General features: G+C 41.1%; 1 protein-coding gene across 2 annotated transcripts; it reads left to right on the forward strand.

The window, feature by feature from the left end:
* Positions 1–4,371: 4,371 nt before the first annotated feature.
* LOC309852396 (adhesion G protein-coupled receptor E2-like) lies at positions 4,372–48,294 on the forward strand. 2 transcript variants are annotated; one of them, XM_082708829.1, is made up of 20 exons: positions 4,372–4,654; positions 6,593–6,646; positions 13,532–13,681; positions 15,654–15,704; positions 16,003–16,137; positions 20,241–20,366; positions 20,927–21,091; positions 31,131–31,177; positions 31,307–31,384; positions 31,808–31,985; positions 39,458–39,565; positions 39,724–39,947; positions 40,149–40,328; positions 41,885–42,082; positions 42,358–42,593; positions 45,068–45,134; positions 45,537–45,628; positions 46,595–46,763; positions 46,847–46,957; positions 48,124–48,294. In XM_082708829.1, exons 1-20 carry the CDS (start codon positions 4,519–4,521, stop codon positions 48,172–48,174), a joined length of 2,556 nt encoding a protein of 851 aa, XP_082564955.1. In that variant the 5' UTR covers positions 4,372–4,518; the 3' UTR covers positions 48,175–48,294. The 2 variants fall into 2 exon arrangements, with proteins under 2 accessions (XP_082564955.1, XP_082564956.1); XM_082708830.1 differs by having other exon boundaries at positions 4,405–4,654; positions 20,211–20,366.
* Positions 48,295–72,089: the final 23,795 nt, after the last annotated feature.

A 72,089-nucleotide genomic window follows, 5' to 3' on the forward strand; every position in this document is an offset into this window, starting at 1 on the left:
TCTTCTTCCTTTACCCTTCTCCAAAAATAAAGCAGGTGACAAGGTTTTCGGGGGGAGAAATATTTATATTGACAGAAGACACCATATTCAGAGTCTGAATGCATGTGATACAATAAAAAAAATTGAATTATTTAACAAAAGATACATACATATAGATAGATATATACACACATATGTATTCTTAATGCCTTAAAGTCAGTAAGAAAAATAAAGTGGGGGTGCCTGGGTGGCTCAGTGAGTTAAGCCTCTGCCTTTGGTTTAGGTCATGGTCTCAGGTTCCTGGGATCTAGCCCCGTGTTGGGTTCTCTGCTCAGCAGGGAGCCTGTTTCTCCCCACCCCCAGCCTGCCTCTCTGCCTACATGTGATCTCTCCCTGTCAAATAAATAAAATCCTTAAAAAGAAAAAGAAGAGAAAAATACAGTGAATAAAATAAGGCATGCAAAATATAGGAGTATATAATTCACAGAGATGACTGTGAAAATACAAAGACATATAAAAATTGCAGCACTGTTAATGAAATACTAATTCTATATTAAGATAAATAAAAACATTTGATAATACATAATTTTAAGATTCCAAGACATCTGTAGACCCTAAGCCTCCTAATAATTAAATAGAAACTTAGAATTGTTAAGTTGAAATGTCTTTTACAGATCATCTAGACTGATTGTGTCATTCTATCAATAAAAAAACCTGTCCATCCTTCAGAGAGACTGGCTTATATTCTTGAAGTCTTTGATTTTTTTAAAGGTTTTATTTATTTATTTAACATAGAGAGATCACAAGCAGGCAGAGAGGCAGGCAGAGAGAGAGAGGAGGAAGCAGGCTCCCTGCTGAGCAGAGAGCCCGATGCAGGACTCGATCCCAGGACCCTGAGATCATGACCTGAGCCGAAGGCAGCGGCTTAACCCACTGAGCCACCCAGGCGCCCCGAAGTCTTTGATTTTTTTTTCCTGTCCACAATATATAATGGACATGCCTTCCTGACAATTTTAAGTTCCTGTGTCTTTCTCCTATTAATTTCCTTCTAAATGAGATAAATGATTAACAAGAGCCTAAGGGTCACTTAAGCCACAGATCAACAAAATTATTCATGTTAAAAATGAAAAATTTAAAAAGATATGATAGCAGTAGTGTTGATGGCATGTGGAAAATTGATCCTCTCCTATAGCACCTGGGTAATTTGATACAATCTCATTACATAGAAGAGTTGCAGAATTTATTACAATGTAAAATATATATGCTCTGTAACCCAGTATAGAGGCCACCTAGTCTAAGAAAATTTAAAAATGTTCTCCTTATGGTATTGTTGAAACATTCACTGCAGCATTATTTTAGAGATAGGAAACAGGAGGCCATCTAAATGTGCATTAAAAAAGAGAAAAGCAAAATAAATTTTCTAATCTACATGTATACAACAACAGCTGAAAAGAAAGACGTGGATCTATATACAGTGACATGTAAAACCTCTCCAAATATTGCTGACTAAAGAGTAAGTTGAAAACAAAGTACATAGTAGGAAAAACTTTATTTTAAAAACATAACTTCAGCTAAATTATATATAAACAATTTCATACAAAACAAAAACACCACTCTAAAACATACAGGGAAGGAAGATAGAACAAGGACCTTGGGACCAAAAAGCTCTGCTGTGGCGAGTCCCACAAGCTTTTGTTTGGCTTCATCTATCCCAGGCTTGGAACTGAAGAGGCTGGCAGCCCAGAAATGCCAACAGGTGCAGACAACAAAAAATGTCTCTGAGAAAAGCCAGTTCTCCCTATCCAAAGGACCAGGAAAGGGAGCACCTGGAAAAACAGTATTTCAGCAGTAACTGCCCTATTCCAACCAAACAGCAGAGGAAAACTGACCCCACGCTTCTTTTCCTCAGCAAAGATCAAGTCTGGAAGCCCAGACCTCTACCCTTGCCCAGCTGTGATGGAAGCGTTCCTTCCCACCCCTTGGGTTTGTGGCAGAGACTTCCATTGTGTCAGAAGAGGCCATGTGGGGAGCAGTTACAAGGCATCCCTACAATCCCACATCAGGGTGATGTACACAGAGGCTTGGCATGGAGGGAGAACTTTCAACTCCACCAGGAACAAGTTACCCTTCCAACACAGGAGCGTCAGCAGGCTGAGAGGGAATTCACCCCCACCCTTACTTGCCAGCAACAACATGGCCACTCTTCCCCCAACTCCCAGCATAATGTCAGAAAAGTCTTCCAAAACAGAAAAGTTAATAATAAAATCCACTTTGAAAACACAATACTATAAAGACCAAGGATACAATTTAAGAAATCAGTGTCATACCAAGAACCAGGAATACCTCAACTTGAGATGACACAAATGTTAGAATTACCTGACAAATATTTTACAGCAACAATCATAAAAAATGTTCTAATGAATAATTACAAGCAAACTTTTCTGAAACAAATGAAAAATTAGAAAGTTTAGAAAAGAAAAGAGAACTTTGATAAACAAACAGATTACAAAGACCTAATGGAAATTTAGACCTGAAAAATACAAAAAGTGAAATGAAAACTCTATTAGGCTTATTAGGCTTGCTAGCAGAATGGGTACAAAAGAATGGAAATATCAGTGAACCTGAAGACAAAACAATATAATTTATGCAATCTGAATAAGACAAAATAAACTACAAAAAAATTATCAGCATCTCAGGAACCTACAGGACTACCCCCCAAAATCTAATATTTCTACATTTTAATTCCATGAAAGACTCTTAATTCTAGAGAATAAGCTGAGGGTTACTGGAGGGGTGGTGGGTGGGGAATGGGGTAACTAGGTCATAAGCACTGAGTGTTATATGCAACTGATAAATTATTGAACTGTACAACTGAAACAAATTATGTACTATATGTTAGCTAATTGAATTTAACTTTTTTTAAAAATGAATTTCCCTAGTGATTTTCATTGCTGCCAGAAGAAAAAGTAATAAACATTCAATTTGTTTTAGCAGGAAAAAAATGAATTCCAGAGGGAGATAGAGAATATGGAACTGAAAAGTTCTTTGGAGGGAAAAACTGGTTAAAATTTCTCAGATTTCCAAAAGACAAAAACATAGATTCAAGAAGTTGAGGTAACTCCAAGCAGAATCAACTTAAACAAATCAGAGCCAAGAGACAGTATAATCAAACTTCTGATAACTAAAGACCAAGAAAAAAAAGCTGAAAGCAATGAGAGATTATGATACCTCATCCCTATGGGAACAAACATTTCAGGTATCAGCTCATCTCTCATCAGAAATTATGGAGGGCACATATTGATAGAGCACTGGGTGTGATGCATAAACAATCAATCTTGGAACACTGAAAAAAATAAAATTAAATTTTAAAAAATGAAATCATGGATGCCAGTGGAATGTAGCACAACATCTTCATGGCATAAATGAATGCATAAAGAAAATGTAGTGTCCATATATACATATATACATATATATATATATGCACACACAATGGAATTTTATATATACATATATGAATATTATTCATCCATGTACAAAATATATAAGTCACGGGGTTGTAAAGTACAACATGGTAACTACAATTAATAATATCATATTGCATATTTGAAAGTTGTTAACAGAAAAGATCTTAAAAGTTCTCATCACTTAAGGAGGGCACATACTGCATGGAGCACCGGGTGTGGTGCATAAACAATGAATCTTAAAACACTGAAAAAATAAATTTTTTTTAAATTTCTCATCACACACACACACACACACACACACACACACGAAATTTGCAACTATGTATGGTAATGGATGTCAAGAAGATATATTGTGGTGATTATTTCACAATATATACAAATATCAAATCATTATGTTGTATACCTAAAACTAATATAGTGCTGTATGGCAATTATACCTCAATAAAATCATCTTTGGGGGCACCTGGGGGGCTCAGTCAGTTAAGCATCCAATTCTTGATTTCTGCTCAGGCCATGATCTTTGGGTTTTGGAATCAGACCCCACGTTGCAGGAGAGTCTGTGCTGAGCAGTGAGTCTGCTTGAGATTCTCTCCCACCCTCCCCTCTGCCCTTCCCCCCACTCACACTCTCTCTCACTTGCTTTCTCTCTCTCTCTAAAATAAATAAGCACAGGGTGTTATATGCAACTAATATATCATTGAACATTATATCAAAAACTAATGATGTACAAAAGTTGGCTAATTGAATTTAAATAAAATTAATAAATTGAATAAATAAAATATTTTTTTTAAACTGTCTTTTAACAGATACCAAATAATGAATTCTGTTGACTCTGATCCAAAGTCTTCATGGAGTAGAAAAATGAGCAGAGTAATTCTTCATGTTGGGAAGTTCTTATAATACACAGGATCACATCTTCTTATACCACAAAGATTTAAAAACCACCTTCAAGGAGGCTTCCAGTACAAACACCACTAATGCTATGCAAATACTTAAAAAATAGAAGTAAAGTTTCTGAGAAGTTAATCACAAGACAGAGTCTCAGGAAAGAAAGGATCCAAACCAGTGGTTTCCTATGGCAGTCCCTCTGGAGCCCAAGTCAGACTTAAAACAGGAAGTCTTTGTAACACACACAGACCAAGACAAGACGTCCTCTGTGCCTGGGCTCGCAGTTGTCTGCATCATGAGAAACAAAAATCTACTGTTGCCAGGTAGGTAGAATTATAAGAATAATGACAGATAACTAAAGCTATCTGGGAACTCTCTATCCAGTTAGATAATATTCTATATTCTTGATAATCTGTTTTGTTTTCTCACTTTCTCTCTAAAGGACAAAGGGAAGAGATTTTAAGAAAGATGTTGGTTCATTTTTATCTAGTCTCAAAGCAGAAAATCAGTAAAACTTACTCCTGGAGCCAATCCAACAGAGATTTCTCATTTTATCAGCTATATTGGCCCAGCTTCTTCAGAGAAAGAGAATGAATATAATGTGTGTGTGTGTGTGTGTGTGTGTGTGTGTGTGTGTGTGTGTGTGTGTGAGGGGGGGGGGGATGAAGGAGAGAAAGAGAGATTCATTCATTTTAAGGAATTGGTTCATGCAATTGTGGAGGTTGGGAAATTGATATTCTGTAGGGCAGACCAGCAGACTGACTTGATGTTACATCTCAAGTCTGAAGTCATTCTGAAAGCAGAATTTCCTCCTCCTGAGAGGAGGGCAGTCTTTTTTCTCCTGAGGTCTTCAACTGATTAGATGAGTTCCACCCACATTATGGAGGATAATCTGCTTTACTCTGAGTCTACTGATTTAATTATTAATCTCATCTAAAAGACACCTGCCCAGCAGGTGTTTGACCAAATATCTGGGTCCAGCCAAATTGATACATGAAATTAACCCTCTTACCGCCTATAGTATTTTTTTTTTCACAAGGGTACATAACCAAAGTCTTTGAAAACTCTAGTGAACTAAGAAAAACATCATCCTCCAGTCCATGGGCTTTGTGTGGGTCATGGAATTGTTAAAAGGGCAATAACGGTGCATAATAGGAAGGACAGCTTAATGCTAATTGGTCTTTATTTCCCTCAATGGTTAGGATAATACCTGTTACATAGCAAGTTAAGCATTCCTTATATATTGTCCTTGTTGGTTGTAATTTGTTCCCTTGTTTTTGTGAAAATAGTCACATATCTTATCATCTGCTGTGTGGAACATGATTATTTTTAATGCTGGGAATATTTTAGAAAATAGTATGAAGGCACTGACATATGGAAAGACTTTTCATAGAGTTCACTGCCTCCCATGAATGGAATGAAACTCTAATAGGTGGGCAGGTGATTGTCTGTAGAGTAGTCCCTTCACACTTGTAGTGGTTTTGATACCATGAAGCCTGTCCAATGACTCATCACTCAGGACAAACCTAGGGGATAAAGGGAAAGGCTGTGTCCTCAATGCACTGTAGGATGTCCAGGAGCTCACTTGTTATGAACCGTAGAAGCCATGGTCACTGCACCTGGAGAGGCCACTTAACGAGGAAACGGTGGCTCTACCTGCTGGCGCCTTAGTTCTTACCACTTACTTACCTCAGCTTCCCCTATTGTGTTTCCTGGGCTTCCTGCCTCACCAATACTACTGTAAGCTGGACTCAAACTTGGGGCTGGCTGACTCCCAAACCCATGCTCCTCTTGTGTGCCCCAAAATATGTGAGTTAAACAGGAGGTAATAATCCTCTAAGATAAATCCTCAAGGTATATTTCTGCCATTGTCAGAGAACAAAGGACTTGGCTATGGGCAGAGCACACCAGTCTGTGGACTTTGTGCTTCAAGATTTATCCCCTCCATCAGGAGAGGCCATAATTTCCCAGTTGTGTCCCTGACATCAGCTGTCTGTGTATATATGTCTGTGTCCTCTTACCTGTAACACTGAGACTCCATGAGGATGGTGTCCGTTAGTGACTAACTCCTCTCTAGGGAGAGGGAGGTAATAGGGCTGGTCCTATATAAGGTTCAAGAGTCTTATAGATGCTGCTGGAAAGCTTTAGCTGCATGGTGAGATCCACATCCCTAGGAGGCAATGACCATGCCACCAGGAGTTGAAATTGGAACTCCACTCTCCTCCCTTTGTTCTCTCACTGTTCTTTTTTTTCTGCTGTAGGAATTTTGATGCTGCTTCTGTTGACACTGGGAGCTGCAGCCCAGTACAGTAGAGGTGAGTCTGCAGACTTAGTGACATAAGCTAAGGAGTGCATATGCTGGGTCTGGGTTCTACACCAACAAGGGGAAAAGGAGGCTTATTCTCCAAGTGAAGCTCCAAGATGGTCTTCTGGAGACAAGAGAAACTACTTCCTCCTCTCCAAATGTCCAGTCTTTGGTCTTTTTCCTCTTTTGATGGCAGCCATCCCTTCCTTACCTTCCCCTGCTCTACTCATGGACTCTTAGTTGGCAGCTGACTTCATCTAATTCTGTGAAACTTCTGGCTGTGGTCTCCATCCCCACTGCTAGTTCCCCCACACCTGTGCTCCCTGGTGCCCTAAGAACTCTCCATGGGCCAATACCACCACCTGTCGCTGTTCCCTGGGATTCAGTTCTTCATCTGGGGAGATCTTCATCAGCCTGTTGGAGAGCTTTGATGGTATAGGAGCATGGGGTGGTGGAGAGCCAGGAAAACAGAGAGGAGAGATGGTGGAGCATTCTAAGCCCTCAGCCTCACCGAGAGTAGCACCCAGCACTTCATCTAGGAAAAGAGGGAGGTGACAGGGCAGGGGAAGTATGAGGGAAGTGGAAGGTTTTCATGATTAGTAGGTAGAGCGTTGAGAGCTTACACAGCAGAGCTGAGCTATGTGGGTTCAAAGTCCAGCTCACTGCTGATTACATCTGACATGTAGGAAATTATTTCTCTTCTCTGCCTCAGCTTGCTTGTCTGTAAATTGAGGACAATCATTGTACCTATCCCCCATAGATGGAATAAGATTTAAAATTCACAAGTATAAAGAACAGGTAAAGACTAGTTCAAAGGAGACTGCCAAACACAAGTTATTATTATGGTCACTGCTATTATTACTGTGATTATTCTCATAGCACAAAGAAAGGGGAGAGAAGTGGAAGCAACAGGAGAGAAGAAATACCCACAGCCTGGAAGCTCAGGGCTTCCTCCTGGCATGAGCTCACCAGGAACTCCTGCCCCCTCAGGATCATGGCTTCCTAATTTAAATTTCCTCCAACAATGCACAAATTTCCCTTTTTCCCACATCCTCACCAAAAGTTGTTATTTTTTGTCTTTTTTATAACAGCCATTCTGACAGGTGTGAAGTGATATCTCACTGTGGTTTTGATGTGCATTTTCCTGATGATTAGTGGTGTTATGTACGTTTTCATGTACATCTTGGCTATTTAGAGGTCATCTTTGGAAAAAATATACATTCAGGTCCTTCACCCATCTTTAAATTGGTTAAAAGTAATAGTATTTAGGAGGTTGCTATTGAGCTGTATGAATTCTTTATATATTTTGGATGTTAATCCTTCATGTGATAATATGATTTGCAAATAATTTCTCCCAAATTGTCAATAGGCTTTTCATTTTGTTGATGCTTTCCCTTATTGTACAGAAGTTTTTAGTTTGATATGGTCCCACTAGTCTATTTTTGCTTTTATTGTCTTTGCTTTTGGTGTTGAGTCCAAAAAATCACTGCCTACACCAATGTCAAAAAGCTCACTCCCAGTTTTCTTCTGTGAATTTCATGATTTCAGGGTAGCATCATTTTTAAATTATTAAAGTAAGGCTCACAGAGATCAAGTGACTTATCCAAAGTCTTACAACTAATAAAATGATAGAAGCATGTCCAGGTATAAAACTAAGGTGATTTTAAGTATTGGTGAGGAAGTGGAGAAAAAGGAAACCTCATGCACTGTTAGTAGGAATGTAAATTGGTGCAGCCACTGTGGAAAACAGTATGGAGGTTCCTCAGAAAATTAAAAATGGAAACACCATATGATCCAGTAATTTCACTACTGGGTATTTACTCAAAGAAAACAAAAACACTAATTCAAAAAGATATATGCACCAACATTTATTGCAACATTATTTACAATGGCCAAGATATGGAGGAAACTCAAGTGTTCATCCATAATTGAAATGGTAAATAAGATGTGGCATCCATCTGCAATGGAATATTACTCGCCCATTAAAAAGAGATCTTGCCATCTGCAACAACATGAATGGACCTAGAAGGCATACTGTCAAGTGCAATAAGTCAGTCTGAAAGAGACAAATCCTGTATGATTGCACATATATGTTGAATATAAAATGTAAAATAAAACCAGACTCTTAAATACAGAGAGCAACCTGATGATTGCCAGGGGGAAGTGGCAGGGAGATGGGCAAAAAAGATAAATGGGATTAAGAGTTACAAACTTCCAGCTATAAAATAAATAAGTTATAGAGACAAGGATCACAGCATGGGGAATATAGTCAATAATACTATAATAATATTGTTTGGTGACAAGCAATGACTACACTCACCATGGTGAGCACCGAGAAATGTTTAGAACTGTTAAATCAGGGTGCCTGGGTGACTCAGTGGGTTAAGCCGCTGCCTTCAGCTCAGGTCATGATCTCAGGGTCCTGGGATCGAGTCCCTCATGGGGCTCTCTGCTCAGCAGGGAGCCTGCTTTCTTTCTCTCTCTCTCTCTCTCTCTCTCCCTCTGCCTGCCTCTCCATCTACTTGTGATCTCTGTCAAAAAAATAAAATCTTTTTAAAAAAAAGAACTGTTAAATCATTGTGTTGTACATCTGAAACTAATATAACACTCTTACTTCAGTGAAAATATATCTTAAAAAAAAAAAGAAAACATTTCTAAAGTCTTTTATATTTGAGTATATTAACACACAATGTTACAATAGTTTCAGATGTACAACATAATGACTAGACAAATTTATACATTATGCCATGTTCATCACAAGTGTAGCTACAATCTGCCCCCATAAATCAACAGATTGCTGTTATATTCCTTATTTTGTGTCTTTTCTTCCCATGATTTATTCATTTCATAATTGATAGCCTGCATTTCCCACTCCCCTTCACCCAAACCCTGGCCCCACTCTCCTTTGGAAACCTAGAATTTGCTTTCTGTATTTATAGGTCTGATTCTGCTTTTTGGTTTTTTGTATGTTTTATTCATTTGGGTTTTCTTTTTTTAGATATCATTTATGAGTGATATCATATGGTATTTTTCTTTCTCAATCTTATTTCACTTAACATAATACTCTCTAGGTCCATTCATATTGTCTCAAATGGCATAATCTCATCCACTTTATGGCTCTGTAACATTCCATTGTGTATATACCACATGTCCCTTATCCACTCATCTGTTGACAGATACTCAGGTTGCTACATATATTGGCTATTGTAATAATGCTGTAATAAACAACAATTTTAAAATAAGCTAAAGAGCACTATGCAAGAAAATAAGATAGTATTGTTTAGCGCTGTTTAAATCATTTATTTTCCCCCTGAAATATTTTTAAATATACTTTTTTAAGTATACTTATACTTTTTTAAGTATACTTATTTTTAAGTATTTTTAAATATACTTATTTTTAAGTATTTTTTAAAGCATCTTTAAGTCTTTTTTTAAGTATTTTTAAGGATACTTAAGTAAACTTTCAGGGAACCTGGGTGGCTCAGTCAGTTAAACACCTGACTCTTGATTTCAGCTCAGGTTGTGATCTGAGGGTCCTAGGATGGAATTCCAAGGGAGAGGGAGACAAGCCGACTGCTCAGCAGGGAATAAGCTTGTCTCCCTCTCCCTCTGCCCCTCCCCTTGTGCTCTCTCTCTCTACCCAATAAACATTCTTTTAAAAATATTTTCAAAATCCAAGAATTAAATTACTACTTTTGTATCATTTCTGCTTAAGAAATGGTACAAAACCATGAGAGACTATGGACTCTGTAAAACAATCTGAGGGGTCTGAAGGGGCGGGGGGTGGGAGGTTGGGGGGACCAGGTGGTGGGTATTGGAGAGGGCATGTATTGCATGGAGCACTGGGTGTGGTGCAAAAACAATGAATACTGTTACGCTGAAAATAAATTTTTAAAAAAATTTTTAAAGAAAAAAAAAGAAATGATACAAAATTAGAAGGTATGCTTTTTAAAATCTTGTTATATCTGAATATCTTTTCAGAACATTTAAATAAATAATAATTTTAACTTAAAAAGAAATAACTCAATCAGAGATACCTAATTATCATATGGTTTCACTCAAATGTGGAACATAAGCAATAGGGCAGAAGATGATAGGAGAATGGAGGGAAAACTGAATAGGAAGAAATCATTGAGGGAGACAAACCATATGAGACTCTTGACTCCAGGAAGCAAACTAGGGGTTGCAGAAAGGGAAGTGGTCAGGCAGATGGGGTAACTGGGTGATGGGAATTAAAGAGGGCATGTGATATGATAAAAAATAGTAATAATAATGATAAACAAATAAATACTAATAATAGACTGGTGAAATAACCTTAACTTTAAAACAACAGTTGTTAAAATATTCTGAGAAATAAAGAGAGAAAGAAGGAAAGAAAGGAAGGAAGAAAGAAAGAAAGAGGAAAAAAGAAAGAAATTTCAATCTCATAAAGAAAATCAACTATTTTTCTCAAATCAGAAAAACAAAAAATTGGGTCATCTGAGCGGCTCAGTCGTTAAACATATGCCTTCAGCTCAGGTCTTGATCCCAGGGTTCTGGGATTGAGCCCCACATCAGGCTCTCCGCTTAGTGAGAAGTCTGCTTCTCCCTCTCCTTCTGACTGCTGCTGACCTTCCTTGTGCTCTCTCCCTCTCTTTCTCTCTGTCAAATAAACAAAATAAAAATCTTTAAGGAAACAAAAATTGTTTTTCCTTTAAGATGAAAATAAATACAACTTGCATAATGGAAGCTGAAACTAAAGTTTGCTTCAAAAAACATTTTATAATGACACTGAAGAGGTTTTTATTCAACAAAATAGCAGAGAAAGACAACTATCATATGATCTCCCTGATATGAGGAAGTGGTGATGCAACATGGGGGCTTAAGTGGGTAGGAGAAGAACAAATGAAAGAAGATGGGATTGGGAGGGAGACAAACCATAAGTGACTCTTAATCTCACAAAACAAACTGAGGGTTGCTGGGGGGAGGGGGTTTGGGAGAAGGGGGTGGGATTATGGACATTGGGGAGGGTATGTGCTTTGGTGAGTGCTGTGAAGTGTGTAAACCTGGTGATTCACAGACCTGTACCCCTGGGGATAAAAATATATGTTTATAAAAAAAATAAAAAATTAAAAAAAAATAGAATCATAAAAGGAAATTCTAATACTTTAAAATGGTTAAGATGGAAAATTTTGTTTGTGTGCATTTGGCCACAATAATAGGAAAAAGCAAGAAAATACACAGTTTTTACACCAAGAAATACTTTCATGTACTGAAAATAGTCTTAGATGCATATCTATTGATAAGTAAAGGAAAATTTTCTAATTTTTTGAAAAGAAAAGAAAAAAATACCCTAACTTACTAGTAGTCTGTGTAGTGGACTTATACACAGTTTTCTTTGTTTTCATTTTTTTTATATTTTCTTTGTCCTTCTAAGTATCCATGTGTCATTTAATATTTGGGAGAAAGTTAATTTACCATGGAATAAAAGGTAGTGTTGGGACTCCCGCCCAGTCCCTCTATGCCTGAGAGGCACCCCTAATGGATCCCCTCCATTTGTGCATGTGTGACCCATGGAGGCTCATGGCTGGGTGAGCATGGCCATGAGCCCTGCTGATGGTACGCCTGGATCCCAGCTCCTTCCCGGGAGCATGCCTGTCAGGTTGAGGATTTCTCATATCATGTCTTCCCCTCCTGCATTTGTCATTCCCACCTGTCCCCCACTCGACTCCATGCCACCCAACGACCTTGAAGGCAAGTGTCCAGCTATTGCCACCATCTGAGAAGAGAGGAGGGCAGTCCCTTTGCCCAGATGGGGGTGAACATGAAGGCAACATGTGTGTGTCTTCCCACATCTTGTCATGTCCTGGTGCTGACACCCACAGCCTGGCCTGGGGCCTTAGAAGGGACATCTACGAGGTCAGGTAGGACACTCTTCTCTGGGGGACCCAGTTGCCTGCCCTGACTCTACATGATGCCATGAGTTCTTTCAGGCTCTAAAGTCTTGTTGCCCTGTTTGGATGGTACAGGACCGAACATTCTGTCCCTGCATTTTGATGCATTCTTGACTTGCTAGTTCTCATTCAACTGTTATTTTTAGCCAGGGATGAGTCAGAGCCCCTGCTCTCTGGGTCCCTGAGATACTCAGTGACTCTGGCTCATGAAACTCTTTCCTCTCATGTGTAGAGAAGAGAGAGAGGTAAGAGACCAGACGAACCCCCCTCCCCCAGTGACTAAGCTGTGAGAACCTGCATGTTGCTTCCTCATTTCGTATGTGTGATGGGCTCTGATAAGAGAAACTTCCTCCAGGGTTGGAGGTAGCAAGACTCCTCCAGAGACATCCTTGGACTTCTTGAAAATGCCTGACATTTGGAGCTTGGGACAGTGGATGATGAGGACTCTTTCAGGATCTTGGGCCACTGTTGAGTAATGGGAAGTGGAAGTTGCCAATGGGCAGTGGCCAGACCACCTGGCTTTACTCTCAGGTGGGGAAGAGTGTTACTCTAGCAGACTCCAGCTGTGACACCCTTAACTGACTCAGCATCGAGAGTGGTCTTCAATGCCACCATCACACTGACTGGAGCCCACCCCCAGAACACCAATAGTGCAAGCAGAGACTTAGTGCCTAAGTCCACGCCACATTTGCAGAAGGGTATGCTGACCTCCTTCCAGCCCCTATGATGGCACAACAGAGTATCTGAATCTAGGTGCCCTCAGGCCCAGCCAGAGAGTAGAGATGAGCAGAGCAGTGAGCAGGCTTTCTGGAGAAGCTGTCTCCAGCTTATACCTGCCCCAGGAATGCCACCTGCAAGCTGAGTTCTTTCCAGTACCTATGGCTGAGTCAGGCTGGAGGCCAGGGTCTCTGCCTTATGGGAACTGATTCCTGTGGGACATGATCCTTTATCTTGTATTCTAGACATCAACATGTGTGAACGACCATTGAGAAAGTCCTGTGCAACCTACGCTGACTGCCGGAGCATGGACGACAAGTACTGCATGTGTGGCCCAAGACAGGAGCTCATTTCTGAGACAGCATTCAGGAATGAGAGTGAGAACATGTGTCAAGGTAAGAAAGATTTTTCACCTTCTATATCCCCATCCATGAGGTTTGGGGTCACTAAGCTCACTTTTCCAGGCATTCAGAGAGCTGTTCTCGGCACCTATTTGAGTTCTATCCCTCTCCAAACCCCAAGGCTCTGATACCTCCACAAAGGGCCACTCACACAATTTTGGAACATCTTCCCTTCCCACATAGTACTTTATTTTCAGAAAACAAAGAGGTGGCATTCAGGAGACTTCACAAACTCACAGCACATTATGTTTCAGTGCAATATCCGTCTTCTCTTCATCAGTGGTGGCCAGTATAAGACCTTCCCTGCCCACCGCCACTGTCCCAGAATCCATACAAACTTGGTCGCACCAGAATGGATCCAGGAACCCTGTCTAGAATTGTAAGAAGGGGGGATATTCGAGGGTGGGCACACCTTTCCTGGGCAACATTCACCTAGCCAACAACCCTACCTGGAAAAGATGCCTCCTCACATGGTGAACTGGTTTCTTGGCCTTCCGGCTTTAATTCCCCCTGCAAGCTCTGCCCTGAACCTCCCCGATAATTTAGTTTATAGGCCTGTAGGTAACTCAGGTGACTGGGACCTGGAAGATGTTGTATGGGGGTAGGCAGAGTGATGTGGACCACCCTACACACACTCCGAGATTGAGGTGAATGGAAGAGTCTTCCGTCTGGACCAGATGGAAAAAGAGGGGACGACTGCAGAGTCCTGACCCTTTTCCAAGGAGGTCAACCCAGGCCCCATTTAACCCAGACCACTCAGAGACAGAAGATGGAGGGTGAGTCCCATTTGGCAGTGCCCACAGGTCTATATCACTGGTGGAAGTCCAAGGGCCAAGAAAACAGAAGCATCTGCCACCTCTTGCCCATCAGCACCTGCTCCATTCTCCATCCACCTTGCCCTCCTCCACCACTGACCTTGCTCAAATGCAGATTCTCACCACCATCTTTTAGTCCAGAGATTCCTTCATGGGGATCAGAAAAGAAAACTTCACTGCCCCATAGCTGCCTGACTGAATGTCAGCCCCACTGTCTACCACAGCCCTGGTGGCCACTTTCCAGGTGACCCTGCCTGTACAGCATCACCTTCATTCTCTTGATTATTGCCCTTAAGCCCCTTGAAAGTCCTGGATCAGGTGTGGGTTTTACTCATCTCCATGGAACTAGAGTCTCAGAGTTAACGTGGATGGGAGCATGCTGTCTCCCAGGACAGCTGGGATTCCAAGAATTAGGAAGGCAGTGAGATTCCACCCAGGAAATGTCAGGACAAAGGCCAATGCTGGGAGCCATGACAGTTCCTGATTGGGTACATAGCATTTCCCCTGCACTTAGTTTCCAGGAAGGCCCATCCTGGACTTCTTCAAATCCTCAGGTTTGGTGGCTGTGATATCCCCACCCCTCTAGGAGTCACCCAGGAAATCTGAGGGCACCAGGCCTGACAGACTGAGAGGGCTTGGACCAGTTTCATCCACATCTGGACAACAGAACATCTAGCCACACTCTTGTCTCATAAAATAATCCATGTGAAATAGAAAAGGCACACATTCACCACGGAAGAGAAAGCAGGCCTTCTCCAAGCAGATTTCTGCTATTGCCAGAGAACAAAGAACCTATATAAGGGCAAGACACATGGATTGGAAGAGTTTATCCTTCAAGATTTTCTCCCCTCCTTTGGAAGAGGTTTCAATTTCTATGTTGTGTCACTGACATCAGCTGTCCATGTATACTCTGTCCCCTTACCTGTAGCACCTGGGGTTCCATGAAGGTTATGTTTGTGGTTATCCTTGACTTACTTCTTGAGGAGCCCAGGGAGATGGAGGGGATGCAGACAGTCTTGGCACAGTGTGCAGTAGAGGACGCTCATGGATCCTGCTGGAAAGCTATGGGCTGCAGAAGGCAATGGCCATGCAGTCATGGGTTGAAACTGGGATTCACTCTCATTTCTGTGTTGACTTCTTTTCTGTCCCAGGGATCTTGGTGCTGCTGCTGTTGACACTGGGGCCTGCACAGAAACTGAAAGGTGAGTCTGCCCAGCCTACCCCACTGGGGACATAAGCTGGGGAGTGAATTCTGGGGTCTGGGCTTTCTTACCATCAATGGGTAGGGAAGGGGGCATATTCCACAAGTGATGCTCACAGATGCTTTCTGGGTATACAAGAAGCTGATTCCTCCTCCCTAAATGTCCAGAGTTCTCTGAGCTCTTCCAGTAACAGCCATCCCTTCCCTACAGCCCACCCCTTGCTCTATCCCTGGACCCTCAGCTGGTATATGTCTCCCTCCATTTCTTGAACCCTCTGACTGTGGTCTTCGTCCCTCAGTCTCTGCCCCCACAGACTGTGCCCAGTGGTGCCCTCCAAAATCCACGTGTGTGAATGCCACTGCCTGTCGCTGCTCCCGAGGATTCATTTCGTCGTCTGGGGTGATCTTCACCAGCCTGTCGGAGAGTTGTGATGGTACAGGGTCTTGGGGTGGTGGAGGGGCAAGGGCCCCAGGGGTTGGGAGATGGTGAGGCATTCCCAAGCCCTCAGCATTAGTGAGAAGAGCACCCAGCATTTCATCAAGGAAAAGAGAGAGGTGACAGGGCAGGAGGAGTACAAGGGAAGTGGACAATCTGGTTTTCATGATCAGTAGGTAGAGTGTTGAGAGCTTGCACAGCAGAGCTGAGCTACGTGGGTTCAAAGTCCAGCTCACTGCCAATTACATCTGACATGTAGGAAATTATTTCTCCTCTCTGTGCTCCAGTTTGCTTGTCGATAAATTGGGGATTTAAAATTCACATGTGTGAAGAACAGGTAAAGAATAGTACAAGGCACACTGTCAAACACAAGCTATTATCATGGTCACTGCTGTTATTACTGTGTTTATACTCGTAACACAAGGAAAGGGGAGAGTAATGGAAGCAGCAGGAGTAAGCAACCTGGAAGCTCAGGGTCTCCTTCTAGAATAAGCTCACTGGGAACTCCTTCCCATTGTGATCATGGTTTCCCACCTCACTCCTCACAGCAGCCTCATGAGGCAGGCAGAGCTAACATGGTTTGTTTTTTGGGTGGTGTGTGTGTGTGTGTGTGTGTGTGTGTGTGTGTGTGTGTGTGTTTCATTATGTTACATTAGTCACCATATGGTATATCATTTTGATGTAGTGTTCCATGAGCTGGCACAGTTTTTATTTCCCACCTACATTCCTCTGTTCTGAGTTCTGTTTTGTTTGTTTCTTTTTAGATTCCACATATAAGTGAAATCATATGTCATTTGTCCTTCTCTCTCTGGCATATCTCACTCAGCATAATGCCCTCAAGATCCATCTGTGTCGTTGCAAATGGCCATATTGCCTTCCCTTTTATGGCTGAATGATAGTCCCCTGTGCACCTCCACCACTTTCCATCATCCACTCAGGCGCTGATAGAAACATGTTTCCCTACCTTGCCTTTCTGTCATAAATGCTGTGATGAGCTTGCCTGTTATAAATGCTGTAATGCAGATATCTTTCCAAGTTAGTGTTTTTGTTTCCTTCAAATAAATACCCAGGAGTGGAATTGTTGGATCATACAGTAGTTCTGTTTTTTATAATTTTTTTGAGGAATCTCCAGATTTTTTCCACAGTGGTTGCACTAATTTGCAGTCCCTTCAATAGGGAGCAAGGTTCTCTTTTGTCCACATCCTCACCAATATTTGCAATTCCTTATCTTTTTTTTATAATAGCCATTCCAACAGGTGTGAGATGATAGCACCTTATGGTTTGGATTCGCATTTCCATGATGATGAGTGATGTTGGGTACTTTTTCATGTACCTGTTGGCCATTTGGATGTCTTCTGTGGATAATGTCTATTCAGATCTCTACCCATTTTCTAAATTGGATTGTTTAGGTTTTTTATATTGTGTTGAATGAGTCCTTTATATTTTTTTGGATGTTAATCACTTTTCAGATATATGATTTGTGAATATTTTCTCTTAAATTATAGATTGCCTTTTCATTTTATTGATAGTTTCCTTTGTTTTATAAAAGCTTTCTGATGTGGCATATTTCCTCTTCTTTATCTTTGTTTTCTGGAGTGAAATCCAAACTATCTGTGTTGAGACTTAGCAAACTCAACACCCAAAAAAACAAATAATCCAATCAAGAAATGGGCAGAGGACATGAACAGACATTTCTGCAAAGAAGACATCCAGATGGCCAACAGACACATGAAAAAGTGCTCCATATCACTCAGCATCAGGGAAATACAAATCAAAACCACAATGCGATATCACCTCACACCAGTCAGAATGGCTAAAATAAACAAGTCAGGAGAGACCGATTTCAAAGACTTTATCTCCTGTGTTTTTTTTCTATGAATTTTATGGATTCATTTTTTTATCGTAATTGGGACCAAAGAGATTGGCTTATCCAAATCAAGATTAATAAGATTGTAGAACCTAGAACAACGTCTAATACAGAAGAGTTTTTATTCTTAAACAACGCAATATTAAAAAAGAAATTTACATGACTTAAGTATGGCCAACATGGTATATCATATGCTATGGGCATTTCACCACAATAAGAAAATTAGTGGACAAAAGGGGAAATAAACAATTTTCATACCAAGAAATATTCTTCATCTACTCAAAATCATCTTAGATGCATATTTACTGATAATAAAGGACAATGCTCCTAGCATGTTTGAAAAGCTGAGGAAAAAAAAATATCCTCAATCTTCAAGTAGTCAATATATAGTGGACTTGTAAGTGGATTTTCTTTGTTCTCATTTTTTTAAATATTTTTTTTCTGCGTAACAGTATTCATTGTTTTTGCACCACACCCAGTGCTCCATGCAATCCGTGCCCTCTCTAATACCCACCACCTGATTCCCCCAACCTCCCACCCACCTGACCCTTCAAACCCCTCAGATTGTTTTTCAGAGTCCATAGTCTCTCATGGTTCACCTCCCCTTCCAATTTCCCTCAACTCCCTTCTCCTCTCCATCTCCCCTTGTCCTCCATGCTATTTGTTATGCTCCACAAATTAGTGAAACCATATGATAATTGACTCTCTCTGCTTGACTTATTTCACTCAGCATAATCTCTTCCAGTCCCATCCATGTTGCTACAAAAGTTGGGTATTCATCCTCTCTGATGGAGGCATAATACTCCATAGTGTATATGTTCTCATTTCTCATATTTTCTAATATCCATGTGTCATTTAGTACTTGGGGGAAAGATGCTGTCATATTTTTAAAAAGAGATGTTGTGACTATTAGCCAGCTTTGGTGCATTTGCATGTGTGTATTATGGAGACTTATGGCTGAGTGAGTATGACAAGGAGATCCTACCACTAATGTAACTGGATCTCAGCTCCTTTCTGGAAGCATGTGTGTATGGTTGAGGAGTTTCCTGTCCTTATGCCTTCCACACCTTGCACCTCCTTCTCAGTCAGCCCCCACTCACCTCCACCCCAACCTGCAACACTGAAGATAGTTCTCTTGCCATTGTCGCCATCTGAGAAGAGAGGAGGGCAGTTCCATTGCCCAGGTGGGGGTGAACACGAATGCATCAGGTGTGTGTTTTCCAACATCCTGTCATGTCCTGGTGCTGACACCCACAGCCTGGTATGGGGTCTTAGAAGGAATGTCCACAGGTGCAGAGAAGAAACTTTGAATGTTTTGGAATGTATAGGACCAAATATTTTGTGCCTGCATTTTGATTCATTCTTGTGTCCATGGTTTTTATAAAACTGTTGCTATTTTTAGCTGATAGTGTCCATCCCTAGCTCCCTGAGCTACTCAAAGAGGACCTGGCAAACAGACATCTTTCCAGTCTTTTAAAAAATAGGGAGAAATAAGATGCCAGAAGAAATCACCAATGACTCAGCTGTGAGGAACTTTGTGCAGCTTCATTTCACATTCCCAATATCTCTGACAAGAGGGGACCTCCTTCAGAAGCAGAGATAGTATAACTTCCACAGAAATATCCTTGGGGATCATAAAAACACCTGACATTGGGAGCCTGAGGCAGTGGGTGATAAAGACTCTGGGGGGATCTTGGGCCATCGTGAGTAATGGGAGGTGGAAGCTGCCAATGGGCAGTGGCCAGACCACTTGGCTTTACCCTCAGGTAGGAAAGAGTGTTACTCTGCACAGACTCTAGCCGTGACCCCCTTCACTGACTCAGCATTGAACGTGGCCTTCAGTGCCACTGTCACACTAACTGGAGCCCACCGCCAGATCCCCAATAGTGCAAGCAGAGACTCGGTGCCTCAGTCCACCCCACAACACATGCAGAAGGGTATGCTGACCTCCTTCCAGCCCCTATGATGGCACAGCAGAGTATCTGAATCTAGGTGCCCTCAGGCCCAGCCAGAGAGCAAAGATGAGTGGAGCAGTGAGCAGGCTTTCTGGAGAAGCTGTCTCCAGCTCAGACCTGCCCTAGGAATGCCACCTGCAATCTGAGTTCTCTCCAGCACCTATGGCTGAGTCAGGCTGGAGGCCAGGGTCTCTGCCCTATGGGAACTCACATCTTTGGGAGATGACCCCTTGACCTATTGTTTTCCAGACATCAACGAGTGTGGTCCCTCCTCGACAGCGTCCTGTGGGAAATTCGCAGACTGCTGGAACACAGTGGGGAGCTACTACTGCACATGCATTCCAGGTTATAAGCTTGCTTCTGGGGCAAGAACATTCAGGAATGAGAGTGAGAACACATGTCAAGGTAAGAATTCACTTGTGTCTTCCATCTACTCCTCCATGAGGTTTCGAGTCACCCAGCGCACTTTCTCCAGGCATCAGAGACCCATCCTCAGCACCTAGCCAGAGATCTGTACCTCTTTGAACCCCAAGGCTCAGAACTCTCTGTAGAGGGTCACTTATGGAAGTTCAAAGAATTCCCCTTGCTCCTTGGCATTTTACTTTTGTAAAATTAAAAAAAAAAAAAAAGGATGGCACTCAAGATATTTCAGGACCTCACAGCAGTTTCTAGTGGAAAATACCTCCACCTCACCATCATCAGTGACTGTGAGGATGAGACCTTTCCCACCAGAGCCCACTTGGGCTTGGCCATGCCAGGAAAGCTCTCAGATCTTTTGGGCCATGTTGGACCCAGGGAACCCACCCAGAAACACTACAAGGGGAAGATGGGAAGGCCAACCCTGTTGCCTGGGTCTGTTCTCTCCCTGGCCAACAATTTCAGCATCCTGAACCTCCTTCTCAGCTGCTCGGCCTCTGTCTGTCTCCCTGCACAAGGCTGACCCTGACTCTCCCATATAAATTCAGTTCACAATCCTGAGAGAAGACCAGATGACCAGGACCCAGAAGGATGTTGTGTGGAGTCTAAGCAGAATAACACGGCGGCACCCCCATACACACGTGGAGGATTGGGTGATGAGAAGGGGCTCCCATCTAGACCAAATAGCAGTGGGAGACATCGGGGACGACCAGGTGAGCAGTTGCCCAGAGGGAATTAAAACAAAAGCTGTCACTGGGAGCCAGACAGCATCCTGGTTGGGAAATTTGGTGACCTTCACCAGCCTGTCAGAGAGTTGTGATGGTACAGGGTCTTGGGGTGGTGGAGGGGCAAGGACCCCAGGGGTTGGGAGATGGTGAGGCATTCCCAAGCCCTCAGCATTTCATCAAGGAAAAGAGAGAGGTGACAGGGCAGGAGGAGTACAAGGGAAGTGGACAATCTGGTTTTCATGATCAGTAGGTAGAGTGTTGAGAGCTTGCACAGCAGAGCTGAGCTACGTGGGTTCAAAGTCCAGCTCACTGCCAATTACATCTGACATGTAGGAAATTATTTCTCCTCTCTGTGCTCCAGTTTGCTTGTCGATAAATTGGGGATTTAAAATTCACATGTGTGGGTGCCTGGTTGGCTCAGTGGTTAAGCCGCTGCCTTCGGCTCAGGTCATGATCTCAGGGTCCTGGGATCGAGTCCCGCATCGGGCTCTCTGCTCAGCAGGGAGCCTGCTTCCTCCTCTCTCTCTCTCTGCCTGCCTCTCTGCCTACTTGTGATTTCTCTCTGTCAAATAAATAAGTAAAATCTTTAAAAAATATAAAATAAAAAATAAAATTCACATGTGTGAAGAACAGGTAAAGAATAATACAAGGCACACTGTCAAACACAAGCTATTATCATGGTCACTGCTGTTATTACTGTGTTTATACTCGTAACACAAGGAAAGGAGAGAGTAATGGAAGCAGCAGGAGTAAGCAACCTGGAAGCTCAGGGTCTCCTTCTAGAATAAGCTCACTGGGAACTCCTTCCCCTTCGTGATCATGGCTTCCCACCTCACTCCTCACAGCAGCCTCATGAGGCAGGCAGAGCTAACACGGTTTGTTTTTTGGGTGGTGTGTGTGTGTGTCTGTGTGTGTGTGTGTGTGTGTTTCATTATGTTACATTAGTCACCATATGGTATATCATTAGTTTTTGATGTAGTGTTCCATGAGCTGGCACAGTTTTTATTTCCCACCTACATTCCTCTGTTCTGAGTTCTGTTTTGTTTGTTTCTTTTTAGATTCCACATATAAGTGAAATCACATGTCATTTGTCCTTCTCTCTCTGGCATATCTCACTCAGCATAATGCCCTCAAGATCCATCTGTGTCGTTGCAAATGGCCATATTGCCTTCCCTTTTATGGCTGAATGATAGTCCCCTGTGCACCTACACCACTTTCCATCATCCACTCAGGCGCTGATAGAAACATGTTTCCCTACCTTGCCTTTCTGTCATAAATGCTGTGATGAGCTTGCCTGTTATAAATGCTGTAATGCAGATATCTTTCCAAGTTAGTGTTTTTGTTTCCTTCAAATAAATGCCCAGGAGTGGAATTGTTGGATCATACAGTAGTTCTGTTTTTTATAATTTTTTTGAGAAATCTCCAGATTTTTTCCCACAGTGGTTGCACCAATTTGCAGTCCCTTCAATAGGGAGCAAGGTTCTCTTTTGTCTACATCCTCACCAATATTTGCAATTCCTTATCTTTTTTTTATAATAGCCATTCCAACAGGTGTGAGATGATAGCACCTTATGGTTTGGATTCGCATCCATGATGATGAGTGATGTTGGATACTTTTTCATGTACCTGTTGGCCATTTGAATGTCTTCTGTGGATAATGCCTATTCAGATCTCTACCCATTTTTTAAATTGGATTGTTTGGGTTTTTTATATTGTGTTGAATGAGTCCTTTATATTTTTTTGGATGTTAATCACTTTTCAGATATATGATTTGTGAATATTTTCTCTTAAATTATAGATTGCCTTTTCATTTTATTGACAGTTTCCTTTGTTTTATAAAAGCTTTCTGATGTGGCATATTTCCTCTTCTTTATCTTTGTTTTCTGGAGTGAAATCCAAAATATCTGTGTTGAGACCGATTTGAAAGACTTTATCTCCTGTGTTTTTTTCTATGAATTTTATGGATTCATTTTTTATCATAATTGGGACCAAAGAGATTGGCTTATCCAAATCAAGATTAATAAGATTGTAGAACCTAGATCAACATCTAAAACAGAAGAGTTTTTATTTTTAAACAATGCAAGATTTAAAAAGAAATTAACATGACTTAAGTATGGCCAACATGGTATATCATATGCTATGAGCATTTCACCACAATAAGAAAATTACTAGAGAAAAGGGGAGATAAACAATTTTCTTTTTTTTTTTTAATTTTTATTTTTTATAAACATATATTTTTATCCCCAGGGGTACAGGTCTGTGAATCACCAGGTTTACACACTTCACAGCACTCACCCAAGCACATACCCTCCCCAATGACCATAATCCCACCCCCTTCTCCCAAGCCCCCTCCCCCCAGCAACCCTCAGTTTGTTTTGTGAGATTAAGAGTCACTTATGGTTTGTCTCCCTCCCAATCCCATCTTCTTTCATTTATTCTTCTCCTACCCACTTAAGCCTCCATGTTACATCACCACTTCCTCATATCAGGGAGATCATATGATAGTTGTCTTTCTCTGCTTGACTTATTTTGCTAAGCATGATACGCTTTAGTTCAATCCATGTTGTCGCAAATGGCAAGATTTCATTTCTTTTGATGGCTGCATAGTATTCCATTGTGTATATATACCACATCTTCTTGATCCATTCATCTGTTGATGGACATCTAGGTTCTTTCCATAGTTTGGCTATTGTGGACATTGCTGCTATAAACATTCGGGTGCATGTGCCCCTTTGGATCACTACATTTGTATCTTTAGGGTAAATACCCAATAGTGCAATTGCTGGGTCATAGGGCAGTTCTATTTTCAACATTCTGAGGAACCTCCATGCTGTTTTCCAGAGTGGCTGCACCAGCTTGCATTCCCACCAACAGTGTAGGAGGGTTCCCCTTTCTCCACATCCTCGCCAGCATCTGTCATTTCCTGACTTGTTGATTTTAGCCATTCTGACTGGTGTGAGGTGATATCTCATTGTGGTTTTGATTTGTATTTCCCTGATGCCGAGTGATATGGAGCACTTTTTCATGTGTCTGTTGGCCATCTGGATGTCTTCTTTGCAGAAATGTCTGTTCATGTCCTCTGCCCATTTCTTGATTGGATTATTTGTTCTTTGGGTGTTGAGTTTGCTAAGTTCTTTATAGATTCTGGACACTAGTCCTTTATCTGATATGTCGTTTGCAAATATCTTCTCCCATTCTGTCAGTTGTCTTTTGATTTTGTTAACTGTTTCCTTTGCTGTGCAAAAGCTTTTGATCTTGATGAAATCCCAGTAGGTCATTTTTGCCCTTGCTTCCCTTGCCTTTGGCGTTGTTCCTAGGAAGATGTTGCTGCGGCAGAGGTCGAAGAGGTTGCTGCCTGTGTTCTCCTCAAGGATTTTGATGGATTCCTTTCGCACATTGAGGTCCTTCATCCATTTTGAGTCTATTTTTGTGTGTGGTGTAAGGAAATGGTCCAATTTCATTTTTCTGCATGTGGCTGTCCAATTTTCCCAGGACCATTTATTGAAGAGGCTGTCTTTTTTCCATTGGACATTCTTTCCTGCTTTGTCGAAGATGAGTTGACCATAGATTTGAGGGTCTATTTCTGGGCTCTCTATTCTGTTCCATTGATCTATGTGTCTGTTTTTGTGCCAGTACCATGCTGTCTTGATGATGACTGCTTTGTAATAGAGCTTGAAGTCCGGAATTGTGATGCCACCAACGTTGGTTTTCTTTTTCAATATCCCTTTGGCTATTCGAGGTCTTTTCTGGTTCCATATAAATTTTAGAATGATTTGTTCCATTTCTTTGAAAAAGATGGGTGGTACTTTGATAGGAATTGCATTAAATGTGTAGATTGCTTTAGGTAGCATAGACATTTTCACAATATTTATTCTTCCAATCCAGGAGCATGGAACATTTTTCCATTTCTTTGTGTCTTCCTCAATTTCTTTCATGAGTACTTTATAGTTTTCTGAGTATAGATTCTTTGCCTCTTTGGCTCGGTTTATTCCTAGGTATCTTATGGTTTTGGATGCAATTGTAAATGGGATTGACTCCTTAATATCTCTTTCTTCTGTCTTGCTGTTGGTATAGAGAAATGCAACTGAATTCTGTGCATTGATTTTATATCCTGACACTTTACTGAATTCCTGTATAAGTTCTAGCAGTTTTGGAGTGGAGTCTTTTGGGTTTTCCACATATAGTATCATATCATCTGAGAAGAGTGATAATTTGACTTCTCCTTTGCCAATTTGGATGCCTTTAATTTCCTTGTGTTGTCTGATTGCTGAGGCTAGGACCTCTAGTACTATGTTGAATAGCAGTGGTGATAATGGACATCCCTGCCGTGTTCCTGACCTTAGTGGAAAAGCTTTCAGTTTTTCTCCATTGAGAATGATATTTGCGGTGGGTTTTTCATAGATGGCTTTGATGATATTGAGGTATGTGCCCTCTATCCCTACACTTTGAAGAGTTTTGATCAGAAAGGGATGCTGTACTTTGTCAAATGCTTTTTCAGCATCTATGGAGAGTATCATATGGTTCTTGTTCTTTCTTTTATTGATGTGTTGTATCACATTGACTGATTTGCGGATGTTGAACCAACCTTGCAGCCCTGGAATAAATCCCACTTGGTCGTGGTGAATAATCTTTTTAATGTACTGTTGAATCCTATTGGATAGTATTTTGTTGAGTATTTTCGCATCTGTGTTCATCAAGGATATCGGTCTATAGCTCTCTTTTTTGGTGGGATCCTTGTCTGGTTTTGGGATCAAGGTGATGCTGGCCTCATAAAATGATTTTGGAAGTTTTCCTTCCATTTCTATTTTTTGGAACAGTTTCAGGAGAATAGGAATTAGTTCTTCTTTAAATGTTTGGTAGAATTCCCCCAGGAAGCCATCTGGCCCTGGGCTTTTGTTTGTTTGGAGATTTTTAATGACTGTTTCAATCTCCTTACTGGTTATGGGTCTGTTCAGGCTTTCTATTTCTTCCTGGTTCAGTTGTGGTAGTTTATATGTTTCTAGGAATGCATCCATTTCTTCCAGATTGTCTAATTTATTGCCGTAGAGTTGCTCATAGTATGTTCTTATAATAGTTTGTATTTCTTTGGTGTTAGTTGTGATCTCTCCTCTTTCATTCATGATTTTATTTATTTGGGTCCTTTCTCTTTTCTTTTTGATAAGTCGGGCCAGGGATTTATCAATTTTATTAATTCTTTCAAAGAACCAGCTCCTAGTTTCGTTGATTTGTTCTATTGTTTTTTTGGTTTCTATTTCATTGATTTCTGCTCTGATCTTTATGATTTCTTTTCTCCTGCTGGGCTTAGGGTTTCTTTCTTGTTCTTTCTCCAGCTCCTTTAGGTGTAGGGTTAGGTTGTGTACCTGAGACCTTTCTTGTTTCTTGAGAAAGGCTTGTACCGCTATATATTTTCCTCTCAGGACTGCCTTTGTTGTGTCCCACAGATTTTGAACAGTTGTATTTTCATTATCATTTGTTTCCATTATTTTTTTCAATTCTTCTTTAATTTCCCGGTTGACCCATTCATTCTTTAGAAGGATACTGTTTAGTCTCCATGTATTTGGGTTCTTTCCAAACTTCCTTTTGTGGTTGAGTTCTAGCTTTAGAGCATTGTGGTCTGAAAATATGCAGGGAATGATCCCAATCTTTTGATACCAGTTGAGTCCTGATTTAGGACCGAGGATATGATCTATTCTGGAGAATGTTCCATGTGCACTAGAGAAGAATGTGTATTCTGTGGCTTTGGGATGAAATGTTCTGAATATATCTGTGATGTCCATCTGGTCCAGTGTGTCGTTTAAGGCCTTTATTCCCTTGCTGATCTTTTGCTTGGATGACCTGTCCATTTCAGTGAGGGGAGTGTTAAAGTCCCCTACTATTATTGTATTGTTGTTGATGTGTTTCTTTGATTTTGTTATTAATTGGTTTATATAGTTGGCTGCTCCCACGTTGGGGGCATAGATATTTAAAATTGTTAAATCTTCTTGTTGGACAGACCCTTTGAGTATGATATAGTGTCCTTCCTCATCTCTTATTATAGTCTTTGGCTTAAAATCTAATTGATCTGATATAAGGATTGCCACTCCTGCTTTCTTCTGATGTCCATTAGCATGGTAAATGCTTTTCCGCCCCCTCACTTTAAATCTGGAGGTGTCTTCGGGCTTAAAATGAGTTTCTTGGAGGCAACATATAGATGGGTTTTGTTTTTTTATCCATTCTGATACCCTGTGTCTTTTGACAGGGGCATTTAGCCCATTCACATTCAGGGTAACTATTGAGAGATATGAATTTAGTGACATTGTATTGCCTGTAAGGTGACTGTTACTGTATATGATCTCTGTTCCTTTCTGATCTACCACTTGTAGGCTCTCTCTGAAAATAGAAGGAGAGATTAAAAGCTTCCAGGACAAACAACAACAGAAAGAATTTGCAAATACCAAACCAGCTCTACAGGAAATACTGAAAGGGGTCCTCTAAGCAAAGATAAACAATTTTCATAACAAGAAATATTCTTCATCTACTCATAATCATCTTAGATGCATATTTACTGATAATAAAGGACAATGCTCCTAGCATGTTTGAAAAGCTGAGGAAAAAAATATCCTCAATCTTCAAGTAGTCAATATATAGTGGAATTGTAAGTGGATTTTCTTTGTTCTCATTTTTTTAAATATTTTTTTTTCTGCGTAACAGTATTCATTGTTATCGCACCACACCCAGTGCTCCATGCAATCCGTGCCCTCTCTAATACCCACCACCTGATTCCCCCAACCTCCCACCCACCTGACCCTTCAAACCCCTCAGATTGTTTTTCAGAGTCCATAGTCTCTCATGGTTCACCTCCCCTTCCAATTTCCCTCAACTCCCTTCTCCTCTCCATCTCCCCTTGTCCTCCATGCTATTTGTTATGCTCCACAAATTAGTGAAACCATATGATAATTGACTCTCTCTGCTTGACTTATTTCACTCAGCATAATCTCTTCCAGACCCATCCATGTTGCTACAAAAGTTGGGTATTCATCCTCTCTGATGGAGGCATAATACTCCATAGTGTATATGTTCTCATTTCTCATATTTTCTAATATCCATGTGTCATTTAGTACTTGGGGGAAAGATGCTGTCATATTTTTAAAAAGAGATGTTGTGACTATTAGCCAGCTTTGGTGCATTTGCATGTGTGTGTTATAGAGACTTATGGCTGAGTGAGTATGACAAGGAGATCCTACCACTAATGTAACTGGATCTCAGCTCCTTTCTGGAAGCATGTGTGTATGGTTGAGGAGTTTCCTGTCCTTATGCCTTCCACACCTTGCACCTCCTTCTCAGTCAGCCCCCACTCACCTCCACCCCAACCTGCAACACTGAAGTTAGTTCTCTTGCCATTGTCGCCATCTGAGAAGAGAGGAGGGCAGTTCCATTGCCCAGGTGGGGGTGAACACGAATGCATCAGGTGTGTGTTTTCCAACATCCTGTCATGTCCTGGTGCTGACACCCACAGCCTGGTATGGGGTCTTAGAAGGAATGTCCACAGGTGCAGAGAAGAAACTTTGAATGTTTTGGAATGTATAGGACCAAATATTTTGTGCCTGCATTTTGATTCATTCTTGTGTCCATGGTTTTTATAAAACTGTTGCTATTTTTAGCTGATAGTGTCCATCCCTAGCTCCCTGAGCTACTCAAAGAGGACCTGGCTAACAGACAAATTTCCAGTCTTTTAAAAAATAGGGAGGGGTGCCTGGGTGGCTCAGTGGGTTAAGCCACTGCCTTCGGCTCAGGTCATGATCTCAGGATCCTGGGATCCAGTCCCACATCGGGCTCTCTGCTCGGCAGGGAGCCTGCTTTCTCCTCTCTCTCTGCCTGCCTCTCTGCCTACTTGTGATCTCTGTCAAATAAATGAATAAATAAATCTTTTAAAAAAAGAGGGAGAAATAAGATGCCAGAAGACATCACCAATGTTTCAGCTGTGAGGAACTTTGTGCAGCTTCATTTCACATTCCCAATGTCTCTGACAAGAGGGGACCTCCTTCAGAAGCAGAGATAGTATAACTTCCACAGAAATATCCTTGGGGATCATAAAAACACCTGACATTGGGAGCCTGAGGCAGTGGGTGATAAGGACTCTGGGGGGATCTTGGGCCATCGTGAGTAATGGGAGGTGGAAGCTGCCAATGGGCAGTGGCCAGACCACTTGGCTTTACCCTCAGGTAGGAAAGAGTGTTACTCTGCACAGACTCTAGCCGTGACCCCCTTCACTGACTCAGCATTGAACGTGGCCTTCAGTGCCACTGTCACACTAACTGGAGCCCACCGCCAGATCCCCAATAGTGCAAGCAGAGACTCGGTGCCTCAGTCCACCCCGCAACACATGCAGAAGGGTATGCTGACCTCCTTCCAGCCCCTATGATGGCACAGCAGAGTATCTGAATCTAGGTGCCCTCAGGCCCAGCCAGAGAGTAGAGATGAGTGGAGCAGTGAGCAGGCTTTCTGGAGAAGCTGTCTCCAGTTCAGACCTGCCCTAGGAATGCCACCTGCAATCTGAGTTCTCTCCAGCACCTATGGCTGAGTCAGGCTGGAGGCCAGGGTCTCTGCCCTATGGGAACTCACATCTTTGGGAGGTGACCCTTTGACCTATTGTTTTCCAGACATCAACGAGTGTGGTCCCTCCTCTTCAGTGTCCTGTGGGAAATTCGCAGACTGCTGGAACACAGTGGGGAGCTACTACTGCACATGCATTCCAGGTTACAAGCTTGCTTCTGGGGCAAGAACATTCAGGAATGAGAGTGAGAACACATGTCAAGGTAAGAATTCACTTGTGTCTTCCATCTACTCCTCCATGAGGTTTCGAGTCACCCAGCGCACTTTCTCCAGGCATCAGAGACCCATCCTCAGCACCTAGCCAGAGATCTGTACCTCTTTGAACCCCAAGGCTCAGAACTCTCTGTAGAGGGTCACTTATGGAAGTTCAAAGAATTCCCCTTGCTCCTTGGCATTTTACTTTTGTAAAATTAAAAAAAAAAAAAAAGGATGGCACTCAAGATATTTCAGGACCTCACAGCAGTTTCTAGTGGAAAATACCTCCACCTCACCATCATCAGTGACTGTGAGGATGAGACCTTTCCCACCAGAGCCCACTTGGGCTTGGCCATGCCAGGAAAGCTCTCAGATCTTTTGGGCCATGTTGGACCCAGGGAACCCACCCAGAAACACTACAAGGGGAAGATGGGAAGGCCAACCCTGTTGCCTGGGTCTGTTCTCTCCCTGGCCAACAATTTCAGCATCCTGAACCTCCTTCTCAGCTGCTCGGCCTCTGTCTGTCTCCCTGCACAAGGCTGACCCTGACTCTCCCATATAAATTCAGTTCACAATCCTGAGAGAAGACCAGATGACCAGGACCCAGAAGGATGTTGTGTGGAGTCTAAGCAGAATATCACAGAGGCACCCCCATATACACGTGGAGAATTGGGTGATGAGAAGGGGCTCCCATCTAGACCAAATAGCAGTGGGAGACATCGGGGACGACCAGGTGAGCAGTTGCCCTGAGGGAATTAAAACAAAAGCTGTCACTGGGAGCCAGACAGTATCCTGGTTGGAAAATGTGGTATATTCCCTCAATGTGGTTCCCCAAAAGACCCAATCTGGTCTTTGTCCAAATGCTCAGGCTGAGACACAGATTGCCATGATGTCCCTATCCTGGCTGAAAGCTGCCCAGGGAAGCTGAGAGAACTGGAGCTGAAGACAGGGAGAATTCAGGCCAATTCCATCCATATCTGGGCAGCTGAGCATCTGGGCACCACATTCACCCATAGCACACCTTGGTGTGAATAAGAAAAGGCACCCACTTACCAGGGAGGAGTCAGTGTGGCCTTCCTGATGCTTCTATGCCCAAACTCTGAATAACTAAATGACCACCTGGGAAAGTACCTGGTCTGACCTGATCCCAGGCCCCTTACCCACACACACACACACACACACACACACACACACACAGAAGCTTTCATACCTAATGAACTCCTGTTGTCCCCTGCAGGCATCTTTTTCCCCACCTGGACCCCACCCCATGGAATCAAGAGCCGGGTGAGTGGCCCCCGCAGGGACTAGGAGACAGGAAATCCTTCCTCAAAGTTCCCCACCCCTCCTGGTTGCCATTTCCCCCAAGATTCCCACATAGAGGCTCTCTGACTACCTCATCTTCCCTCTCCCCAGAGACTCTCCCACTTCTTTAAAAGATTCGAAGATCTAGGCAGAAATTTCATACCAGCCTTTGTCCAGGACACCATCCAGGTAAGGTCAGAATCCAGGGGAGACAATTGGAGGCATCTCATGAAGGCCCAGGAGAGCCTTGGTGTGGAAAGAGCCCCCCCCCCCAACACAATGGTGACCTCCCTGAGGCACTCCTCTCCTGGGGTGGGTGGGAAGAGCAGACATCCAGGTATTTGTACTCACTGTTAGACACCCACCTGCACCTACTAACAACCTTTCATCTTACTTTTCTGGAAATTGGATTTATGTCATCCTTGGCATTCATGAAAAGGATTGGCCATGAGTGGCTGGATTCCAGGGACAATCCCAGGAAACCCCAAACAGTGCCACCTTTTCCCCCAAACAGATAGTCTCTAGGACCTTTACTTTGAGGCTAAGTGGACAGCCTATTCATTCAGTCTTTCTGGCCCATGATGCACTACTTCTGTGTCTGCTTTCCCCCAGGATGTCGTACAGGGTGTGGATGAGCTGCTGCAGACCCCTGAAGACCTGGAGGCCCTGCCCCGCTCAAAGCAACACTGTGTGGCCACAAACCTGCTCGCTGGCCTGGAGAATGTGCTGAGTAACCTAAGCCAGGCCCTGCCCAATGGGACATTGACCTTCAATGCATCTGCAGGCACAGGTAAGTACTGGGGTCTGCCCCAAGCTCTGCTCTGCCTGTTCTCCCACATTTGTTCCCCAGACTCAATGGAATGTGTGACCATGCTTGTATCTCAGTATTATAATCATAAACAAATTAAAATAAGTGGTAAAAAGAAATGAATAAATTATGCTAAGTAAAATAAGTCAGAGAAGGACAAATTCTGGGTGATCTCACTTATATGTGGAATCTTAAAAAAATGAATAAATAAAACACAAACTGGAGCTCATAGGCACAGACTGGTGGTTGCCATAGATTGGGGTTAGAGGGGTGCTTGTGAGGTGTGTGGGGGTAGGTCAGTAGGCTAAATAGGTGAAGGGGGTCAAAGATATAAAATAAATAAGTGATGGTATGTAAGGTGCCTTGTGACTATAGTAAATAATACTCTGTTACATATTTCAAAGTTGCTACAAGAGTAAATCTTGATCAAAAAGTTGAAAATAGAGCTACCCTATGACCCAGCAATCGCACTACTGGGTACTTACCCTAAAGATATAAATGTAGTGATCTGAATGGGCACATGCACCCAAACGTTTATAGCAGCAATGTCCACAATAGCCAAACTATGGAAAGAGTCTAGACGTCCATCAACAGATGAATGGATAAAGAAGATGTGGTGTATATATATGCAATGGAATACTATGCAGCCATGAAAAGAAATGAAATCTTGCCATTTGAAATGACATGAAAGGAACTAGAGGGTGTTATGCTGAGTGAAATGTCAATCAGATAAAGGCAATTATCATATAATCTCTGTGATATGAGAAATTTGAGAGGCAGAGTGGGGGGATAGAGGGGGGTAGGAAAGGAAAAATTTAAACAAGATTCAGGAAGGAGGCAAACCATAAGAGACTCTTAATCTCACAAAACAAACTGAGAGCTGTTGGGAGTGAAAGCGTAGGGATAGGGTGGCTTTGTTATGGACATTAGGGAGAGTCTGTGCTATGGTGAGTGCTGTGAAATGTGTAAGCCTGGTGAATCACAGACCTGTACACCTGGGGTAAATAATATATTATATGTTAATAAAAAAATTTAAATCTTGGAAGTTCTCATCTCAGGAAAAATAATTTTTAACTGTGGTGCCAGAAATTAACTAGGCTTCCTATGGTGATCATTTTGCAATATAAATAAATAAGTAATCATTATGTTGTAAACATGAAACTAATGTCAATTGTATCTCAACAAAACAAGAAATGAATATCTATGCTCAAATAATCAACAAAGCAGGAAAAAATATCCAGTGGGGAAAAGACAGTCTCTTCAATAAATGGTGCTGGGATGGGACACCTGGGAGGCTCAATGGGTTAAGCCGCTGCCTTCGGCTTGGGTCATGATCTCGGGGTCCTGGGATCAAGTCCTGCATCAGGCTTTCTGCTCAGCGGGAAGCCTGCTTCCCTCTCTCTCTCTCTCTGCCTACTTGTGATCTCTCTCTGTCAAATAAATTAGCAAAAATCTTTGGGGAAAAAATGGTGCTAAGAAAATTAGATACTTATGTATAGAAGAATGAAACTCGACCATTCTCTTAAACCATTCACAAAGTTGAACTCAAAATGAATGAAAGACCTCAACATGAGGGAGAAATCTATCAAAATCCCAGAGGAGAACATAGGCAGTAACCTCTTTGGCATCGGCCACAGCAACTTCTTTCATGACATGTCTCTAAAGGCAAAGGAAACCAAAGCAAAAAACTTTTGGGAATTCATCAAGATCAAAAGCTTCTACACAGCAAACAGAACAGCCAACAAAACAAAGAGGCAACCCACAGAATGGGAGAAGATATTCACAAATAACACTACAGAGAAAGGGCTGGTATTCAAGATCTATAAAGATCTCCTCCAACTCAACACACACAAAACCGATAATCATGTCAAAAAATGGGCAGAAGACATGAACAGACACTTCTCCAAAGAAGACATACAAATGGCTATCAGACACATGTAAAAATCTTCATCATCATTAGCTATCAGGGATATTCTTTTTTTTTAATTTTTTTTATTTATTTTCAGCATAACAGTATTCATTGTTTTTGCACCACACCCAGTGCTCCATGCAATCCGTGCCCTCTCTAATAACCACCACCTGGTTCCCCAACCTCCCATCCCCCGCCCCTTCAAAACCCTCAGATTGTTTTTCAGAGTCCACAGTCTCTCATGGTTCACCTCCCCTTCCAATTTCCCTCAACTCCCTTCCCCTCTCTAACTCCGTATGTCCTCCATGCTATTTGTTATGCTCCACAAATAAGTGAAACCATATGATAATTGACTCTCTCTGCTTGACTTATTTCACTCAGCATAATCTTTTCCAGTCCCGTTCCATGTTGCTACAAAAGTTGGGTATTCATCCTTTCTGATGGAGACATAATACTCCATAGTGTATATGGACCACATTTTCCTTATCCATTTGTCCGTTGAAGGGCATCTTGGTTCTTTCCACAGTTTGGTGACCGTGGCCATTGCTGCTATAAACATTGGGTACAGATGGCCCTTCTTTTCACTACATCTGTATCTTTGGGGTAAATACCCAGCAATTTCAGGGTCATAGAGAAGCTCTATTTTTAATTTCTTGAGGAATCTCCACACTGTTCTCCAAAGTGGCTGGACCAACTTGCATTCCCACCAACAGTGTAAGAGGGTTCCCCTTTCTCCACATCCTCTCCAACACATGTTGTTTCCTGTCTTGCTCATTGAGATACTACCTTACATTAGGGATATTCAAATCAAAACCTCATTGGGATACCACCATACCCCAGTTAGAACAGCCAAAATTTTCAGAACAGGAAACAACAACTGTTAGACAGAATGTGGAGAAGGGGGAACCCTCTTACACTATTGGTGGGAATGCAAGTTGGTGCACCACTTTGGAAAACAGTGTGGATATTCCTAAGAAATTAAAAAAATTGAGCTACCCTATGACCCTGCAATTGCACTACTGGATATTTACCCCAAATACAGATGTAGTAAAAAGAACATCTGTACTCCAATGTTCATAGCAGCAGTGGCCACGGTCACCAAACTGTGGAAAGAACCAAGATGCCCTTCAACAGACAGATAATTAAGATATGGTCCATATATACAATGGAATATTATGCCTCCATCAGAAAGGATAAATACCCAACTTTTGTATCAAACATCGGGACTGGAGATTATACTGAGTATAATAAGTCAAGCAGAGAGAGTCAATTAAGTGAAGTCAATTAAGTGAAGTCATATGGCTTCGTTTAACTTGTGGAGCATAAGGAATAACATGGAGGACATTAGGAGAATGAGAGGAAAAGTGAATTGGGGGGAATCAGAGGGGGAGGGGTACCTGGGTGGCTCAGTGGGTTAAGCCACTGCCTTCGGCTCAGGTCATGATCTCAGGGTCTTGGGATCGAGTCCCACATCGGGCTCTCTGCTTGGCGGGGAGCCTGCTTCCCTCTCTCTCTCTCTGTCTGCTGTGATCTCTCTGTCAAATAAATAAAAAAAATTTAAATAAAAATTTTAAATAATAAATAAATAAATAAATATTTAAATAAAAATTTAAATAAAAAATTTAAAAAAAGAAAAAAAAAGAAAGAAGTCAGAGGGGGAGATGAAATATAAGAGACTATGGACTCTGAGAAACAAACTGAGGGTTTTGGAAGGGAGGGGGTGAGGGGTTGGGTGACACTGGTGGTAAGTATTAAGGAGGGCTCATATTGCATGGAGCACTGGGTGTGGTGCATAAGCAATGAATCTTGGAACACTGAAAAAAATTAAAATTAAAAAAGAAATGAATAAAACTATAAATAATATACATGTTAATAAAAAATAAATTATTAACAGAGGAATTGATGATAAATAAGAATTTAAGATAAAATAGAAATGGCTTCCCAAGAAAATAATTTATTTAATTAGGAATAATATGAATTTAATATTATCTGATATTTAAGTGTTTTATTTGTTTTATTTCAGGTAAAATTCATGTACCATAAAATTCTTTTTAAGCAAAAATCCATTTTAAGCAAAGCATACTATGCAGTGGCATTTATTTTTCTAAGATTGATTGATTGATTGATTGATTGATTTTATAAAGAGAGAGAGTAAGAGCAGAGTGGAGGGGCTGAGGAAGAGGGAGAGAGAAACCTCAAGCAAACTCCCCCTGAGCACAAGCCCAAGGCAGGGCTCAATCCCATGACCTTGACATCATCACCTGAACAAAACCAAGAGTCCAATGCTCATCCCCCTGAGCCACGCAGGTGCCCCCATTCAGTGACATTTAATATATTCACAGAGTTGCAATCATTGCCTCTATTTCTAAAATATTTTCATCACCCTTGCAGTAAATATTGTACCCCTGCTCAGGAGTCATTCTTCATTCCTCCCCTCTCCCAGCCCCTATACATCACTGGTTTGTTTTCTGTCTCTATGGATGTGCCTATTCTGGACATTTCATATGGAGAGACTCATACACTGCGTTGCTTAATATGTGTCTTCTTCCACCTAGCATCATGTTTTCAAGGCTTATCCATGTTGTAGCATCTATAGGTGTTTTGTTATTCTTATGGCTGTATAATATTCCATTGCATATGGATGCAGCACCTTTTATTCCACCCTTCATCCACTGATGGACATTTAGCTTATTGCCACCTTCTGATTGTTGAGAATAATCCTACTATGAATATTGGTTCACATGTTTTTGTTTAATTTTTATTTATTTTTTATTTATTTTCAGCATAACAGTATTCATTATTTTTTCACCACACCCAGTGCTCCATACAATCCATGCCCTCTATAATACCCACCACCTGGTACTCCAACCTCCCACTCCCCCGCCACTTCAAACCCCTCAAATTGTTTTTCAGAGTCCATAGTCTCTCATGATTCACCTCCCCTTCCAATTTCCCCCAACTCTTTATTTATTTTTTGATGGGATAACTGGATGATGGGCATTAGAGAGGGTACTTGATGTAATGAGAACTGGGTATTACAAACAACTGATGAATCACTAAATTCTACTGCTGAAACTAACACAGTGTATGTTAATTGAATTTTAATTTAAAATAAAATAAAATAAATTCTAAAAAAAACTTTTAATTTTTATTTATTTTTAAAATTTCTTTTCAGTGTACTGGAATTCATTGTTTATGTACCATACCCAGTGTTCCATGCAATATGTGCCCTCCATAATACCCACCACCAAGCTCACCCAACCTCCCATCCCAGATCCCGCCAAAACCCTCAGATTGTTTTTCAGAATCCATAGTCTCTCAGGGTTTGTCTCCCCCTCCAATTTCCCCCAACTCCCTTCTCCTCTCCATCTCCCCATGCCCTCCATGTTATTTATTATGCTCCACAAATAAGTGAAACCATATGACAATTGACTCTCTCTGCTTGACTTATTTCACTCAGCATAATCTCTTCCAGGCCCGTCCATGTTGTTACAAAAGTTGGGTATTCGTCCTTTCTGAAGGAGGCATAATACTACATAGTGTATATGCACCACCTCTTCCTTATACATTTGTTCTTTGAAGGGCATCTTGGTTCTTTCCACAGTTTGGCGACCGTGGCCATTGCTGCTATGAACATTGGGGTACAGATGGCCTTTCTTTTCACTACATCTCTATCTTTGGGGTGAATACCCAGTTAAAAAAAATGTTAATGTAGGTCTTTGACCTGTTTTGAACTAATTTTTGTGTATTGTGTGAGATAGGTTTCCAGCTTCCTTCTTTTGTGTTGATAGCCCGATGTGTCAGGACCATTTGTTATAGACACTTTTCTTTTTCCACTGAAGGGTCTTGACACCAGTTTTTGGAAATTAATTAACCATAGATGTACGGATTTGTTTCTGGACTTTAAACTCTATTTTACTGATCTGTATGCCAATCCTTATGCCAATGCCCTCCTGTTCTGATTATTGTAGGTTGGTAGTCAGTTTTGAAATTAGGAGATTAAGTGCTTCAACTTTTTTTTTATTAAATTGATTTATTTTCAGAAAAACAGTATTCATTATTTTTTTCACCACACCCAGTGCTCCATGCACTTTTTTTTTCATCTTCAAGATACTATTTGGGTATTTGCAATGCCCTGTGAATTTTAGGTTGAGCTTTTCCATTTCCGCGAGAACTTAAATATCTAAAATTGCTTTGGAATCCTGATAGGGATTGCACTGATTCTGTAGATCTCTGCAGGGACCATTGCCATCATAACTATATTGAGTCGCCCATCCATAAACACAGTTAACAGTTTTCTATGAACAAGTCTTGAGCACCCTTGAATAAAATTATTCCATATTCTTTTGGCATCTATGTTCCTAAAAATTTGGTCTATAGTTGTTGTTGTTTTTTTCTTGTGATATCATTATCTAGTTTTGTTTGCAGGGTAATGGTGGCCTCATAGAATTATTTAGGTAGTATTTCATCCTATTTTTATTTTACTTTATGGAGCAGTTTACAGAGGATTAGTCTTTTAAATGGATATCATCCTTAAATGAAATTCAGCAACAAAACCAACTGACCTGAGCTTTTTGTTCAGGGAAGGGTTTTGTTTGTTTGTTTCTTTCTTTCTTTTCAGCGTAACCGTATCCATTGTTTTTGCACCACACCCAATGCTCCATGCAATCCGTGCCCTCTCTAATACCCACCACCTGGTTCCCCCAACCTCCCACCCCCAGCCCCTTCAAAACCCTCAAATTGTTTCAGAGTCCATAGTCTCTCGTGGTTCACCTCCCCTTCCAAGGTTTTTGATAAACAACTCAATGCCTCTACCTACTGCAGGTCTGTCCTGATTTTCTGCTTCTTCTAAAGTCAGTTTTACTAATGACATGTTATGATATGTTGGCTAACTAAACTTAATTTTTAAAAAGTCAGTTTGGGGGAGCCAGGTGGTGGGTATTAAGAAGGGTACATAATACATGGAGCACTGGGTGTGGTACAAAAACAATGAATACTGTTACACTGAAAAGAAATTTTTTAAAAAGTCAGTTTTAGTAATTTTTGTGACTGTTTAGGAATTTTCTCATTTCTTCTAGGTTATCTAATCTACTGTTGAATAATTGCTGATAATATTCTAACCCTTGATAAATTCAAATTTTACACATATATAAAATTATTATGTATACTAAATATGTGCAATATTGTTATTATGTGTGTCAAATAATACTATTATTAATATATTATATATTAGATCTAGAACATTCATATGTTATATTATATGCATATATTATATGTGCATTCTATAAATTATATAATATTCAACATTATATTTTATACTATGACTTTTATATTTATAAAATATATTTTAAAATTTTATAGTATTTTATACTATGACTTCTGTATGTATTTATATTACATATAAAGTATTTATATTATAGATTTAGGTAATATATAAAATATTTTTATACATACATCATATATACACACATAGAATGGTATTATATCAACCACTACTGTCACAAATACTAATCTAACTCCCTTACACAACTCTGAAATCTCATAGACCTGTCCCTGAAGGTGCGGGAGCAAGGAGATAAAACTGTCATCTTGAGTCACAATCAGGTGACGATGATGCTGAACTGGGATGTGGTGCATGAATCTGAGGACTCAGGTAATGGCTGAAATGGGAGGAAGATGCCCAAGGATGTGACAAACAGGAAACTGAAAATTAAAAGGAAATGGGGGTGTAGTGGAGCCATAAAGAGTACATCTGAGGAGGAAGGGGCCCTATTGGCACCCCAAGGTATCAATATTGGCCTCATCCTGCAGGTCCTTCTGTGGTGGGTCTCGTCTCCATTCCGGGGATGGCCAAGTTGCTGGTGGAGGCCCCCCTAGTCCTGGAGCCTGAGAAACAGGCAGTTCTGCATGGGGCACACAAGGGCGTGTTGCCAGAAGCCTCCTCAGTTCTGCTCTCAGATGTCATCTCTGCCTTTATGAACAACAAGGACACCCAAAACCTCAGCTCCCCCATCACCTTCATCTTCTCTCACCATGTGAGTGTTGATGAGATAGGCTGTGGGTGTGGAATGAGCCTAGGTCCTGGGCACAGCCTTACTGCCTAGCTCAATCTTGAGGTTTCAGGAGGTTGCCCCATGGATGCATCATTCCTCAGGAAAGCCCTTTGCAAGCCAGCTTTGGATAAGCATTTCCGAACACCAGAACCACCAGTTCCTACCTACATTCTCTTCCTGCAGTCAGTGACCACTGGGCCAAAGCAAAATGTGTTCTGCGTCTTCTGGGAGCACAGTCTGGATGGATATGGTCATTGGTCCACCACAGGATGCAGGATAGTGACCACTGAAGAGACCAGTACCACCTGCCAGTGCACCCATCTCAGCAGCTTTGCTGTCCTCATGGCCTACTATGATGTGCAGGTGAGAGCCCTGGAAGGGGCTGCATTCCATGCCTATTGCTCTGTAACACGTTTCCTCATATGTAGGGGCTTTAAATAAACAGAAACTTGTATCTGTGGTTTCTTTGGGGCATCTTGGGTATGGTGGGCCTGAGTTGTCTATTCTTAGTCTTATAAGCCTGAAATTGACCAGAGTTGCATTGTCCTTGGTGACTCAGGGTCCTCCTGGGAGCTCCCTGATCATTGACAAGGATTCAGTTCTCTGCAGTTATAGGGCTGGGGTTCCACTTTCTGGGTAGCTGTGAGCAGTGGACTTGCTCAGCTCTTTGGGGCTGCATGCATTCCTCCTCCAGCAGCTCTCACATGGCATCTCAGCATTTCTATTCAGAGATGAGTAGGAGGAGCTCCCTTACCACAACTGCTCTCAAACTTCAACTCATTTTTCTCCAAGAGCCCAGAGCTTTTAAGAGGTAACTTGATTAGACCAGGCCCACTCACAATAAACTCCCTCTCAGAGACATAGGATCTGAATTCCATCAGCATAATCCCTTCACAGCAGCACCTAAAATGGCATTTAACTGAAAATCCAGAAGAAAGTGTGTGTACACCTGTTATTGACAAATTAGATTTCTGCTTACCACAGGGATCTTCAGGACAGGAAGTCTGTAGAAAGTGGCTCTTAGGAGCTGTAGAAACTAAGATTTGGTGATAGCAGAGGCAAAGGGGCCAAGAAAGCCAGTGAGTACAGGTGAGTTAGGAACTATGTTTGCCTGCTCCCTTAGCCAGTTGAGTTACTTTCTCTGGATCACCACATCAAAGACTTCCTTACCTGATATGTAAAGTAAAATAAACCCTTGTGAGTTCCTGGGTTCTGTCTTTTTTTTTTTAAGATTTTAAGATTTTATTTCTTTTTTTAATTTATTTTTTATTTTCAGCATAACAGTATTCATTATTTTTGCATCCCACCCAGTGCTCCATGCAATCCATGCCCTCTATAATACCCACCACCTGGTTCCACCAACCTCCCACCCTCCCCCTGCCACTTCAGACCCCTCAGATTGTTTTTCAGAGTCCATAGTCTCTCATGGTTCACCTCCCCTTCCAATTTCCCCCAACTCCCTTCTCCTCTCTAACTCCCCATGTCCTCCATGCTCTTTGTTATGCTCCACAAATAAGTGAAGATTTTATTTCTTTATTTGACAGATCTTTTTCAGGCAGAGAGAGGAGGAAGCAGGCTCACTGCTGAGCAGAGAACCCAATGTGGGGCTCAATCCCAGAACCCTTTTTAAAGCAGAGGCTTTAACCCACTGAGCCACTCAGGTGCCCCCCTGGGTTCTGTCTTAAGTAAGGACTCATTCCTCAAATCTTCCAAGGTCTGAGTTAATCAATTCATATTTCCATAAAATTCTAGCATTCTAAACCTATAGGAATTTATCCAATAACATAACATATTTACCTACCTCCTTCTTTCCTCATTTGGCTACAGCAAGAATTAAAATTAAATTTAAAAATTTTAGATGGAAGATTTAGGAAAATGTGACTGTAATTTCCTTTTTGCTTCTCTTTGCTGGATCCCAGGAGAAGGATACCTGGCTGGCTGTGATCACGTACCTGGGGCTGGGCCTCTCTCTGCTCTGCCTCCTCCTGGCAGCCCTCACCTTCCTACTGTGCAAAACCATCCAGAACACCAGCACCTCCCTCCACCTGCAGCTCTCAATCTGCCTCTTCTTGGCCCACCTGCTCTTCCTCATGGCCATTGACCGGACTGAGATCAAGGTACTGACACTGTCACAGAGGAGCTCCTGCTGACCCAGGGGTTCTCAGTTCATGGAGCCATGCTGCACTGACACCTTAATAAAATGACATTGGGTTCTGGGGAGGTTAGAGGGTACGTAGCCTATTTCACATCGACTAATTAACTAGAAGACAAACCCTCTTCTGACAACTTGACCATATACTTGAGAGTTCCTTCATGGCAAAGTATGGGATAGGTCCTGGGGTCACCTTCCTCCTTGATGATCCTTCCTGGTGACACCATTCTCCTCCCCCAGGTGCTGTGTGCCATCATTGCAGGTGCCCTACACTATCTCTACCTGGCCTCCTTCACCTGGATGCTGCTGGAGGGTCTGAATCTCTTCCTCACTGCACGTAACCTGACGGTGGTCAACTACTCCAGTGCGAGCAGTATCATGAAGAAGTTCATGTTCCCTGTGGGCTATGGAGTCCCAGCTATAATTGTGGCCATTTCTGCTGCATCTAGGCCTCACCTGTATGGAACACCCACCCGGTAAACACAAATTCCCACATCCTCATCTTCTCCAGCATGACCATGGCCATCATAGAACCAATAGATATTTAATTCCACCAGAACATGATAGACAGAAAAGTCAGTGACCACTCCAAGGACATCTACCTGGTAGAAGATCGTGTTCCTTAAACTGCTCTTTTTTTTTTTTTTTTTTTAGTTTGGGAGTATAATCTTTTATTTTTTTTAATTTCTTTTCAGTGTTCCAGAATTCATTGTTTATGCACCATATGTGGTGCTCCATGCAATATGTGCTCTCCATAATACCCAGCACCAGGATCATTCTTAAATCATTAAGATATAATTGTTTTAAATGTTAACTATAAAATGTGTAAATAATATCATGCATTATGTTATTAACTATACACTAATATAATATTAATGATGTTTAATAATTACTAATTGATCTAGTTAAGATAAATGAGGTGACTTTTTAATCTTTCAGATATAATTATTTTAAATATTAAGTGTATATTACATAAATAACTAAATTATATTAATGACTATAGTCTGTAATATAAATAACATCTTGTGCATTAGTAAATACATATTAATATAGTATTCATTGTGTTAACTGAGGGGACAGTTTTAAATCTAGAAAGAAAAACTGAAATGACGAGATGGCACTGATTTGTGTAAACTTTTCTATCCTAATTTTAACAGAGGGTCATTTGGGTGACAAAATAACTGCAAAAACAGCCAAGATATAGAAATCACTTCTGATACACAATCACTGTTCTAAATATTTTTCATATGTCAGCTCAAATCAACAACAACCTGTGCAGTAGAAACTGGTATTGGGCCACAAGACAGATGAGAAACTGAGGCACAAGGAGATTAACTAACATGGTTGAGGTCACACAGCTGGTTTGTGGCAGAACTGGGGTCACATCCAGTCTGGAACTCACACTGTGTGCCTATCCTGATGACACGAGAGCTCAGCTGCATCAGCGAGCCCTGGCCATCTGGCCTCCCTAGGGAGTTAAGCATAAAGGTTAGCAAACTTTTTCCATAAATGGCCAGGTAATCAATATTTCCAGCTTTGTGGGTCCTATGATCTCTGCAGCAATTACTCAGCTCTGTCCTCAGAGCATAAACAAGGCCATAGACACTTTGGGAGGGATGAGCGTGTGTTCCAATAAAACCCAGTTTCAAGAGGAAGTGGCAGCTGCCTGCTTTGCCAACACCTACCTTCAAAGCTACACTTTGATGCTTCCCGCTGGGTCCATCTGACCCTTTCTCCATCTTTACACCTCCCATCTCACTGGGGATAAAGTCCAGCTCTGTCCTTGCTCTCAGTGTGGCCTTGAGATGCCTCATCTGTGAGTGTGTGAGTACCTGTCTCCATAAGTTATGTAACACACATGAGCCTTAAGGCTGGAGCAGGCTCACTGTTTTGTCTAATTTGGGATTTTTCACTCACTTCTTGCATGGTCCAAAATTTTCACCTGTCCATACTCATTCATCACTCATATTTCACCTTAAATACAATTCAGTTCTTTCAGAGAAATGCTTCCTGACTATCTGGATCTCCTATACCCCAGACTAAGTTATGGATCCAGCTACATATCCTCATAGCTCTTCATACTTGATCATAAAATTAATTACCTTGATTTTGTCTACTAATTGTTGACTTTCCCACCTCGCTGATGTCTTCCTGAGGACTGAGACCACCCCACCCTAATCCCAGCCAATCTTAGAGCCAAGCACAGACCCTGATACAGAGGAGACACTCAATACTTACCTAAAAAACCCATAAATTAATTTATGTCAATACTGCTATTTTCTTTTTTTAAATTATATTTATTTTTGCTAGTATGTCTGGGTGCCAAGACAGAGGAAGAATTTTTTAAAGGAACTTATCTTTTTTAAAAGACCACTTTATTAAGGTGTGACTGACATGTAAAACACTGTATGTAATTAGTGTACACAACCTGTTAAGTTTGTGGCTAATACTCATGAAACTATTGCCACCATCAAAGGCATATACAAAGTTGTAGTTCTTCAAAATAAGTAAGTCTAGGAGATCTATATCACATAGTGGTTTTCCCTAACAATAGTTAAGTATTGCATACTTAAAATTGACTAGGAGAGGGACGCCTGGGTGGCTCAGTTGGTTAAGCAGCTGCCTTCGGCTCAGGTCATGATCCCAGCATCCTGGGATCGAGTCCCACATCGGGCTCCTTGCTCAGCAGGAAGCCTGCTTCTCCCTCTGCCTCTGCCTGCCATTCTGTGTGCCTGTGCTCGCTTTCTCCCCCTCTCTCTCTCTGATAAATAAATAAAATCTTTAAAAAAAATTGACTAGGAGGGTATGTTAAATGTTTACACACCAAAAAAAAAAAAGCAATAATAATAATGATGAAGAAGGCAGGAGGGAACATTGGGGGTGCTTATTTATAAATCTTTTATCCAGGAAATCCAATATTTTCTTGAATCTCTTCCCATCTTTCTCTTAGATGCTGGCTCCACACAAACAAAGGATTCATATGGACCTTCCTTGGCCCTGTCTGCACCATCTTCTCTGTGAGTAATGGATGACATCAGAGCAGCCCACTTGCCCAGCTGAGGGTCATTCAAAGACCAGGTGTATCGGGAGGGTGAAAGGCAGGGTGAGCAATCATTCCAGTCGGCCCAGGACAGATGAGGGGCTCCCAGGAGGTGGGAATTCCCACTGTAAAACCAGGAATCAGGTGTTTCCTGAGACGTAGCACTTTCAGTGATAAAATTTGGAATTCCCATGCAAACTGAATTGAAGTGGTCACTGAAGTTACAGGATAAACATGGGCCTGATTTAGGGAGTGTTTATTCTGCTTCTCTAGGACTGTTATGAAACACAAAGGCTTCTTCCCTCCCACATTAGCAGCTGGATGAGCTAGGACGAAGGTTTTCTAAATGTGTAGTTAAATGCCTATGGGTTTTCTGCAGATTAATTTGGTTTTCTTTCTGATGACCTTCTGGATTGTGAAAAACAAGCTCTCCTCACTCAACAGCAACGTGTCCACCCTCCAGAACACAAGGTAAGGATGGGTCACAGGATCACACCATACCCCAGACAGAACATTGTCCTCACGCCTCCAGGGCTCTGGTGTCCCTTCACAGGACTCCTGAGGGACAGGAAGATAAAAGGGCAGCAACCCTCCTTAGCAGCCAGCTCAGATTCTGTGGTTTGCTGCTGACACCCATACCAAAAACATTCCATCTGTGCATACCCTCAACAACAAACTACTTCAGCTGCAGAGAGAAACGACTTTGTTCTGACAAGCAGAGATTGCTATCAGAGATCTATGAAAAATATCCTGTGAAAATTCATATCTTTATAACACACTCAGGAAATCACATAACAGTTTTCGGAACCAGCACACCCCCACCATGCTCACGCCTTCATGCATGCTCTGCCCTCTGCTTTCCCCCTTCTCTTGCACCTGGTGAACTCGGTTTCATCTTCCACATATCACATCCTCTAAGAGTTTGGGGATGTCCTTTGCTTTCCTCAACTTTACACAGAATCAATGGCCTCAATTCCGGGCAAAGCATACCCTGGCTCAGTTCATGGAGAGGGTCAGCCCTGGATGGAAAGAAGTACCTCACTTTGCAAATGTTATAAGTGATCATTTATTCTTGTCTTTCCACCAGATTTTAAGGTCTGTAAGAACAGAGGTCTTGTTCTTTGTTCTTTTGAATGCCCTAGCCCCAGCCTGGAGCCAGGTGCATAGAATAATCTCGGTAATGTCAGTTGAACAAAATTAGGGATCTTCATGAAACATCAGGATCTTTTCAAAACTCACATTTTTGAGTGTCACCATTATCCTCAGTCCGAGTCAAATGCCATCCTAGACCCAAATAGTGTTTCTCTTTAGGGAATCATTGACAATAAAGGTCAAAGTTGATCACAATTCAGTCAGAAGCATCATGGAGTGGACATGAAACCAGACCTGGTTGTGTTGCTCTGGATGCATCCTGACCTCCTTCCTCCTCCTACCCAGGATGCTAACATTTAAAGCCACAGCTCAGCTGCTCATCTTGGGCTGTACATGGTGTCTGGGCATCCTTCAGGTGGGTCCAGCTGCCCATGTCATGGCTTACCTCTTCACTATCATCAACGGCCTGCAGGGCATCTTCATCTTCCTGGTATACTGCATCCTGAACCAGCAGGTACTACTGCTCATTCCCGCCCAGGACCCTTCCTATGCTCACTCCCTTCAGTGAGCTGACCCAAGCATGTTTCGTCTCTACAGGTCCGGGAACAATACAAGAAATGGTTCAAAGGGGTCGGAAAAACCAAAGCTGAGTCTGAAAAGTACACTCTTTCAAGTGGGACCATGTCTGATGACTCCAAACACAATATGGTAAGATTATCCAGTGTTCCCAGAGCACTTCGCTAACCAGTCCTCTTGAGAAGCTCATGCCTACTTCACTGATAACCTGGGTATACATCAGGAGATGCTCTATGATGACTTACACTTGGTTTTCACCTGAACTCACTTGAAGGCACTTCCCTATCTTGAAAAGGGGTCTTCCTATACTTTCACTCACTTTCTATGCTCATGTTAACCCTTGCACAAGACTGTCCTCTTTCTCCACAATGTACAGCATCACTTAGTGTGACATGGGTGCATCCCCTTTTTAATTTTTTTTATTTTTTAAATTTTTTCTATTAATTTATTTATTTTCAGCATAACAGTACTCATTATTTTTCACCACACCCAGTGCTCCATGCAACCCCTGCCCTCTATAATACCCACCACCTGGTATCCCAACCTCCCACCCCCCCACCACTTCAAACCCCTCAGATTGTTTTTCAGAGTCCATAGTCTCTCATGATTCACCTCCCCTTCCAATTTACCCCAACTCCCTTCTCCTCTCTAACTCCCCATGTCTTCCATGCTATTTGTTATGCTCCACAAATAAGTGAAACCATATGATAATTGACTCTCTCTGCTTGACTTATTTCACTCAGCATAATCTCTTCAAGTTCCGTCCATGTTGCTACAAAAGTTGGGGATTCATCCTTTCTGATGGAGGCATAATACTCCATAGTGTATATTAAATGTACTTAGTAACATGATACAAAATAATTATAAGCAGAGAATAATGTTGTTATCGACCAAGTAATCAGGAATAAAGATCTGTACCCCTCATGCACACGCTACACGTAGTCACTGCACATCCTTTATCCGTCATCATTCCACACCAGCCCTGTGTATGACAAACAAAAAAATGTGTAAATATAGTCACAAAAGTCAAGTGAAATAAATACTAGGATGGATTGGAAACTTTTTTCAAAGTCTGCTTTCATTCCTAGTATTTCCAAATACACAAACCCTGCAAACCTCACTAGAGAGTCACAGAAGGCAGAGGAGAGATCCTGGCAATGTGAATTGTACCAAGAATTTGTATGTTCAGATTTACAAAACCATTTCTCTTCTTAGACTTCTTCCAATAATATTTTGTAGTTTTCTGTGCACACCATGCACCTTCTAATACAAAATCATGTTTATACCTTCCTTCTTAGGAGAATTATAATGAACAACTAAGCCTGAAGAACTTGTCTCTTAGAAAATGAAGAAAATGCTGGCTGCCATCCTTTGGTCAGAGTATAAAAGATGCTTTTTCATGTTTATCACAAATAACTCTTCTTGGCACCACTTGTAAGAGAAAATAAGCAGTAAATATTTGATATTCAGCTGCTGGAGACTTTTGGTTTTCTGGTGCATGTTCATCTCACTCCCAGTGTAATTAGGAGCTATGACCCAATACCCCAGTAGAAACCTCTTCTACAAAAGTTCTTCCTCAGGTTAATGATATCTAACAAGGAAAAACAGCCTCAAAGGACTTTCCTGAATTGACATAAGAGGGAAACTAATATTCACACACCTGCATGTAGTATAATCAACTAATCCCAGTTGCTCAAGACTTTCCTGGTTTTAGTACTGGAAATATTATATCCCAGGAAACACTTTGGTTACAGGCAAAGTAGATCAGTTGGTCCCCATACATACATACAATGCCTCAACTTCTTCACTTTCCATTTCTAAAGACTTACTAATTTATTCATTCCAAAAGTATTTGCTGGGAATAGATCAAGGAGATCCAATTCCTGATTTCACAGACTTTAAATGTGGGAAGGGAAGGTTTCATCAGAATAAAATCAGAGCTAGGGGACTAGAGTCTCTGCATCTTTATAAGTTGAGTTGTGGGAAAAGGTATATATGGCTACTGCACATTTTGTGAGATTTATTTATAGATAACATATTGTTTCACTCTCTTCATGCAGTCTAAGCAAGATCTAAATCCAGAGCAGTTACACCTAAAAGAAATTTCCTGAGGACTTCCTCTGACCAATTCTGTATCAATTTGAACATCAAAGAAACATGATTATGTTTTAAATAACTTATCCATGAGTCCATAGTGATGCTTTAAAAGACCACTGAATAATTAGAACAGCATGATTCTTCCAATATCCCATAAGTGGCCACTAAAAACATTGAGTGAAAGTCTTTGGAGAACAGGCTAGGACCAGAGATTCAAGGAATCACCTCACAGACTACCAATTAATTACAAGGGACAAAGTGTACACTGGCAACATGGAGATCTGACAGCCACCATCTGAAACTAATGATGAAGCTTAATATCATCAATGGTGGGCAAACCGACTTTATGTATCTCCTGATATGTCATGAAGTTACAACATCCCATTTTTAGTAAAAAAAAAAAAAAAAAAAAGAATTATTAGCAAATCACTCTAATTGAAATCTAATCCAAACTTTAGGCTGTGAATTGGCAAAGTATAACATTCCAGCCAAATGCAGGGAACTGCCTGTTTTTGTTAATAAACTTTTATTGGGACACAGCCAAACACATTCATTGTCTAGGCTGCTTTCATGCTACAATGTCATAGTTGAGTTGTGACAGAGGCTGTAAGGATACAAAGCTAAAAATATTTGCCACCTGGCCCTTTATAGAAGAAGTTTGCTGGTCTCTGTCCTTCTAGACTTAACTTTCAATATAGATGAAACACAGAGTACAAAATAATTTAAATGACATCATGAAGAAACCCTCAGGCAAATCCTGAATTCAGGCATTCAACAAGACAATTGGCCTGGCCTCTTCTAAAATCAATATCATTTTTACAAAGTGACTAGAGGCTGCTCTACATTAAAAGAAATGAAAGCCTGGTGCTGGGTATCAAGGAGGGCACATATTGCATGGAGCACTGGGTATGGTACATAAACAATGAATCTTAGAACATAGAAAAAATAAAGTTAAATAATAAAATTTGTGGGGAGCCGGTACAGGAGGCCTACTCTAAGAGCCGTAAGGGACTGAATATGATTGGCTGTTCATTTAGGTCCACTCTCGCGGGAGGTGCATAAGCACTGCATTGTGATTGGGTAACACTGCCTGTATAAAAACGCATGCGCCGAGGGTAAAGGGGAGGTCCCCCGCGGGGCCCGCGGGCCCGCCGGGAGCCGGGCCGCGCCGCGCGGGCAGGAGGGGGCCGCAGCCCCGACCATGGCGGCGGCGGCGGCGGTGGCGGCGGGCGCCGAGGGCCGGCCCGCGGCCCTGGAGGCGGCGGCGGCGCCCGAGCGGGGCGGCGGGAGCTGTGTGCTGTACTGCGCCAGAAGGGAAAGAAGATAAAAAGAAGCCATTAAAGAAGTTTGCCTCCACGCGTGTCTCCGTGTCGTTCTTGCCGGCCGAGAGCGACGAAAATTAAATAAATATATAAATATATTTCATTACTTAAAAAAAGAAATGGAAGTGACATTACAAACAAATTCAGTATCAATTTTAGTGAAGTTCTGGTTCAGAAAAACAGCTATCCATGACATTTTCGAGACAATTAGGATAATTTGAATATGTATCAGACATTGAAAGTTATTATGAAATTTTTATTAATTTTCTTCGGTATAGTAATAGTATTGTGGTTATATAGAATATTGAATTCTCAATTCTTGAATTCTCAAATATTTGTTGAAGGAGGATTGAAGAATGAATTGTCATGATGTCTACCACTGAGTATCATGTTTTAGCAAGAAAATGTATCCATGTGTGGAAATAAATTGAGAAAAGTGTTTTAATGTGGCACTATGTTAACAATTGTTGACTCTTGATGGAGAATATGAGTGTTTATTGTATGTTTTTTCCAAATTCTCTCTATGTTTTAAATGATAAACAAAAGGTGTCAGAGAAGACAATAAATATATCAATTCGTTATTAATTCATAAAGATATATGCCCTCATAAATTCCTAGATGTCCAGATAAAATGCTTTCACCTCTGCACAAAACTAACTTTGTGAATGAATGTTTTTTAAGATTTTATTTATTTATTTGAGAGAGAGAGGGAAAGAGAGAAAACACACAAGCTGTGACAGGAGGGCAGAAGCAGAGGGAGTGGGACAAGCAGACTGTACACTGAGCTCAGAGCCCAATTCAGGGTTTGATCCCACAACCGCTCAGATAATGATCTGAACTGAAATCAAGAGTCAGCTACTTAAAAAATTGGCAAAGCAAGAAACAACAAATGTTGGAGAAGTTTTGGAGAAAGGGGAATCCTCTTACACTGTTGGTGGGAATGCAAGTTGGTGCAGTGTGGAGATTCCTCACAAACTTAAAAATAGAGCTACCCTATAACCCAGCAATTTCACTACTGGGTATTTACCCCAAAGATACAAATGTAGTGAAAAAAAAGGGCCACATGCACTCCAGTATTCATAGCAGCAATATCCACAATAGCCAAAATGTAGAAAGAGCCAAGATGCCCTTCAACAGATGACTGGATAAAGAAGATGTGGTCCACATACATAAAGTAATATTACCCAGCCATCAGAAAGGATGAATACCCAACTTTTATATCAACTTGGATGGGACTGGAGGAGATTATGCTGAGTGAAATAAGTCAAGCATAAAAAGTCAATTATCATATGGTTTCACTTATTTGTGGAACATAAGAAATATGATGGAAGAAATTAGGAGAAGGAAGAGAAAACTGAAGAGGGGAAAATCAAAGGGGGAGGTGGACCATGAGAGACTATGGGCTCCAGGAAACAAACAGGGTTTCAGAGAGGAAGGGTGCAGGGTATAGGGGAGCCTGGTAATGGGTATTAAGGAGGGTACAGATTACATAGAGCACTGGTTATTATGCGTGAACAACGAAATGTGGAACACTACATCAAAAACTAATGATGTACTGTATGGTAACTAACATAATACAAAAAAAAAATAAGTACTTATAACATATTTTGAAAAAATGCCTGATGTGGGATAAAGAGCTCCCCAGAACATCCTGGATATAGCTCAACAAACTACAGCTCATGGGCCAAATCTGGCTCACTGCCTGGCTTTGTACACCCTACAAGGTAAGAAGAGTCTCTACATTTTTTTAAAAAGTTTATTCACTCAGCATAATCTCTTCCAGTCCCGTCCATGTTGCTACAAAAGTTGGGTATTCGTCCTTTCTGATGGAGGCATAATACTCAGTAGTGTATATGGACCACATCTTCCTTATAGATTCGTCCGTTGAAGGGCATCTTGGTTCTTTCCACAGTTTGGCGACCGTGGCCATTGCTGCTATAAACATTGGGGTACAGATGGCCCTTCTTTTCACTCCATCTGTATCTTTGGGGTAAATACCCTTATCATATGGTTTCACTTATTTGTGGAGCATAACAAATAGCATGGAGGACATGGGGAGTTAGAGTGGAGAAGGGAGTTGGGGGAAATTGGAAGGGGAGGTGAACCATGAGAGACTATGGACTCTAAAAAACAATCTGAGGGGTTTGAAGAGGCGGGGGGAGGGAGGTTGGGGTACCAGGTGGTGGGTATTATAGAGGGTAGGGATTGCATGGAGCACTGGGTGGGATGCAAAAATAATGAATACTGTTATGCTGAAAATAAAAAATAAATTTTAAAAAAAGATTTTATTCATTTACTTGACAGAGACCACAAGTTTTCAGAGAGGCAGGCAGGGCAGGGTGGGGGGCAGGCTCCTGCAGAGCAGAAAACCTGATGCGGGGCTCCATCCCAGGACTCTGGGATCCCGACCTGAGCTGAAGTCAGAGGCCTTAGTCCACTGAGCCACCCAGGTGCCCCGAGTCTCTACATTTTTAAACAAGTGAAAAAAATCAAAAGAAGAATATTTCATGTCATGTTAACATCACATAATGTTAAGATCACATAACTTCCAAAAATAAAGTTTTATTAAAACACAGTCATGGGGTGCCTGGGTGGCTCAGTGGGTTAAAGCCACTGCCTTCAGCTCAGGTCATGATCTCAGGGTCCTGGGATTGGGCCCCAAGTTGGGCTCTCTGCTTAGAAAGGAGCCTGCTGTAAACCTGGCGATTCACAGACCTGTACCCCTGGAGATAAAAATATATGTTTATAAAAAATTAAAATTTTTTTTAAAAAGAGAAAAATAAAAAATAAAAAGAAAGGAGCCTGCTTCCCTTCCTCTCTCTCTCTCTCTGCCTGCCTCTCTGCCTACTTGTGATCTCTGTCTGTCAAATAAATAAGTAAATAAATCTTTAAAAAAAAAAAAGCACAGTCATGATTATCAATCATTTATGAGTGTCTATAGCAGTTCTCATGCTCCAATGGCAGAGTTAAACTGTCATTATAGATTCTAGCTGTGATGCTTAATTTCATATGTCAACTTGACTGGGCCACAGGATGTCAGATAGCTGGTTAAAAATGAATTCTGGGTGAATCTGTAAGGGTGTTTCCAGAAGGGATTAGCATTTGAGTTGGACTGAGTAAAACAGAAGGGCCTCTTCAATGTGGATGGGCATCATCCTGGCCCTTGAGGGCCTAAATAAAATAAAAACATAGAGGGAGGTTGAATTAACTCAACCTGATGGTTTGACTGGGGCATCTATTTTCTAGCCTCCACACACCCAGCACTTAGGCCTTCAGACACACAGTGTAATCTACAGCATCATCTCTCAGGTCCTCAGGCCTTCAAACTACACCACCATCTTTCCTGAGTCTCCAGATTGCATACAGCAGACTGTGGGACTTAGCTGCATAATCATGTGAGCCAATACCTCATTATAAATCCCTGCATAAAAATGTGTGTGTGTGTGTGTGTGTGTGTGTGTGTGTGTGTGTGTGTGTGTCCTGTTGGTTCTATTCCTCTGGACAACCCTGGCTAATATACAGACCCACAAAGCCTAAAATATACATGTAATCATCTAAGTTTTCAAACTATCTGCATCATCATGTGAGAAGGAAATAAGATGTGTCTGTAAAACGGTTTATATTTCAATTATCCAGCTATAGATACATGTATTATACATATCTTTCAGCCTCTGAGTCAACTCTAGCTACAAAAAATCACTTTATTTCCCCCTGAAATCTCAATGAAAGTGAAACTTGTGTCTCTCTTGATTTCTGCCTTGGACTTAATGAGAAAAATAATAACTTTCAATGGGTAAATAACTAAACACACAGAAAACAGAAGAAAGAAATTACAAAATCCAGACACTGGTGTGAACACTTCCATTCTTGTGGATGTTGCCCATAGGAAAATCCGTTGAGCTGGGTTTTCCTGCTCATAGATGTTCAGTCTGGAAGAGTCTTTGTAGGAAGGAGAGGCCTCATAAAAGGGTGTAACCAAGAGTAACCAAGAAATTGGGCCACAGCTGTCGCTTTATATGATGAAAGTTTTCTGAGCACACTGAAGTACACAGAAAATTCCAGATTTTGCAGATCTTGAGTGTCAAACATGGTTGACTTCTTTCACATTGTTGACATGGTGAATTTCTTGAAAATACACACAATGAAGTCTTATTTATCCTCTCAAGGCTCAGATACTAATAGCTCCAAATTTCCAAGAGATAAGAAGATATAACTTAAAAGATTTTTTAATAAACCTAGAAAAGATAATATTTTAGAAATGATATAAAATACTACAGAAAGATAATTTTAAAGCTTCCTTTGGGTTCCTGTTGGCTCAGTCAGCTACATGATGAGTCTTGGTTTCAGCTCAGGTCATGATGAGGGTCATGAGAATGAACCCCACATTGGGCTCCATGCTGAGTTCAGAGTCTGCCTGAAATTCTCTCTCCCTCTCACTCTGCTCCTCCCATTCATGCTCTCTAACTCTTTCAAATAGATTTAAAAATCCTGCTTAAAAGTTTCCTTTAAAAAAGGAATAAGAAATTTAAGAAGACTTCAATCACAAAATTTACCTGCCAGATGAATATGTCAGAGTAAGATCAAAAGGGCATATCGGATTATATTAGGTGAGACCCTGCTCTTCCCCAGAATTCCCATCTCCCTACATTTCCTAACCCCCAAGTTACAAAAGATAAGAGCAGTTAAATGTGCTACAGAAAAAAATGATCTATCTGTTTCAGGATGTATGTTGTGATCCCTCTGCTTGTGTGATGGCATCAGCTGTACTGAGAGATGCTACATTAGCTCCTGCTTGGTTTGGAAATCAAGCTTGATTTGGTCAGGAAAGGTCAATTGGTACAAGTGGTAAGCACTTTTTTTTTTTTTTTTTTTTTTTTTGCAAGAGAGGTTGGGAAGAGAAGAAAAAAAAATCACACTTCAAACAACAATATGCTGATAAACAACTTCAGATAAGAAAAAAATTACAAGAATTTCAGAAATTTTATGATTAAGAATTGTTTTAGCTACAATAACAAAGCATCTACCTTTTAAAAAAATATTTACTAAATTAAAGAGCATATTCTACATGTTCTGCACAAGACAAAGGCAAGATTTTACTAAAAATACTTAATAGCCCCCTCCCATTCTTTTTTCAGGCCCTCCCTGTAAGTTGCACCCCAAAGTGCAAACATTAAAATTAACTGTAAGGCTTTTTTGTCTGGAGACATTAAAGACATGTGCTTCTGTACAACGTAGATTTTCAAAATGGAGGTTTTCCATAACAGCGCAAAATGAAATTTGTAGAAAGACATGAAATAATCATTGTAAGACTGATTTTAAAAAAAAAGAAAAAGAAAAAGAAAAAGAAGTTGAGCAAACCTGATGTATATTGGTATGAATGTGGGAGATGTAAACAAAACGTGAGCAGGCAAATAACCATATAGGCCCTAATTTCTATGTTTGAAATGACTGAAGGAATAAACCACATAAGGTCCAGAGTGTTCATAGTTCCTGGGATTTTAGTTCTGTACGATACTAAAAATATACAACAAGTATTGTGCTGGATATTTTGGCACCTAATCTTTCTAAATTTCTTATATATTGATAAGATTCTGGCATGGGAATAAATTTAAAAACATAACTCAATACTGCATGATTTCAGGAAAGGTCAATTGGTACAAGTGGTAAGCACATTTTAAATGCTGTAAAGCATCCTTGGCTGAACAAACATCTACAATGTGTGTGGGAGGTGTTCAGCCCCCACCACCAAAGCACGAGCCACCTAAAAAACCTACATAAGGAAGCAAGTAATAAGTACTGATTGAGGTAATCTAAGAAAACTGTCTCATGTGTAGGAAAAGAGGAAGGTGGCAATGGGTGATCTAAAATTTTTAGGGGCACCTAGGTGGCTCAGTTATTTGGGCATCTGCCTTCAGCCCAGGTAATGATCCCACGGTCTGGAGATTGAGCCCCACGTCAGACTCCTGGCTCAGTGGGGAGCCAGCTTCTCCCTCTCCCTTTGCCCCTCCCCCTGCTTGTGCACTTACTCCATCTCCATCAAATAAATAAATAAAATCTTTAAAATAAATAAATATATATATATAATTTTTAATGATTTTACCAAGGTAACATAGCAAACACCTGAGAGAGCGGCATTTCATTCCAGACTTGCTTCACTCTGAGGACTATGATGTACATGATGCTCTTGACTCATAAGGAAATATACAGGTCTAAATAAGATGTCATGGTCACATTCTCTTACACTGTACACAAAGATAAACTCAAAATGGATAAAATACCTCAACATGAGACAGGAATCCGTCAGAATCCTAGAGGAGAACATAGGCAGTAACCCCTTCAATATCAGCCACAGCAACTTCTTTCAAGATATGTCTCCAAAGGCAAAAGAAACAAAAGCGAAAATAAACTTTGGGGACTTCTTCAAAATCAAAAGCTTCTGCACAGCAAAGGATACAGTCAAAAAAAACAAAGAGGCAACCCATGAAAAGGGAGAAAATATTTGCAAATGACAGTTCAGACAAAAGGTTGAGATCCAGGATCTATAAAGAACTCCTCAAACTCAACACACACGAAACAGACAGTCATATCAAAAAATGGACAGAAGATATGAACACAGACTTCTCCAATGAAGACATACAAATGGCTATCAGACACATGAAAAAATGTTTATCATCACTAGCCCTCAGGGAGATTCAAATTAAAACCACATTGAGATATCACCTTACACCAGTTAGAATGGCCAAAATTAGCAAGACAGGAAACAACATGTGTTGGAGAGGATGTGGAGAAAGGGGAACCCTTTTCCACTGTTGGTGGAAATGCAAGTTGGTGCAGCCTCTTTGGAGAACAGTGTGGAGATTCCTCAAGAAATTAAAAATAGAACTTCCCTATGACCCTGCAATTGCACTCCTGGGTATTTACCCCAAAGATACAGATGTCGTAAAAAGAAGGGCCATCTGTACCCCAATGTTTATAACAGCAATGGCCACGGTCGCCAAATGGTGAAAAGAAACAAGATGCCCTTCAATGGACGAATGGATAAGGAAGATGTGGTCTGTATACACTATGGAGTATTATGCCTCCATCAGAAAGGATGAATATTCAACTTTTGTAGCAACATGGACGGGACTGGAAGAGATTATACTGAGTGAAATAAGTCAAGCAGAGAGAGTCAATTATCATATGGTTTCACTTATTTGTGGAGCATAACAAATATCATGGAGGACAAGGGGTGTTAGAGAGGAGAAGGGAGTTGGGGTAAATAAATAAATTAATTTTAAAAATAAAATAAAATAAAAATTTAAAAAGATTTTGGAAACTTTTTTTATTAAGTTAATTTATTTATTTTCATAAAAACAGTATTCATTATTTTTTCACCATACCCAGTGCTCCATGCAATCTCTGCCCTCTATAATACCCACCACCTGGTACCCCAACCTCCCACCCCCCCCCGCCACTTCAAACCCCTCAGATTGTTTTTCAGAGTCCAAAGTCTCTCATGATTCACCTCCCCTTCCAATTTACCCCAACTCCCTTCTCTTCTCTAACACCCCTTTTTTACATCTCTATACTTTATGCTTTGTGATAGGCAAGGTGTTTAATGTTTTCCCTAGATTTACACTTGTTGTTAAATTTTCATTATTTTTGGACATATAGTTTTCATGTAGTAGAATCCATTCATTTTTTTAATTTATTTTTTATTTATTTTCAACATAACAGCATGCATTATTTTTGCACCACACCCAGTGCTCCATGTAATCCGTGCCCACTCTAATACCCACCACCTGGTTCCTCCAACCTCTCACCCACCACCCCTTCAAACCCCTCAGATTGTTTTTCAGAGTCCATAGTCTCTCATGCTTCAACTCCCCTTTCAATTTTCCCCAACTACCTTCTCCTCTCTATCTCCCCACATCCTCCATGCTATTTGTTATGCTCCACAAATAAGTGAAACCATATGATAATTGACTCTCTCTGCTTGATTTATTTCACTCAGCATAATCTCTCAGCCCCATCCATGTTGCTACAAAACTTGGCTATTCATCCATTCTGATAGAGGCATAATAATCCATAGTGTATATGCACCACATCTTCTTTATCCATTCGTCCATTGAAGGGCATCTTGGTTCTTTCCACCATTTGGCGACCGTGGCTATAAACATAGGGGTACAGATGGCCCTTCTTTTCACGACATCTGTATCTTTAGGGTAAATATCCAGGAGTGCAATTGCACTCCTGGGTATTTAGGGAATAGGGATTAGGGAATTTCTATTTTTAATTTCTTCAGGAATCCCCACACTGTTCTCCAAAGAGGCTGCACCAACTTGCATTCCCACCAACAGTGGAAGAGGGTTCCCCTTTCTCCACATCACCTCCAACACATGTTGTTTCCTGTCTTGCTAATTTTGGCCATTCTAACTGGTATAAGGTGATATCTCAATGTGGTTTTAATTTGAATCTCCCTGAGAGCTAGTGATGATGAACATTTTTCGTGTGTCTGATAGCCATTTGTATGTCTTCATTGGAGAAGTGTCCATTCATATCTTCTGCCCATTTTTTGATATGACTGTCTGTTTCGTGTGTGTTGAGTTTGAGGAGTTCTTTATAGAACCTGGATCTCAACCTTTTGTCTGTACTGTCATTTGCAAATATTTTCTCCCATTCCGTGGGTTGCCTCTTTGTTTTCTTGACTGTTTCCTTTGGTGGGCAGAAGCCTTTGATTTTGATAAAGTCCCAAAAGTTTATTTTCGCTTTTGTTTCTTTTGCCTTTGGAGACACATCTTGAAAGAAGTTGCTGTGGCTAATATCGAAGAGATTACTGCAACAATTCAGCAACGTGGCAGGATACAAAGTCAATGTGCAGACATCAGTGGCTTTCTTATACACTAACAATGAAAATACAGAAAGGCACATTAGAGAATTGATTCCATTTCCTATAGCACCAGGATCCATAAGATACCTGGGAATAAACCTAACCAAAGAGGTAAAGGATCTGTACTTGAGGAACTACAGAACACTCATGAAAGAAATTGAATAAGACACAAAAAGATGTAAGACCATTCCATGCTCTTGTGTCGTAAGAATAAACATTGTTAAAGTGTCTATACTGCCTAGAGCAATCTATACTTTTAATGCCATTCCAATCAAAATTCCACCAGTATTCTTCAAAGAGCTGGAGCAAATAATCCTAAAATTTGCATGGAATCAGAAGAGACCCCAAATCACTAAGGAAATGTTGAAAAATAAAAATAAAATGGGGGGCATCACGTTACCTGATTTCAAGCTTTATTACAAAGCTGTGATCACCAAGACAGCATGGTACTGGCATAAAAACAGACACATAGACCAGTGGAACAGAGTAGAGAGCCCAGATATGGACCCTCAACTATATGGCCAATTAATCCTTTGCAAAACAGGAAAGAATATACAGTGGAAAAAAGTCTCTTCAATAAAAGGTGCTGGGAAAACTGGGCAGCTATATGTAGAAGAATGAAACTTGACCATTCTCTTGCACCATACACAAAGATAAACTCAAAATGGATAAAAGACCTCAATGTGAGACAGGAATCCATCAGAATCCTAGAATCCATTCATTTTTATTCTCAATTCTTTTATTTCCCTTTGGTTTATGCTCAGAGTATTAATCTAATCTGTCTTCCAGATATCAGCAACAAATTTTATATTTTTTCTGCAAGTTTATTTTAGTCAGTTTACTTTTCTACAAGTTCACTTACTTTATGCCAACAAATGATTGTCATTAAAGAGAGAAATTTTTTTAATTAATTCATTTATTTTCAGAAAAACAGTATTCCTTATTTTTTCACCACACCCAGTGCTCCATGCAATCCGTGCCCTCTATAATACCCACCACCTTGTACCCCAACCTCCCACCCCCCCTGCCACTTCAAACCCCTCATATTGCTTTTCTGAGTCAATAGTCTCTCATGATTCACCCCCCCTTCCAATTTTCCTCCACTTCCTTTTCCTCTCCATCTCCCCTTGTCCTCCATCTATTTGTTATGCTCCACAAATGAGTGAAACCATATTATAAATGACTCTCTCTGCTTGACTTATTTCACTCAGCATAATCTCTTCCAGTCCCGTCCATGTTGCTACAAAAGTTGGGTATTCATCCTTTCTGATGGAGGCATAATACTCCATTGTGTATATGGACCACATCTTCCTTATCCATTCATCCATTGAAGGGCATCTTGGTTCTTTCCATAGTTTGGCGACCATGGCCATTGCTGCTATAAACACTGGGGTACAGATTGCCCTTCTTTTCACGACATCTGTATCTTTGGAGTAAATACCCAGGAGTGCAATTGCAGGGTCATAGGGAAGTTCTATTTAATTAAAGAGAGAAATTTAATGCTATTTTGGTTTAAACTAATAAAAAATGTCCAAGCACCATTTATTTCAAAAACTTGCTTTTTTTTTTTTTTTGATTTACATTTTCTTTTTTATTCTTTTGAGTATTCCAGTTTCCTTACAATTAGCATGTATTTCTTTTTTTTTTTAACTTTTTATTTTTTATAAACATATATTTTTATCCCCAGGGGTACAGGTCTGTGAATAATCTCACAAAAACTTGCTTTTTTCATTGGTTTTTATTCATTTTGTTGTTGTTGTTGTTGTTGTTGTTGTTATTCAGAGAGACAGAGAGAGAGAAAGAGAGAAGAGAGAAGAGGGTGGAGAGGGGGGTAAGGTGAGACAGATTCTAAGAAGGACCCACATCCAGCATGGAAACCTACCAAGGGCTCAATTTCACAACCTTGAGACCATGTGACTTGAGCTGAAATCGAGAATTGGAAACTTAACTGACTGAGCTATCCAAGCATGTTTATTTACTGCTTTCGATACCACTTTTATAATATAACAGCTTTTTATTTTATAAAATTTGTCTTTTCTCATTCTTTTGTCATCACACCAATTTAAGCTTAAGCCAATTTCACAATTTTTTATTAGTTTCAGAAGTAGAATTTAGGGATTCATCAGTGGCTTATAACACCCAGTGCTCATTAGATCAAGTGGCCTCCTTAATGCTCATCACCCAAGTATAGCATTCCTCCACTCATCTCCCTTTCAGCAACCCTCAGTTTCTTTACTAGAGTTCAGCATCTCTTATGGATTGCCTCGCTCTCAATTTTCTCCTTATTTTATTTTCCTTCCCTTCCCCTGTTCATCTGTTTTGCTTCTTAAACAGAGGCAAGGTTACTTTCTAATATGGATTATCTGCTTTTCCTAGTGACAGGACAGTAATTTGATAAGGTTGGCAATATACTCAGAGGAAAACATCAATATAGGGGTGATCAGGTCTCTTGGTTTACTGTTGTTATGGTAACCAGTGACCACAGACTTGGTGGCTTAAAAAGATCACAAAGAATAATCAGAAGTCCAAAATGGATCTTCCTGGGATAAAAGTCAAGCTGTCTGCATGGTTGTATATCTTTCTAGAGACTCTAAGGGGAAACCCACCTTCTTGCCTTCTCCAACTTCTAGAGGAAGGCTGCATCCTTTTTCCCATAGCCTCACCCTCATCTTCAATGCCTGCAGTGGCAGGCTAAGTTTTTCTCATGTCTCATCTCTCAGAATCTTATTGCTGTTGCCACCTTTTCCCATTCATGGACCCTTATAATTCCACTGGCTTCATACAAATAACTTCAGCTAATCTCTATTTTAATGTTAGGTGATTAGCAAAACCAAATTCCTTCTATAACTTTACTTCTTTTTTCTTATGGTAACCTCATGGTAACCTATTTTCACATGTTCTAAGGATTTGGATGTGGACAGTTTGGGAGGGCCATTATTCTTCCTATCATACCATGTTTGGAAACAAATATACTATCTGTGTTTGAACACAAATTTGCCCAAATATACATGACTGAAATCTGTTAGTGGAGTTTCTAGGTAAATATGAATTTTCCAAATTGGAAAAGGAAAAAGATCCTCAAAATGGTGAATATGTGTTTTCTCACCTTTTTTCTCAAAAAGTACCACTTTTGACTGTAACTCGTGGTTTAGAGTCCTTTATGAAAGTCCGGGGGTCTGATAAAAAAAACTCAATCCCAACATGGCACAAAAAACACCCAATATTGAACACGTTGAGGAGACTGAGAGGAACAATTGCACTTTACCCACATACCCTCTAACTCAAGGCAGCACACTCAGTGCCACAGGAGATCTTCTTGGCCAGGGATTTCTCCTATGGATGAAGGTGAGTGTGTGAGTGAGTTCTTGGCTTTCCCAGCTGTGCAGGATGCTGTCAGTGACACACACTTTATTCTCAACCCACACAGAAAACTGTCCCAGAGGCAGAGTAATCCTGGATTCACTTCCTGTCCCAAGAGACCTTTTTTGGTGTCATCATGAGCTTAGGAAACGTGGTACTTAGATGGTCATAATAGTCCTCGTGGATAGAGTACCTGCTCTGTTTCACAGAATTTCCTGTGAACTCTAAAATATACTAAGTTCTCAGACGAAATCATTAGATGAAATTTCTCTCTTCTATGGGAAGGAAACAAATACATTACAGGTTCATTTCCTGTCGTGAGGGAAAAGAGATATCTGTCAACTTTCCTGTCCACCTAAGGTCAGACATGAAGTGGGTAGAGGATTCTGGGAGAAGAAGAACACAACTATTCTGATACTGGACTGCAGCCTTGAAAACCAAATGTGTCTACACACCAAGATAAGGCACATCAATGACTGGGAGCTAGTTACAAATGCAAACTCTCTGGGCCACCATAGACATGCCAAATTAGTAGTAGCACTTCCCACACTATGACAATCAAAAATTTCTCCAGACAATTCCAAGTGTCCTCTGGAGGCAAAATCATCTCTGGTTGAGAACCCCTGGACTATCTTGTTGCACTCAAATCAAAGTACATTAGTTCATAATTACCCAGGTCATAATTCTGAGTCAGACACTCAACCATTCCAAATCACATTTCTATAGATGTGGAATGAGACTCATCATTGTATGGTCCTCATAGAATGGCTTTTGCACAAAATAAAAGAAATCCAATAAGACTCTAAGCTCATCCCTTAGTGCCTTAAGTAGTCTAAGTAGATTTCTTATAATATCAAATATTTTAAAAGTGAAAAACTAAATGCCAACTTTTAACCTGTATTAAACATACAAAGTTCCTAATTGATTTGTAAAAAGAATTATGAATCCAAGGATTTGTTTTACCTGTGGTTTTATAGCAAAGGAACACACTCTTGCTTGTTGAAGAAGGAAGTACAAATTTTTGGAGCTGTAAGGAGTTGTGCTCCCACCACATGTCAATTGTTTGGAGACCCAAAGGATATAGTCAAGGCAGGTTTCTCAGTCCTAGATTTGGGGAGAAGGGAGAATTTTCACTCAGGTCTGTGGAAAGTTTCAATGTTAGAGTTCTGGAAGCTGGGTAATTTCAGGGAGTAGTAATAAACATTGCATGTACCTGAATGCTACCTGGTCTCTTGGGAACAGAAAATCTACAGGAAAGAATTTCATCCAGTACAGATAAATTGCCATTGGATGATGTACTCAGGGGCTGGAGTAATAATGGGAAATGTGTCTAATGATTAAGGATAGGGGACAGTTACAGCAGACATTGGTAACTGTAAATATATCCTCTACTGAAGCCCCTGAGCATGTTAAAACTTGAGCTGGAGGAGACATAGTTTTTGCTTTTGGACACCTAAGTCTGTCTGCGGGACCCATGCTTTACTACTTCCTGCTGTCCTGTCTGGGGACAGAAATTAGGTCTCCACCATGAAACATTCAGGGAGGAGTTTGGACCTCCACATGGAGACTTTCCTCTCAGAGACCCCATCCAGGTAAGTCTCAGAGCTCAGCAGGTATTTCAGGAAAGGTTCAGAGAAAATGGAAGCTGAAAGCTTTACCAGTGCTTGCCTCAAACCCTACCCAGCCTAGCCCAGATCCAAGAGATCATTGTGTTTGTTGCTGGGTCAACCCATTCACTTACAGTCAAATAATTTAATACGTTAAAGAAATATCTGTTTAATTTAGCACAAAAATTATTTGCTATACACCCTAGATAGGGTGCACTCTAATACTTTTTTTTATTATGCCTATTTATTCTGTTCTATTTTATTCTTACAAACCACAGCCTGGCCCACAAATGGTCCCAAGCTCGGAATATGGAAAATTCCCTTCCCACATCCTCCATTTCTGGACTAATTCCCTGCTTCTGTAAACTGGCAACAGAATCTCTCATGGGCACAGATTGTCTCATTCCTTTGCAGAATATGTATTTATTCTTACTGGTCCTAACCAAATGATGCCTGAGTTATGTATAACATGCACCATGCACTCACATTCTAGCAGGGAAACATACATAGAATTAAATTAAAAATTACACACTGATAACTCCTACATCTAACTTATTTCGAAAGAAAGTGTCCTTTTTCTGTGGGAATGTTAAATAAAACAGCAAAACAAAAACAGGTTAATGAGGGAGATGATCCATTGGAGTCTGAAAGAGGCAATGGGATTGTGAAATTAGAAAGGAGGTGAATGATCCCAGATAGATCAGTGGGGGACTCCAAGCAGAGGACTGCAGGTATATTGAGTCTCTAAGCCTGGAGACTGGGGCTTCAGATGAATCTACAACTCATGTTCAATGTTTGTGAAATCGATATGGGTGAGACGGCATGAGTGGGAAGATGGTGAGAATTGAAATGCAACTGATTTCTGTGAATTGATTTTGTATCCTGCCGTGTTGCTGAGTTGCTGTGTGAGTTCTCACAATTTTGGGGTGGAGTCGTTTTGGTTTTCCACATAAAGTATCATGTAATCTTCAAAGAGTTTGAGTTTTAGTTCTTTTTTTAATTTTTTTTTATTTATTTTCAGCGTAACAGTATTCATTGTTTTTGCACCACACCCAGTGCTCCATGCAATCCGTGCTCTCTCTATTACCCACCACCTGGTTCCCCCAACCTCCCACCCCCCACCCCTTCAAAACCCTCAGATTGTTTTTCAGAGTCCATAGTCTCTCATGGTTCACCTCCCCTTCCAATTTCCCCCAACTCCCTTCTCCTCTCTAACTCCTCATGTCCTCTATGCTATTTGTTATGCTCCACAAATAAGTGAAACCATATGATAATTGACTCTCTCTGCTTGACTTATTTCACTCAGCATAATCTCTTCCAGTCCCGTCCATGTTGCCACAAAACTTGGCTATTCATCCTTTCTGATGGAGGCCTAATACTCCATAGTGTATATGCACCACATCTTCCTTATCCATTCGTCCATTGAAGGGCATCTTGGTTTTTTCCACGGTTTGGCGACCGTGGCCATTGCTGCTATAAACATTGGGGTACAGATGGCCCTTCTTTTCACTACTTCTTTGCCCATTCAGATGCCTTTTATATCTTTGATTGCTGAGGCTCAAACTTCTAGTAATATGTTGAACTTAAGTGTTGAGAATGGGCATCCCTGTCATCTTCCTGACTTTAGGGGAAAACCTCTGTGTTATTGGCCATTGAGAATTATATTCCCTATGAGCTTTTATGATATTGAGGTATGTTACCTCTATCTTGGCTTTGGAGAATTTTAATCAAGAAAGGACGTTCTGTTTTGCCAAATATTTTTTTTCTGCATCAGTTGAGGGGATCATATGATTCCTGTCCTTCCTTTACTTTTCTTGCCCTTTCTTTTCTTCTCCTTTCTCTTTTCTTTTCTTCTGTTCTCTTTTCTATTCTGTTCTGTTCTTTATGTATCGCATTAAATAATTTGCAGATGTTGAACCAACACTTGCAGTCCAGGAATAAATCCCAATTGGTCTTGGTGAATAATCCTTTTAGCCTACTGTTGGACCCTATTGGCTAGAATCTTGGTGAGAATTTTTGCTTCCATGTTCATCACCATCCCAGCCCACACTCGGGATGGTAGAGGGTCCACATGTTCCAGTCTCCCAGCAGTCTCCCAGTAGTCTCCCAGTAGTCACAGTTTATGACAAACCCAGCTGAGAACCCCCTCATGCATTCGCTGACTATAACCAGTTTTCGTGCTCCGATGCTTGGGAAATCTAATGGCTCAGGCACCCCGGCTAATTCCGAGACTCCAGGAATCCTGAGACCATGCTGTCCCACCTAGAATTCTGCCCATTCTACCTGAGCACCTTTCAGACAGGGATGTCTCTCACTGGAGCAGATTTATAAGGGTTCTGATCTGGGCCCCTGGGGCTATATCACTTTCTGGAAGCTGGAATAGGAGACCTCTTCCTCCCACCATTTATCTTCTGATATCTCCCCTCAGATTCACTTCTCCGCACCTCCTACCTTTCAAAAAGTGGTCACTCTTCTACTTGTAGAGTTCCAGTATTCTTTTTTTTTTTTTAACTTTTTATTTTTTATAAACATATATTTTTATCCCCAGGGGTACAGGTCTGTGAATCACCAGGTTTACACACTTCACAGCACTCACCAAAGCACATACCCTCCCCATCCCAGGTTGAAGTCTTGGATGTTCAGAATGATTTCATAGTCATCTAGGTAAATTCAATGGGCTAGATGAAAAGAGGTCCCCTACTCTTCTGCCATCTTGCCTCCTCATAGCTTGAGCTTTGATTTTCTTTTTTTTTTTTAAGATTTTATTTATTTATTTATTTATTTGAGAGGCAGAGATCACAAGTAGGCAGAGAGGCAGGCAGAGAGAGAGAAGGTGGAAGCAGGCTCCCTGCCAAGCAGAAAGCCCGATGCAGGGTTTGATCCCAGGATTCTGGGATCATGATCTGAGCCAAAGCCAGAGGCTTTAACCCACTGAGCCACCCAGGCGCCCCTGATTTTCTTAAAATAATAAATGAATAAATGAAAAGCAGAGTGGTGAAAAGGAGTGGCCTCCAGTTAAAGAGTGAATGAATCACGGGAATAAAAGGCACAGCCTAGGGAATATAGTCAGTGATATCAACATAGTGTTTTGTGGTGACAGATGGAAGCTCCACATGTGGTGAACACAGTGCAATGTTTAAACTTGTTGTAACACTCTGTTGTGCACCCAAAAGTAATATAACATACTGTGTCAACCATACTCAAGTTTTAAAAATTAATTTAAAAAACACCAATCTTTTCTTAAAGCTTTCACACTGTTCCATTGTTTGGCACATACTTTTCTGGATAATCTAGTGTCTCCTGCTGTTTCTCCTTTGGAACCTCTGTGGAAATGTGTGCTTGTCTACCTGAGCAACCAGTAAGAAAACAACACTTCCATGCACTTTCCTTCATACCAACATTTTCTTCATAGCACCTATCACCTTCTGATATTCTATCTGATCTTCTATTTGCGTACCTTCTCCATCCTTAAACTGTGCAGACTTTTTAATTTTGGGGAACACCTATACTCTTTGCCTGGAGGTGAGAGAGTACTCAAGTTTATTCTTCAAACATGTGACAGAATTTGTATTCGAAAGTACAAGGACACTTGAGTACTTGGGGGAAAGAGCATGTGTGGAATGTCCATTCCTAATCAGAGCTGACATGGGAGGGGGTGTCCCAACAAGGGACAAGTTCTGTATAAAACCTGTGTATATTCACTTTTGAATGTAAAATACAAACTGTGTAATTTCAATGATATTTTTAATATTCATTATTGAAAAAATTAGTCATGTTAGTTTTTGTTTCCTGGGAGTCACCTCTACCACATAAAACCAGGAAATGATACCAGATAACCGCTGGTGTCTTAGGACCGCTGACGTCTAGGGGCTGCAGGTGCAGACAGCTGGACCGCTTATGTCTCGGGACTGCGGGAGGCAGGACCACCGGAGTGGGGGGCTGCAGGGAGGCTGCAGGCGGCTTGGGGCCGCTGCAGGCGGGGCCACAGACAGCTGGAGGCTTCAGGCGGCTCAGGGCTGCCTGAGGCTGGGCCGCAGGCGGCTTGGGACTGACGGAGGCGGGGCCGCAGGCGGCTGGAGGCTGCCGGTGGAGGGGCACCAGGGTCAGGACCGCTGGCAATGGTTATAGCTCTTACAACAGCGGTTATAGCTCTTACAAGAGCTGTTATAGCTCTTCCGCTGGGCAGACTCTTCTGCTCCCTCCAACTCTTCCGCACCTGCCACAGCTCTCCTGCTCCCCTGACAGCCTCACACACCAACCTTTATGGGGTTGGTTAAGTCCCACCCCTACACAGGTGGCCAATCGGATCTCAATTCACCCTAGTGGATATATGCATGCCCCACCGATTGGATGTCTCCACCCAGCCTGCCCTGCCCCTACATCCAGGGTCCACAGGCAAGTTCCTCTGGGAGAGGCAGGCCCTTACAATTACTTTTTGATGTAGTGTTCAATGATTCATTAGTTGAGTACACACCCATTGCTTGTCACATCACATGTCCTTCTTACTTTATTAAGTGTCTGCACTATCTTGTATATACACAGTTTTCCCTTTGTCCATCTTCATGCAACCCCATTATTTTACCCCTTTTGGTCAAAAATGCTGGGGAATTTCTACATCTTGTATGCAGCAAATTAGAATTCTTTTATTTTTATTTTTGTTTATTTTTTTAATTTCTTTTCAGTGGTCCAGAATTCATTGTTTACGCACCACACCCAGTGCTCCATGCAATACATGTCCTCCACAATACACTCAACCAGGCTCACACAATTTCCCACCCCACTTCCCTCCAGACACCTCAGTTAGTTTGTCAGAATCCACAATCCCTCATGGTTCATCTCCCTCTCTAGTTTCCCCAACTCCCTTCTCCGCTGTATGTTCCCAGGTCTTCCATGATATTCCTCAAGCTGGATTCCTTTTTTTTTTTTTAATGGTACTTCTATCATAGTTTTCCTGTGTGATGTTTTTTATTACTTTTCAGCATAACAGAAAATGTAATACCCATTGTTTTTGCACCATACCCAGTGCTCCACACAATTCATGCCCTCCATAATACCCACCACCTGGCTCCCACAACCTCCCACTCCCGCCTCTTCAAAACCCTCAGATTCATTTTCAGAGTCCATAGTCTCTCATGATTCATCTCCCCCTCCAGTTTCCCTCAACTCCCTTCTCCTCTCCATCTCCCCATGTCCTCCATGTTATTTGTTATGCTCCACAAATAAGTGAAACCGTATGATAATTGACTCTCTCTGCTTGACTTATTTCACTCAGCATAATCTCTTCCAGTCCCATTCATGTTGATACAAAAGTTGGGTATTCATCCTTTCTTTTTTTGTTGTTTTTTCTTCTTTTTTGTTTTGCTAATTTATTTTCAGCATAACAGTATTCATTGTTTTTGCACCACACCCAGTGCTCTATGCAATCTGTGCCCTGACCAACACCCACCACCTGGTTCCCCCAACCTCCCAAACCCCGCCATTTCAAACCCCCCAGATTGTTTTACAGAGTCCACAGTCTCTCATGGTATTCATCCTCTCTGATGGAGGCATAATATTCCATAGTGTATAGGGACCCCATCTTCCTTATCCATTCGTCTGTTGAAGGGCATCTTGGTTCTTTCCACAGTTTGGCGACCGTGGCCATTGTTGCTATAAACATGGGGGTACAGATGGCCCTTCTTTTCATTACACCTACATCTTTGGTATAAATACCCAGTAGTGAAATGGCAGGGTCATACGGAAGATCTATTTTTTTTCCAAAAATAATTTTTTTCACTTTAATATTACAAGCAATTTTTAATTTATTTTCAGCATAACAGTATTCATTATTTTTTCACCACACCCAGTGCTCCATACAATCCATGCCCTCTATAATACCCACTACCTGTTACCCCAACCTTCCACCCCCCCGCCACTTCAAAGCCCTCAGATTGTTTTTCAGAGTCCATAGTCTCTCATGTTTCACCTCCCCAAGGAAATTAAGGAATCTTAAGGAATCTCCACACTGTTCTCCGAATTAGCTGCACCAACTTGCTTTCCCACCAACAGTGTAAGAAGGTAACCCTTCCTCCACATCATCTCCAACACACATTGTTTCCTGTCTTGCTAATTCTAGCCATTCTAACTGGTGTAAGGTGGTATCTCAATGTGGTTTTAATTTGAATCTCCCTAATGGCTAGTGATGATGAAGATTTTTTCATGTGTCTGATAGCCATTTGTATGTCTTCATTGGAGAAGTGTCTGTTAATATCTTCTGCCCATTTTTTTTAAATTTATTTATTTTCAGAAAAACAGTATTCATTGTTTTTTTATTAATTTTTTATTTTTTATAAACATATATTTTTATCCCCAGGGGTACAGGTCTGTGAATCACCAGGTTTACACACTTCACAGCACTCACCAAAGCACATACCCTCCCCAATGTCCATAATCCCACACCCTTCTCCCAAACCCCCTCCCCCCAGTGGTGATGCAACATGGGGGCTTAAGTGGGTAGGAGAAGTATTCATTGTTTTTTCACCACACCCAGTGCTCCATGCAATCCGTGCCCTCTATAATACCCACCACCTGGTACCCCAACCTCCCACCCCCCTCGCCACTTCAAACCCCTCAGATTGTTTTTCAGAGTCCATAGTCTCTCGTGATTCACCTCCCCTTCCAATTTACCCCAACTCCCTTCTCCTCTCTAACACCCCTTGTCCTCCATGATATTTGTTATGCTCCACATATAAGTGAAACCATATGATAACTGACTCTCTCTGCTTGACTTATTTCACTCAGCATTTTTGATATGATTATCTGTTTTGTGTGTGTTGAGTTTGAGGAGTTCTTTATAGATCCTGGGGATATCAACCTTTTGTCTGTACTGTCATTTGCAAATATCTTCTCCCATTCCGTGGGTTGCCTCTTTGTTTTGTTGACTGTTTCCTTTGCTGTGAAGAAGCTTTTGATCTTGATGAAGTCCCAAAAGTTCATCCTCACTTTTTTTTTAATTTTTTATTTTTTATGACACCAAGTGATATGGAGCACTTTTTCATGTGTCTGTTGGCCATCTGGATGTCTTCTTTGCAGAAATGTCTGTTCATGTCCTCTGCTCATTTCTTGGTTGGATTATTTGTTCTTTGGGTGTTGAGTTTGCTAAGTTCTTTACAGATTCCGGACACTAGCCCTTTATCTGATATGTCATTGCAAATATCTTCTCCCATTCTGTCAGTTGTCTTTTGGTTTTGTTAACTGTTTCCTTTGCTGTGCAAAAGCTTTTGATCTTGATGAAATCCCAATAGTTCATTTTTGCCCTTGCTTCCCTTGCCTCTGGCGATGTTCCTAGGAAGATGTTGCTGCGGCTGAGGTCGAAGAGGCTGCTGCCTGTGTTCTCCTCAAGGATTTTGATGGATTCCTTTCTCACATTGAGGTCCTTCATCCATTTTGAGTCTATTTTTGTGTGTGGTGAAAGGAAATGGTCCAATTTTATTTTTCTGCATGTGGCTGTCCAATTGACCCAACACCATTTATTGAAGAGGCTGTCTTTTTTCCATTGGACATTCTTTCCTGCTTTGTCGAAGATTAGTTGACCATAGATTTGAGGGTCTATTTCTGGGCTCTCTATTCTGTTCCATTGATCTATGTGTCTGTTTTTGTGCCAGTACCATGCTGTCTTGATGATGACAGCTTTGTAATAGAGCTTGAAGTCCGGGATTGTGATGCCACCAACGTTGGCTTTCTTTTTCAATATCCCTTTAGCTATTCGAGGTCTTTTCTGGTTCCATATAAATTTTAGAATTATTTGTTCCATTTCTTTGAAAAAGATGGATGGTACTTTGATAGGAATTGCATTAAATGTGTAGATTGCTTTAGGTAGCATAGACATTTTCACAATATTTATTCTTCCAATCCAGGAGCATGGAACATTTTTCCATTTCTTTGTGTCTTCCTCAATTTCTTTCATGAGTACTTTATAGTTTTCTGAGTATACATTCTGTGCCTCTTTGATTAGGTTTATTCCTAGG

This window comes from Mustela nivalis (genome assembly GCF_964662115.1).
Source record: "Mustela nivalis genome assembly, chromosome: 1".
NCBI lineage: Eukaryota > Metazoa > Chordata > Mammalia > Carnivora > Mustelidae > Mustela > Mustela nivalis.

Bases quoted from the DNA above. Each gene is read 5' to 3' on its own strand.
- LOC309852396 (XM_082708830.1), top strand. From the start codon at position 4,519: ATGGCAGTCCCTCTGGAGCCCAAGTCAGACTTAAAACAGGAAGTCTTT. The intron at 15,705-16,002 runs GTGAGTCTGCCC...TTCGTCCCTCAG, and splicing joins GCCTGCACAGAAACTGAAAG to TCTCTGCCCCCACAGACTGT. The intron at 42,083-42,357 runs GTACTGACACTG...CTCCTCCCCCAG, and splicing joins TTGACCGGACTGAGATCAAG to GTGCTGTGTGCCATCATTGC.